The following is a 60,948-nucleotide window of genomic DNA, read 5'->3' on the forward strand; positions in this document are numbered from 1 at the left end:
CGGAATCGACCAGAAATATTTACTTTCACATGTGACACATTGGCGCTCTCTAACCTACCCAGGTACGGAATAGCGGCTTCTGCATGCATCGACCTCAGTGTCTATTCAAGGTCATGCCAATCTTACCATTCTACAAGCTGCACAGTCTTATGAACATGCGTGTTTCAGACCCAAAGTTACCGCTCAGTGTGTGAATATGCAACATACATAACAAATAGTGTTCAGTGATCGCAGACAGTGAACTACTACTCGCACAATGCACCTCAGTGTACCATATGGTCGCCAGATTAGTTTTCTACAGTTTTCATAGCCATGGCTGTACCACCCGCGTCAGTCAACCACACTCCTGCATCTTCCATGTCATGTCTACTCGCTGTAGACATATGGAGGCCTTGAGCAGTACAGCATACCATTCTCTCATCTAATGATTGCACATCACTACTGCACCCAATGACCACGGTCATCTCTGTCACGTTGGTTAACCACACCCTCATGCCTGCTTTGTCGCACAGTGATTTTGGGCTACACAGCTCTGCAACAACAACCTCCATATGCGGTATTCAATCTAGATTTTGCTGACCACAGCTCAGCCTATGTCTGCAAAACAGGTTCTGACTGGCAGATTCCCAAAACTCCCTCCACTGAAAGACAATACCAAGACTTGGTTTGCTTTAATTGACAACTTCCTCAACATCCATGCCATCATGGATGATGATTCATGTTTCATTTGCCTTGTTAGTCACTTGCATGAACACACTGATTTCATCAGTGATGTGTTCTTCTGTCTGCCTACTGATCATAAGTACTGTGGTGCTAAAGCTACTATCATCAAACGTCATTCACACCCACTAGCTGAGGTTATTCATCACTTCATTCATGAAGAGATCCTTGATTATCAACTCCCTCTCAACTCTGGCACCATCTATGAGCTATGGTAGATTTGGTCAAACTACCATATGAATTGCAGCTACACCTCCTATCACACATTTCTGAGCCCTTGGAGACATCTAGCCTATAGCCACACATACCTTCTCACCTACCTCAGTGTCCTCTCAAAGAATAAAGTTGTCAACTGTGACCACCATCCCTGGCCCCCTCCAGCTCACACAGGCAGCAGGGGTCGCACGAGAGCACATGCAGTACACCAGGTGGACATACAACCACCTGGCGGCAGCCTCTGCACACTACCTGCACTGGATCCATTGTCGCCACCAGCCACTGCTTGCAGGAAACCCCCAGTCGTACTACACCTCCAGAAATGTCTCAGCTTAGCCAGTGAGTCCATAGATAGTGGCATAAGGGGCATACAGTATAACTGGCCATGCTTTCTCACCCAAGTTTTGTGATAATTAAGCCACTCTATCCTTGAACTGACTTTGTAAGCTGCCGCATAGGAATTCTTACAACCTGTTATTTAGAGATGCTCTCGTAATTTTATGTCCCCTTTGCGAGCCGTTGCAGCGCCATCGGATTCTGAATGTGCAATACTACTGCCTATGTTTTACATAATCAAGTGGGAAGAAGTTTTTTTTGTGAAAATGATTTTTACACTGGATGTCATTACATCTGTTTAATGAAACACTGTAAAATGAACTTGTTCCCAGTGATTAGTAGCTAACTATTTACAGTATGAGAGCATGGTCCACTGCATGACTAGATCAAAAGGCATCCTATCGACGACTGCTGACTATGGCGCACAGTCTGTATGTTGAGAATACAGTCAGTATAGTTCATATAAGATTGCACATCTTTGGTTACGCCAAAGTTATTCATTTATTTATTAATATCAACGTTTCCTAACATTGTAGAATTGCTGAAAGATATTGTTTATGACTTGTACATTCCTTGTAATGTCTGATTGGCAGAAGGCAATTTTGTTAGCAAATATTTATTAATAACAATTACTTGATTCACGTCAGAATGAATGTACTTTCTCTACGTATCTCTTCCCTGACGTCACGAGCGATTTCCACATCGACACCTCATCCCAGTGGCTCTGAACGTGCCAGGTATAGAATGGGATAGTCACACAATCAGAACTGGAGCCAGGGACAGAGACTCTTGTGACATTATCCTGACTGCCTTGTCCGAGAATTACTTCGAGCAAATAGTTAGAGAACCAACTCGTGAAGCTAACGTTTTAGACCTCATAGCAACAAATAGACCGGAACTTTTCGACTCCGTGAATGTAGAAGAGGGTATCAGTGATCATAAGTCAGTGGTTGCATCAATGACTACAAGTGTAATAAGAAATGCCAAGAAAGGAAGGAAAATATATTTGCTTAACAAGAGTGATAGGGCACAAATCGCAGAATATCTGAGTGACCACCATCAAACGTTCATTTCTGAGGAAGAGGATGTGGAACAAAAATGGAAAAAATTCAGAAACATCGTCCAGTACGCCTTAGATAAGTTCGTACCGACTAAGGTCCAAAGCGAGGGGAAAGATCCACCGTGGTATAACAATCATGTACGAAAGGTACTACGGAAACAAAGAAAGCTTCATCATAGGTTTAAGAGTAGTCGAATCATAGCTGATAAGGAAAAGCTGAACGAAGCGAAAAAGAGCGTAAAGAGAGCAATGAGAGAAGCATTCAACGAATTCGAACATAAAACATTGGCAAACAATCTAAACAAGAACCCTAAAAAGTTTTGGTCATATGTAAAATCGGTAAGCGGATCTAAATCCCCTATTCAGTCACTCGTTGACTACGATGGCACCGAAACAGAGGACGACCGAAGAAAGGCAGAAATACTGAATTCAGTGTTCCGAAACTGTTTCACTGCGGAAAATCGTAACACGGTCCCTGACTTCAGCCGTCGCACGGACGCCAAAATGGAAAATATTGAAATAAACGATATCGGAATTGAAAAACAACTGCTATCACTTAGTAGCGGAAAAGCATCCGGACCAGACGAGATACCCTTAAGATTCTACAGTGATTATGCTAAAGAACTTGCCCCCTTTCTATCAGCAATTTATCGTAGATCGCTGGAAGAACGTAAAGTACCTAGCGACTGGAAGAAAGCGCAGGTCGTTCCCATTTTCAAGAAGGGTCATAAATCAGATGCGAATAATTATAGGCCTATTTCGCTTACGTCAATCTGTTGTAGAATAATGGAACATGTTTTGTGTTCTCGTATTATGACGTTCTTAGATAATACAAATCTCCTTCATCATAACCAACATGGATTCCGCAAACAGAGATCATGTGAAACTCAGCTCGCCCTATTTGCCCAAGAAATTCACAGTGCCGTAGACACTGGCGAGCAGATTGATGCCGTATTCCTGGACTTCAGGAAGGCATTTGATACGGTTCCGCACTTACGTTTAGTGAAAAAAATACGAGCTTACGGAATATCGGACCAGGTTTGTGATTGGATTCAGGATTTCCTAGAAGAAAGAACACAACATGTCATTCTTAACGGTTCAAAATCTGCAGATGTAGAGGTAATTTCGGGAGTACCGCAAGGAAGCGTGATAGGACCTTTATTGTTTACAATATACATAAATGACTTAGTTGACAACATCGGTAGCTCCGTGAGGCTATTTGCAGATGACACGGTTGTCTACAAGAAAGTAGCAACATCAGAAGACTCGTACGTACTCCAGGAAGACCTGCAGAGGATTAATGCATGGTGCGACAGCTGGCAGCTTTCCCTAAACGTAGATAAATGTAATATAATGCGCATACATAGGGGCAGAAATCCATTCCAGTACGATTATGCCATAGGTGGTAAATCATTGGAAGCGATAACGACCGTAAAATACTTAGGAGTTACTATCCGGAGCGATCTGAAGTGGAATGATCACATAAAACAAATAGTGGGAAAAGCAGGCGCCAGGTTGAGATTCATAGGAAGAATTCTAAGAAAATGTGACTCATCGACGAAAGAAGTAGCTTACAAAACGCTTGTTCGTCCGATTCTTGAGTATTGCTCATCAGTATGGGACCCTTACCAGGTTGGATTAATAGAAGAGATAGACATGATCCAGCGAAAAGCAGCGCGATTCGTCATGGGGACATTTAGTCAGCGCGAGAGCGTTACGGAGATGCTGAACAAGCTCCAGTGGCGGACACTTCAAGAAAGGCGTTACGCAATACGGAGAGGTTTATTATCGAAATTACGAGAGAGCACATTCCGGGAAGAGATGGGCAACATATTACTACCGCCCACATATATCTCGCGTAATGATCACAACGAAAAGATCCGAGAAATTAGAGCAAATACGGAGACTTACAAGCAGTCGTTCTTCCCACGCACAATTCGTGAATGGAACAGGGAAGGGGGGATCAGATAGTGGTACAATAAGTACCCTCCGCCACACACCGTAAGGTGGCTCGCGGAGTATAGATGTAGATGTAGATGTAGATGACTAACTGCTCACTCCTTACATGCTGCATGCACACCCAAACACTTCACTGACTCCACACGGATCTCAGCAGATGGCGTGCACACAGTACGGAGCACTCCCCATCCCAAGTACCCTCCCTGTTATTTAGACAATATGTTTGTGGATGCAGCATGGGACTGCTGCACTCCCTTAGCGGACCTAAATTCTGCCTGCAGACTGGCTTAGGCATCCCAGTCCGTGACGATCACGCACCGTGCTTTATTATGCAAGTCAGAAAACGCCGACTCCACCTCAGGTGGATGCCTCTGCGTATTGGATCACACAATGAATTTAAGATTTCTGATCGATATGGGTGCAGAGGCCAGCATCACCATAATCGTATTATCACCTGCTCACACATCCCCAACCAAGCACACATTATGTGCAGCTAACAAGTCTAACATCAATTTACTCTTCACAGTAGACATTCAAGGCACGTTGCTCTTTGTCTGGTTTTTATCTAGACATGCCACATCAGCAGTGTTGAAGAACTTGTGCTTGGTATGGAATTTCGGTAACATTTTGGTTTGTCACCAAACATTCATTTTACCTCTTTATTCCACCAGACAACCAGCTCTCGCATTCTGCGCTGGTTTGGCCCCACAACCAATCTATTACACACACACATAACTCTCTCCTTCGCTCTCTCTCCAAGTGCTCTACACTGACAGCTCATCTCACCACATCAATAGAAGAGATTATGATCAAGTGCTACATATCCAACCCTGTACGAGCACACAGTGGCAAATTTTGTCAATTGATTGATGCAGCAGCCAAGCAACTGTTGCGATTTCAACACAGGCTGCACCATTTTACCAAAACATAGCCACTGTGTACAGTCACACGCCTGCAGTCATGGTTCAAATGGTTCAAATGGCTCTGAGCACTATGCGACTTAACTGCTGAGGTCATCAGTCGCCTAGAACTTAGAACTAATTAAACCTAACTAACCTAAGGACATCACACACATCCATGCCCGAGGCAGGATTCGAATCTGCGACCGGAGCGGTCGCTCGGCTCCAGACTGTAGCGCCCAGAACCGCACGGCCACTCCGGCCGGCTTGCAGTCATGCCCTCACCCCTTCTGGTGCCACCACTTCTACAGGACTCTAGGGCCAGCGGCACTTCACTTCTCAGTGTTGCTACCCAGTGCATTCCCCTCTCATATCTTGACCGTACCGCGACTTCCGCGAGTATGCGTGATGTGCACATGGCAGGTTTTACTAACAGTACTTGTCACAAAATCAGTTCTATGGAGGGCCACCTTTACGCCATAAGGATTGCTGCCTAAAAAACTGCATCACATGAAAAACGCTGTCAAAGAGCTGCTAGACATAGGTATTACCCACTGCTCTGACAGCAACTGATCTTCCCTCATCACCTCGTCCTCAAAAGAGATGGTTCGTTTCGTTTGTGTAGGGACTACACAGCCCTGAACACTTGCACTATTATGGACAACTACCTGATCCTGCAGATACAGGATTTCGCCCAACTACTCAATGGTGCATGAGTGTTCAGTGTACTTGACTGCTGCAAAGCTTATCATCAAATTCCCATGTTCAAAGACGACAGACCTAAGACAACACTCATCACCCCTCTCGGACTTTTTGAGTACTGTCTCATGCCTTACTGACTCATGAATGTGGCCCTGAGTTGAAAATGATTTATTGACTGTTTATTGTTCATCCTGCTATTTTCATCTGCCTACATCTATGACGTTTTACCCCTCGGTCTAGGAACACAAACAGCATCTGGCCCAAGTCCAAGCCACATTCCATGACAATGACGTCGAAATAAATCATGAAAAGTCACAACTAACTTGTAACAGAGCTACTTTACTAGACAATACTGATTTTTCTGAAGGCATTAGACCACATCGAGTTCATTTGTAGTCGCTAATTGCCCACATCCGGGACTTACTTACCGACGCTCTGCCCGCCAAAAAACAGCTCCAGTACAAGAACGGAACCCTGTATAGATGAAGTGATCCATTCTTTCGAGGCTCTGAAGATGGCTCTAGTCCACACTGTTACGCTGACACATCCGGTACCCAACGCACTCATTTCAGCCACCGCAGACGCGATTGATACATCAATAGGCGCGGTCCTGCTGCAGCACATCAGCGATTCCACCGAGCCCCTCAGATTTTGCTCTAAAAATCTATCGTCTTCTCACTGCAAGTGGTCAGTTTTCGATTGTGAGCTCCTAACAGTCGTCAGGTACTTCTGTGATGATATAGAAGGGCGTGAGTTTACCATCTTTATTGACCACTAACTGCTTGCAGATGCCATTCACAACCCAGGCAAAGCCATTCCCCCAAGTGACTCAAGCACATGGACTTAATCAGTCAATATTCCACAAACATCTGTATGGTCTTCGGTTTGCTGTAGAATCCTTGAACATATTCTCAGTACGAATATAATAAACTTTCTTGACACTGAGAAGCTTATGTCCACGAATCAGCTTGGTTTTGGAAAGCATTGCTCACGCGAAGCTCGGCTTGCCCTTTTCTCACATGATATACTGAGTACTATGGATGAAGGGCACAGGCAGATTCCATATTTCCAGATTTCTGAAAAGCATTGACATGGTGCCCCATTGAAGACTGTTAACGAAGGTACGAGCATATGGAATAAGTTCACATATATGTGAGTTGATCAAAGACTTCTTAAAAAATAGAACCCTGTATATTGTCCTCGATGACGAGTGTTCACCAGAGCCAAGGATATCGTCAGGAGTTCCCCAGGGAAATGTGATAGGACCGCTGTGGTTCTACAAATACGTAAACGGTTTGGAGGACAGGGTGGGCAGCAGTCTGCGGCTGTTTCCTGATGATGCCGTGGTATATAGTAGGGTGCCGAAGTTGGGTGACCGTAGGAAGATACAAGACGACTTAGACAACATTTCCAGTTGGTGTGATGAATGGCAGCTAGCTCTAAATATGGAAAAATGTAAGTTAATGCAGATGAGTAGGAAAATCAAACCTGTAATGTTTGGATACAGTATTACTGATGTCCAGTTTGAAACAAGTCAAGTCATTTAAATATCTGGGAGTAACGCTGCAAAGCGATATGAGGCGGAACGAGTATATGAGAACTGTGGTAGGGAAAGCGAACGGTGGATTTCAGTTGATTGGGAGAATTTTAGGAAAGACTGGTTCACCTGTAAAGGTGACCTATTCTTGAGTGCTGCTCGAGTGTTTGGGATCCGTACCAGGTTGGATTGAAGCGAATCATCGAAGCAATTCAAAGGTGGACTACCAGGTTTGTAACCAGTAGGTTGGAACAACACATGAGTGTTACAGAGTTGCTTCGAGAACTCACATGGGAATCCTTGAAGGGAAAACGACGTTCTTTTTGAGAAACACTATTGAGAAAATTTAGCGAACCGGCATTAGAAGTTGACTGCCGAACGATTCTACTGCCACCAAGATATATTGTGTGTAAGAACCACAAAGATAAGATATGAGAAATTAGGGCTCATATGGAGGCATATAGGGTATCTTTTTTTCCCTCACTCTATTTGCGAGTGGAACAGGAAAGGAAATGGCAATTAGTGGTACAGGGTACCCTCCGCACCGTACGGTGGCTTGTGGAGCATCTATGTAGATGTTGAGGTACATATGTAGAGCTGATAATGTCATCACTGATTATTTGTCAGGAATGAACATCATCACCTCTCCCATCGACATGAACAAACTGACACTCTTACATAAAGACAAAATTGAACTTGCAAACATGCCAAAGAATTCCAATGCTGCCAAGCTCCTCTATGCCAATTGTGTGTGATACTTCTACAGGTACACCCCAGCTAGCCTTAGATTCCTTCACGTTGATGAGCACTGTTCGCATCCCTGCATGGCCTCACTCACACATGCACCAAAGCCACTACATGACTTGTTACTTAACACTTCATATAGCCTGGAGTTAAGACTGATTGCTGCAACTGGACACGTGCGTGTATCCCTTTGTCAGAAAAGCATAGTTGGATGACATGTACACCCCCCTTTGGACCTATTTAACGTCCCCAAAGGGCCGCCTGTACACACTGACATCATTGGCCCTCTCCCTCCTTAGAAAGGTTTTCAATACATACTCTGCATCATCGACCAAGTCACGAGGTTGGTGGAGGCAGTCGAGTTATCTGATTTTACAGCTGACTCAATTGCTGGTATTTTCGTCAACTGCTGGATCTCTCATTCTAGATGCTCTTCCTCCATTATCACTGACCAGGACCACCAACTTGAGTCTTTCTTGCTTTTTGGCTCTCATCTGCCACAGTGATTCCTAGTCAGGGACACTACTGTGGATGCTTCTTGGCATCTGTGCTGCACACAAAGAGGATCTACATGTGTCACTCACTGAAATTCTATATGGGGAACTCTCATTCTGCCAGCTGAGTTTGTAGAGTATTCTCACCTCCTGACTCAAGACGAGTTGCCACTCTAGATGAACAAGTACGCTCACGTATTTCTCACATTCATACCGCCCTGGTGCAGCCACACATCCTGCTATGAGCCATCATTCATAGAAAAATTTCTAATGGTAAATACGTCATGCTTCATGATGACTCACTTCACGCATCTCTCCAGCCTCCATACTTCGGCCCTTACAAAGTCCTTAGCCAAGGACAGTACACTATGGACATACTGCTAAATAGCAAATGTCAAACTGTCTCAGTGAAAAGGGTGAAATTGGCTACCCCTACCTGAACCTTGCGACACTTCTGCTATGAACGACGACGTTTCTCTCTCTGACAGTATATACGATGGTTATTTACAGGATACTATGCACGAAGACTGTAATGACATCGTGTCCATGTGTGATGCTTCTCTCTCTATCCCTTCACCCCCCACGTCATCTACAGTGTATACAGTCAACGTCATGGGCCTTAATTCAGATGAACTCTCCATTGAGATATGGCGCAGCACAGCCTTTGTCTTCCTTGCCTCTCTGACAATGCAACCTGGTGCACCCACAATCCACAGCCAGCTACTGGACTTCTTCTAGCTGATGGCAGATGCAGCTCAGGACCACATCATAGACAAAATCTCAGGCAATCGTGTGCTATCCATTATTATTATACACCAGAATAGTGCAGAGTGGCATGCTGCCCAGCACTCTGAGCCCAGAGGCTTCTTTGGCCCAGCCTGCCCCATTCGATGCAGCTGCCTACCAGCCTGTGGCTCTCGGTCACATCAATCCGCCACAGTCCACCACACTGAGCATGCTTTGTCACAGCATGGGCAAGCAAGCCCTATCAAGGATGCACAGGTGTTGGGTTGGGTTGTTCTGGGGGAAGAAACAAAACAGCAAAGTCATCTGTCTCATTGGATTAGGGAAGGATGGGGAAGGAACTTGGCCATGCCCTTTCCAAAAGAACCATCCTGGCATTTGCCTGAAGCGATTTCGGGAAATCATGAATGTTACTATGTGGTATGTGTGTCTCACCATCACCTGCCCCCACTGAAAGAATTTTTTATTCACAGATGTCTTACTTTTGTTTTATATATATATATATATATCACCACAGTGAGTGTTTTATGATAACTTCACATGTCACTTTCATGACAAGATACTGGATAATTAGTTTTGGTTATGATTCATTACAGGTGAAACCAGTTAGCACTACAGTGATCTTTAATAAAACCGACAAACTACAGGGACGGATTTATGACTGGAAACGGAGGTAAAAAGGCCCTATGAACATGTGTCTGGAAATGAATCGTTGCCACGGTAGATGTCACTGATAAACGAAAGTTCCTCTGACCATGTGCTGTGTGTTTGTTGTGTGTTGCAGGCTGTGTGACTGATGCAGCATACTGTAAACAGCAGAATAGGCCAGTATTCATGTCGGGAACAAGCCAAAATGGTGTCTGAGTACGGTCAAGCAGATAAAAAGGGTCTAGAAGCACCACAGCTATACCATTGGCTGAGGTAGCTCGTCAAACTGAGTAAATGTTATTAGCATGCAGAAGCATGTAATAAGACTCATTTGTGACATAAATTCAAAAACATAATGTAGAAACCTGTTCAAGGAACTTCGTATTCTAACCACTGCTCCTCAGCATGTTTATATCTTAGTGAAATTTGTTGCAAGTAATATATCGATATTTCCTACCAATAGCTCAATACATAGTACCAATACTAGGAATAAGAGGAATCTACATAAAGAACTAAAATCACTCATCTTGGTCCAAAAAGGGGTCCAATATTCAGGAACACACGTTTTCAATGAATTTCCAGCAATCATTAAAAAATTGGTTTCAGACAAAGCAAAGTTTAAACAGATTTTGAAAGACTTTTTGGTAGGCAAGACCTTCTATGGTATAGATGTATACGTTACAAGGGACTGTTAGACAAGCTTAAGTAAAAAAGTCTTTTAGATTTCAATTTTGACAGTACTTTCACAACAGTCAAGATTAGGTATTCTGTGTATGATAAATTTACTAAAAGTGCATAACTATGTTTCATTCTGACAGTGTATTAATTTCTGTAAATATTAGCAGTTCCAGTTTACTGCAATTGTATTCACTTATTTTGACAATTTGCTAACATATGATCAGTGTAGTGAGTATTACAATCACATATTATATGTTTTTATGTTATACTTCCTGACTTGTTCCTCAACCACGAGAATCATCTCATTTTTGGGTGTATGGAACGAAAACTGAATCTAACCCAATCTATCCAAAACAAGTACCCTCACAGACACCAACAACATCACACAACGTTTCAAGTCCTTTTTGGACGTTTGTGTGATCATGGATCGTTTCAGAACAAGATTTGGAGGACTCGGTGCTACAGGGTATTTAGACGAACCCTAATGCAAGCTCCAAGCAAGTGGCCTGCCAACATGGTGTAAGCCAAAGTACGATTATGTGTATCTTGCATGACAACTGCTACTACTCCTATCATCTGCACTGAGTGCAAGGATTATCAGCAGTGGATTTCTCTGTACGAGAAGGATTTTGTTGGTGGTTTTTGCACCAAAACGTGTGAAAGACTTCAGCAATCCATAATGTGACGTGTCAACATCTGCATTGCATCCCATGGAGGCCACTTTGAACATCTGTTGTGACATGGATGCGATGCAGCTCTGTACTGTGTTGCAGGACGATTTGTTGTCCCTTCACGCATAGTATACATTTCCAGGCACGTGTTCACAGGACCTTTTTTCCTCCATATCCAGTCCAGAATCATTCCCTGCAGTGTGTCAGTTTTACTAACGTTCACCCTGTACATAAAACAATTGGGATCAAGACACCTGTGAATAAAATATTTTTCTGAATATAAAGTTTGAAACATGATAAGTTGAGGCTGATATAAAGCTGTCATTATTGGCCCTGCTGCCTAGTAATATTTGGGAAATAAGCTGAGTTTTGTTTCATATCAAAAAACAAAACTAATTTGAAAAGCAGCGTACATAAATCAAACATAAAATGTGCAATACACGTATACTTTTTCATCACTACAAACAACAGAAAACAAAACTTAATGTCTGGATAAGAGTTTCAGCATGTTTTTCACTCATTTGTCTCTTCTAGAATTACAATGAACAAAAAGAAGAGCATCAGCATTGTTCGGTTGTAAAAGCGACCATCTGGCATTGAGAATGAAACCAGCATAACTAAAATTTCTCTTAGAAGCAAAGCTACGTGCTCATACAAAACATTTTTCTGGAAATCTTCTTAAGAGTCAGACACTTTTGCCCATTCATTTTTCAGTAAGAAGCCACATTTTCTTCCATTTTGTAGTACTGATTCAAATAGCTCTCCAGCTTATCCGTTGGAGTAAGATTATCTTCGACATGTGCCCACAAAGCAAATTTATTTACTTTCGCTGGCTGTGAAGTTTTTGTGGAATTTAATGAAAGAATTTCCTTTTTGTGGCTGGTATACGTCTTTTTCACAAAAATGTTTTTTTACCTGATTGGAAAAGTGTAAAAGTTTCTTAATATATCGTTGTGCATATCAGCGCCAATGTGAGCCCTACACTGAATGTGAAAGTTTATTGAAAATAAAACCAGATGTTATATTATTGAAGTTATCTAAACTACTTCATTGAACTTCAGGGCTCTGCCAAGTTCGCTCACAAATTCGATCGAGTGATCTGATAAAGTATTCTAATATATTCGCCTGTTTCTCAGGCGAGAGAATGTCTAATCTGAGCCCATAAGGCCTGTATCCGATTCTGTGACCGACTTTGGTTTCTATTGAGAGTTGGCAGTGAGCTTTCAAACTGGCCACAGGGGAGCGACTAAAATAGCAGTAAATGGATTACACGTCTCATCTCTGTCATAATTTCAAGTCTATTGTCTTTAGATATCATTTGTAAAAAAATGGTGGTCATTGAACAGTTACTACCTCATGGCACCTTTGGTCAATTAATTTTTCCTCCGAGTATAAAATGATGTATTTACATTAAACTCTTATTTCAGCCGCTTCTCTGTCCTGAAATGTCTGACCCAAATATTGTAATAGTGGCAACAGAAGGTGCAGTATAGATGAATTATCCAGTTCTAATTCCTTCAACACCTCCTTGAAGGGTTGCAAAAGCCCTCATGTTTTAAGGGGCTTGCTATAAATTAAACGATAACTAAAATAACTAAAGTAATAAAATAGCATACATACTGTGATAAGAGGAATTAGTTCGTTCATCAGCATGATATATAACCGAGCGAGGTGGCGCAGTGGTTAGCACACTGGACTCGCATTCGGGAGGATGACGGTTCAATCCCGTCTCCGGCCATCCTGATTTAGGTTTCCCGTGATTTCCCTAAATCGCTTCAGGCAAATGCTGGGATGGTTCCTTTGAAAGGGCACGGCCGATTTCCTTCTCCATCCTTCCATCACCTGAGCTTGCGCTCCGTCTCTAATGACCTCGTTGTCGACGGGACGTTAAACACTAATATCCTCCTCCTCCTCCTCCTCCTCCTCAGCATGATATAAGTTTCTTTAATTTGAGCTATTTCTCCTTTCTCAGACTCTTTCCGTACACTACCAAATAATTACTTTCTACCTATTCTAGCACTGTCAGCCGCGTGTTCCACCGAGTTCACGAGACCTGGCTATTCACGCCACTCCGGGTTGTTCCGCCACCTCACATATAATGCATGTCTTTGGAGGGAGATCCCTCTGTCAGGTACTGAAACCTAGCGGACAGCCCCCAAAATGCGATCAGTTGGGTTCAAGCTTGTGTGGGAACTGGTTTAGTGTGAGGAACTATTTTCGTATGTCTTGAAGATTTCATCTAATTTTTAGCTTTCAAATCATTGAGAAATGTAAATTTTGCACTGAAAATAGAAATGTAATGTTAGTAAATATTTACACTGTATTTATTTAGGCACATTTCAATGTCATTAGTTTTGTTTATTCTGTTACCTTTTCGACATAGGCTACATTACTTACGTCCACCATGCTAGGAAATCAGGTAAAGACGCCACCATGTGATGGGGCTATGCCACCATCCCATAAAGGTGACGGCATTACCAGGTTAATACGTCGCTATGTTTATGCGATTTTCGTACAATTTCAGATTCCTCATGTACGAATAAGGACTACAGAGAAGGCACAATGGACTCAAGAAGAGCTCCAGGTTTCCATGCAACAGGTTGCTGAGGGAAAATCATTTAAAAGTGTTGCATTGGCATTTAAAATACCTAGGTCTATGCTTCGAGACAGAATGAAAAATATAAAATCCTTCAACATCAGTTTGTGAACATCTCCCATTTCTAACAAGGAACAGGAAGTAGAACTGACAAAACGAGTCACTGGTCTAGCAAACATTTTTTATGGAATTACTATCACAGATTTGAGACAGTTGGCACACTATTTCACAAAGGAACTTTAAATCAAGCATAACTTTAATCAAGATAGTAAAATCGCAGGGGAAGATTGGACATCAGGCTTTCGAAGGGGAAAGCCTCAAATTTCTTTGCACAGACCACCTGCAACAAGTATTAACGGAGTAACTTGGTTCAATAAAAAGGAGGTAGAACTTTTTTCAAAAACCTAAATTCAATTATGGATAAATTTAAATTTCAACCATCCAGAATATTCAACATGGATTAGACTGGTATGTGTAGTGCAAAAACTGGATTCTATTTTAGGGCCTAAGCGTCAAAAACAAGTTGGAGGTGTGACCAGCTAGGTAGAGGGCGCAATATTACAGTTGTGTGCTATATGAATGTTTCTGGACACTATGTCCCACTGACGTTCATTTCCCCTGAAAAATGATGACTCCCTTACTCAAGAGAGGAGGACCAGCAGGCGCATTTTACAAATGCTCACACAGTGCATGGTCTAATGAAGACATTTTCCTCGACTAGCTAAAACACTTCAATAAATTCACTAAAACCTTAAAAGAAAACCCAATTCTGCTCTTACTCAATGACAATGGAAGTCACATATTACTAGATTCGTATGAGTTTTGTCGCAAAACAACATTTATTTGTTATCAATTCCTCCCCATACATCCCACAAAATACGACTTGACATTATATGTTTTTCAGTCGGCTGAAAAATGCTTTCAATAAGGAATGTGACAAATTCATGAGATTAAATTTATACAGAAAGATAACACCACATGACACTGCTAACATATTCAATGTCGCATGTATAAAAATTGTAACAGTTAAGAAAGTGTTCCGGGATTTGAAAGTACCGGAATCTTCCCAGTAAATGCAGATAAATTTAAAGGACTTTGCACCATCTCAGGCTATATATCCTTTCGTGATACATGACCAAGAAGATTTTTAGATGGTTTGCTTGGAGTTCCTGGGTGCTCTGGAACGTCGTCAGGAAGTAAATTTGGGAAAATATTTTCTCAAATGTTGGATAAGCTATCACCAATTCCCAAAGTGGCAGTGATTAATGTTAATGGAAATGCAAAGCGAGAAAGTCCACTCCTACGAAGTTAGTTCTTGAAGATAGCAAATTGTAAAAGAAAAAAAAATATCAAGAAAGAATTAGCTGCCAAGAATGTACCAACAAAAATTTTGGAAATAAATACACAAAATGTGAAAAAGAGGTGTTATATTACAAAGAAGGATGTCTCATCCAAGAAAAACAAATCACTATCTTCCTGCCATTGAATCAAATTTGAGGAATCGTCAAGTGAAGACAACATGGATTCAGACGAAAAACCCTAATGCAGTGACAATGAAGACGATATTTTTGACATAAAGTCAGATAATATTGATCTGTGCCTTGTTTGGAACTCTCCAGCTTCAATGTGCTTTAGTTCAGATGTAAACAGTGTGGAAAATGGGCACACACTGGGTATAATTGTGCTGGCTCCCTGGACAATTACAGGGTGACAATTATTGAACTATATGAAATAAAATCGTCATAGCTTCTGAACGGTTTGCATTAGAATGTTCAAACTGCACAGTTTTCCGCCAGGCATGATGGAAATTAGTATGTGCATTATGGCCTGGTTCAGCGACGAAGCCCACTTTCATTTGGATTGGTTCGTCAATAAGCTAAACTGGCGCATTTGGGGGACTGAGAATCCGCATTTCGCGATCGAGAAGTCTCTTCACCCTTAACAGTTTACATTGTGGTGCGCAATGTCCAGTCAAGGACTAATCAGTGCGATATTCCTTAATGGCACAGTGACTACCATACGGTACTTGAAAGTTTTAGAAGATGACTTCATCCCCATTATCCAGAGTGACCGTGATTTCGACAAGAGGTGGTTCATGCAAGACGGAGCACGACCTCATCGAAGCAGGACAGTGTTTGATGTTCTGGAGGAGCACTTTGGGGACCGCCTTCTGCCTCAGGGGTGCCCAGAGACGACTGGCATAGGCCTCGATTGGCCACCATATTCTCCAGATCTGAACGCATGCGACTCCTTCTTGTGGAGCTATATTAAAGACAAGGTGTACAGCAATAACCCCAAAACCACTGCTGAGCTGAAAACAGCCATTCAGGAAGTCATCGACGGTATCGACGTTCCAACACTTCAGAAGGTCATGCAGAATTTCGCTATTAGTCTGCACCACATCATCACTAATGATGGTAGGCATATCGAGCATGTCATAATCTAAATCCAAATATATGTAGTGATGTTTACATGTTGAATAAAGTGTGTTCACGCCAGATTTGTAACTAATTTAAGTTTTTTTTCATATAGTTCAGTAATTGTCACCATGTATATTTGTGACTATTGTCAGAGGCTTTAAAACTTAACTTTAATTTTTTCATGTATATTAATGGCTGTAAAAATTAACTGCAAAAAAATATTATATCATTTAATAAATTTTTCATTAAATTATTTGATTTATTGCATTTTCCATAATCCTCCTAGTTTTATAGCAGGTGGCATGATTTCCCCCGGGTACCTGAGGAAATACCACCACCGAGCATACATTTAATTTAAAAAATTTTAATGCACTTAGAGTGAAAGTACAAGAAACAGAAAAAACTGTGGATAACCAAGGAACTGTAGATTCTATTATCCTTATGTAATTATAATTAACTTTTACATCAGTTAAAAATCATTTTACCTTAATGTGGCGCGATTCTTGTGGTGTCGTCTATCTATTCCAGTGATCTAGCAACAGCAATGAGAATGCCACTTTTATTCGCATAAGTGTCAAGTTCTTGAAGCTGAGTAAAAATACCATGATCTTGTGGATGAGTTGCCGATGCAGATCTCGCTCGTGACATCAGCACAGAGATAGTAGGGAAAGTACATTTATTCTGGCGCGAATCAACTAATTGTTATTAAGAAATACTTGCTAACAAAAGTTGCCTTTTGCCACTCAGAGATTGTGAGGAGTGCACGAGTCATAAACACTATCTTTCAGTAATTTTACAAAGCCAGATAACGTAGATATTAACAAATAAATGAAAACTTTTCATAACCAAAGATGTACAACCTTATATGAACTATACCGATTGTACGCTCGAATGGCAAAGACAGCAGGCATCGACAGGATGCCTTTCGATGTAGTCAAGCGGAAGCCCATGCTCTCGTACTGTTAATAGTTAGCTCATAATCACCGTGAACAGGTTCATTTTACGATGCACCATAATGGTATCCCATGCAAAAATCATTTACTCAGAAAAAAACTTCTTCTCACGTCATTATGTAAAATATATACAGTAGTATTGCACTTTCAGAATCCGACGGCTCTGCAAGGATACATAAAACCACGTAGGAAGAATTCCTACGCGGCAGCTCACTAAGTCAGTTTGTGGATAGACTGGCTTAATTATCACAAAACTCGGGTGGAAAAGCGTGCTCAATTATACTCTATGCCCCTTAATACCACCATCTACGGACTCACTGGCTAAACTGAGACATTTCTGGTGGTTTACATGAGTGGTGGTTTTTGCAACATAGATAGCAAAAAATATGCAAAATGCCACTTGACCCCTTCAGCCTGAGCGTAAATTTAACTGACCAGCGAACAACCAACAAAGTTAACGTTTTTCCCATCACAATCCACTATAGGCTTAAATACTGTCCAAATTGAAATTTTACTATTCATTTCAGATGTGAAGTTCTGTGTTCTTGACTGATTCTTTTTTTCTTTACTTCCCTCTTTCTCAACATGATCTCCTTCCTTACTAAATCTTGTATAGTTTCTGCACTCATTATCTGTCTTAAGAAAAAATGCAGAAGTTGCATCACTCCACTAAGCACTGCTGTGCTAGCCGTTCAGAGGCCATGGCTCGCAGTGTTGGTCAGTGCAACCACCAGCATGTAGCATGCCAGTGCTTGTGCACAACACTGTTCGGCCCATGCAGAGATGTCACAGGCTTGTTTAGTGTGGCCACAGTCCATGGGATGCCTCTGTATGTGTGACTCTGTTGAGCCCATACCAGCCGGTGCTGAAGTACTGCACTCCTTGACCCATGTGGTGACATCATGGGCTCGCTTCGTCCGAGACATTTGTGGTCCAGCTCGGTTCCAGCCTGCGAGCCAGGCCTCTGGGCATGACTCTGGTCTATGCTCACCATCCAAAGACCAAACCTCGCTTAGGTAACCTGCTCGCTCTAGTGCAGGACATCATGTTCGCCCTCGTATTTGGCTATAGGACTTTGTCTTGTCCAGCATCTCCTGTCCAATGTATTCCCCACACTCCGCATTTCGGGTGAAGGGAGAGGGGAAGGGGGGCTCTATAGCGCCTACTGACCACTCGAATGGCACATTTGTGTTTTGACTGAACAGACACATTGGTTTAACTTCCCTTTTGTTCTTATGCACTGGTTGGTTCACATGCTGTGTTCTTATCTAGTCGATATTTGTGAATAAAATTGTGTTCAATATGTTAATGTGTGTTGATGCTATTATTCCCTCATCTACCTCGAGGTGATTGGAGTTACAACAAGTGCATAGTAAAATCAGGTCAGTTTGTAGTTGATTGAGAAGTACAGACATTTGTAAGTAGTTATCCAAAGTTGAAAACAGGTGCAGTGCCATCGATTTTCCGTAATTTTCGACTGTACTTGACAAATGTCAATCCCTCATGCAGAAAGTGATGATTTTGGAAAAGGAGTGATATGAAACTAGGAAGACAGTATGAAGAGCAGAATGCTATTAAATATTTGGGAGACACACAAATATATTTCAAGTGCTATCCATATAAACAAGAATCAGTGGTACTGAGCAAACAATAGATAGTGCTGTGTTTAGTTGATACTGATGTTATAATAGCTAACATTATTAGATCAGTAACTGTTAAGATTGATCTGAGTGTCCTATTTGCCTTGAGAAAGTATAAAATTCTAAAGCATAAAGCGCCTAATGAATGTGTGTCAGTAAAATCCAAATGTGTTTGTTAATGTAATTAAATATATTGAGTCAATAGTGACTAAAGAAGACACCTCTAACAAAATTTTTGTGCTACAGACCATAATGAATATGGTAAACAAGGGTTTTTCATGTGACAGGTGTTCACAGCTACAACTAATAGTTGAAAAAATTCAGTTTGTTACTAAAAATGAAAAGTCAGGTACAGCAAATATCTGAATGTAATTTTCAGCTGATAAATATGCAAATGACATTTGTTTCAATCATTCACTCCTAGTTCTTATATATCAACCCATGGACCACAAGCAGCAACAGAACTACACTGGTAACTGAAATGTGTTATCATGTTTATTGCCACAGGCTTCGTGGAGAACGTTTCAGAACCAGCCACACACCATTAGGCATAAAGCTCTGCTGTGGCCGCTGGGGGCCACACTGTGTTGAAGCTGTGTGGTTCTGCTGTGGCTGCAGGTGTCCAAATGGCAGTCTGCATGTTAAGAAACACAGTCTGAGTGGGAAAAACCTCACACACAGACAGATCCATAGATTGGACTGAAAGATAACCAATAAAAGTAATCAGAAATTATTATTCAAGTGGCAGGCTGATTTGCAGAGAACTATGTAGGCAGATCTTAAATGCTATTGCCAATATCAAAACAGAGAAACATGCGACAGTCCCATTGTCAGAAAAATCAACATTTGGACCATCTAAATTGGCGTCTTGTGCAGTGTACTCAGCTGAAGGTTTCATTACAGAGAAACAAAATGTGGTTGTACCAGCAGCAGAAAAATTAGTGGCAACTGATTTGACAACACACTTAAATACAGTATCACATGCCAGTGACACACAGGCCACTCAACATACTAGACAGTCACAATTATTGGAATCTTCAGCAGTGACCACAAGAGTAATGAGGTTAAGAAGAAAGCGAAGTTCCACACTCCAGGAGAATTTTTGGTATTCTTCACTACAGAAGCAGAAGGTATATGAGAAGTTCAGCAGCCCAAACCAGTATTTGTGCTCAGTTAAATTATCCTGATACCTAATAATTCTGAAAAAGAGTGCAAATTTAAACAAGTTTAAATCTTCAACAATTTCCTTCAACAATAATTTGGACACAAAAATAAAATAGAACAGTTAGTAATGAATCTATGTAACACCATGTCACTAGTTATGCACTGGCATTCAGTTTAGAAACACATTATTCTAGATATACAACTGAGAAAAGTGGAGTAGTGATTTAGGCTAGAAATAATGTAGTATTTAGAGCTTTAGACTACAGCAATTTTTGTAGTGAACAACACTTTGAAGTGTGTGGCATAAAACTGACAGCAAATACCACATCAGCTGTCATATTATCAGTTTACAGGATACATTACGGAATCTTTTTCGGAGAGAAGCAGTCTAGTCAAAATTGCATAAAAACATTGCAATCATATGAGTTGGTGACTCTTGTCTGACAATTGTTTTACTAAAAATTTATCATCAGGAACATCAAATGGTCAGAACTCTACCTTTTGCATCATGTTTTTCAAGTAAGAGTTTCACTGTCGTTCCTCATACACACAGTGCTCCTAGCTCGTTTAGTAGTATTTTATGGTCAAAGGGCCAAAAGCTTGGGACAAGCCTAAGAATATGCCTATAACACATCTTTGTAAAGAGCTTCAAGTCATATTTTTGTGTATTCTATAACATCTGACATTGTACACCTCCTACATTGGAGACCAAATTGCTGTTTACTCTAAATGCTGTATTTATTTGTGTAACTCATTAGTCCAGCTTTCATGATTGGTAAAATTATTTTTTTGAGTGTGCTGACAGTAGTCTCCACAGTACTCTCCACATTACCTTTCTTTAGCATCTTTGTTTTTTATATATATATATATATATAAAAAAAAACAAAGATGAGGTGACTTACCGAACGAAAGCGCTGGCAGGTCGATAGAAACACAAACAAACACAAACATACACACAAAATTCAAGCTTTCGCAACAAACTGTTGCCTCATCAGGAAAGAGGGAAGGAGAGGGAAAGACGAAAGGAAGTGAGTTTTAAGGGTGAGGGTAAGGAGTCATTCCAATCCCGGGAGCGGAAAGACTTACCTTGGGGGGAAAAAAGGACAGGTATACACTCGCACACACACCCATATCCATCCACACATACAGACACAAGCAGACATATTTAAAGACAAAGAGTTTGGGCAGAGATGTCAGTCGAGGCGGAAGTGTAGAGGCAAATAAGTTGTTGAAAGGCAGGTGAGGTATGAGTGGCGGCAACTTGAAATTAGCGGAGATTGAGGCCTGGCGGATAACGAGAAGAGAGGATATACTGAAGGGCAAGTTCCCATCTCCGGAGTTCGGATAGGTTGGTGTTGGTGGGAAGTATCCAGATAACCCGGACGGTGTAACACTGTGCCAAGATGTGCTGGCTGTGCACCAAGGCATGTTTAGCCACAGGGTGATCCTCATTACCAACAAACACTGTCTGCCTGTGTCCATTCATGCGAATGGACAGTTTGTTGCTGGTCATTCCCACATACAATGCATCACAGTGTAGGCAGGTCAGTTGGTAAATCACGTGGGTGCTTTCACACGTGGCTCTGCCTTTGATCGTGTACACATTCCGGGTTACGGGACTGGAGTAGGTGGTGGTGGGAGGGTGCATGGGACAGGTTTTGCACCGGGGGCGGTTACAAGGATAGGAGCCAGAGGGTAGGGAAGGTGGTTTGGGGATTTCATAGGGATGAACTAACAGATTATGAAGGTTAGGTGGACGGCGGAAAGACACTCTTGGCGGAGTGGGGAGGATTTCATGAAGGATGGATCTCATTTCAGGGCAGGATTTGAGGAAGTCGTATCCCTGCTGGAGAGCCACATTCAGAGTCTGGTCCAGTCCCGGAAAGTATCCTGTCACAAGTGGGGCACTTTTGTGGTTCTTCTGTGGGGGATTCTGGGTTTGAGGGGATGAGGAAGTGGCTCTGGTTATTTGCTTCTGTACCAGGTCGGGAGGGTAGTTGCGGGATGCGAAAGCTGTTGTCAGGTTGTTGGTGTAATGATTCAGGGATTCCGGACTGGAGCAGATTCGTTTGCCACAAAGACCTAGGCTGTAGGGAAGGGACCGTTTGATGTGGAATGGGTGGCAGCTGTCATAATGGAGGTACTGTTGCTTGTTGGTGGGTTTGATGTGGACGAACGTGTGAAGTTGGCCATCGGACAGGTGGAGGTCAACGTCAAGGAAAGTGGCATGGGATTTGGAGTAGGACCAGGTGAATCTGATGGAACCAAAGGAGTTGAGGTTGGAGAGGAAATTCTGGAGTTCTTCTTCACTGTGAGTCCAGATCATGAAGATGTCATCAATAAATCTGTACCAAACTTTGGGTTGGCAGACCTGGGTAACCAAGAAGGCTTCCTCTAAGCGACCCATGAATAGGTTGGCATACGAGGGGGCCATCCTGGTACCCATGGCTGTTCCCTTTAATTGTTGGTATGTCTGGCCTTCAAAAGTGAAGAAGTTATGGGTCAGGATGAAGCTGGCTAAGGTAATGAGGAAAGAGGTTTTAGGTAGGGTGGCAGGTGATCGGCATGAAAGGAAATGCTCCATCGCAGCGAGGCCCTGGACGTGCGGAATATTTGTGTATAAGGAAGTGGCATCAATGGTTACAAGGATGGTTTCCGGGGGTAACAGATTGGGTAAGGATTCCAGGCGTTCAAGGAAGTGGTTGGTGTCTTTGATGAAGGATGGGAGACTGCATGTGATGGGTTGAAGGTGTTGATCTACGTAGGCAGACGTTCAAGGAAGGATAGACACACAAACAAACACAAACATACACACAGAATTCAAGCTTTCGCAACAAACTGTTGCCTCATCAGGAAAGAGGGAAGGAGAGGGAAAGACGAAAGGAAGTGGGTTTTAAGGGAGAGGGTAAGGAGTCATTCCAATCCCGGGAGCGGAAAGACTTACCTTAGGGGGAAAAAAGGACAGATATACACTCGCGCACACACACCCATATCCAACCGCACAGACACAAGCAGACATTTTTAAAGGCAAGGCAAAGGCAAGTTTGACTCTTTGCCTTTACAAATGTCTGCTTGTGTCTGTGTATGTGCGGTTGGATATGGGTGTGTGTGCGAGTGTATACCTGTCCTTTTTTCCCCCTAAGGTAAGTCTTTCCGCTCCCAGGATTGGAATGACTCCTTACCCTCTCCCTTAAAACCCACATCCTTTCGTCTATCCCTCTCCTTCCCTCTTTCCTGATGCAGCAACCGTTGGTTGCGAAAGCTTGAATTCTGTGTGTATGTTTGTGTGTCTATCGACGTGCCAGCGCTTTCATTTGGTAAGTCACATCATTTGGTAAGTCACATCATCTTTGTGTGTGTGTGTGTGTGTGTGTGTGTGTGTGTGTGTGTGTGTGTGTGTGTGTGTGTGTCTTAATCTATAAGGAAAAAGAAGCTACTCAAAGCTAAATGCAGAGAAAATATACATTGCTGCAACACTAGGATGAATAGATGTATTTACACTCCATTCAACAGACTCTCAGAATCACTGAACAGTTATGAACTAATGGGGCACAAATTATTTAATAAACTTCCACTCGCTATGCAATATTTACCAGAGCAACCATTGAAACAAGCACTGTGTAACTGGTTAGTTGCCCACCCACTCTATGACAAAAAGGATTTCATCAGTTGTAATATTATACTGTAATAACAAACCGATTACTCTTTGCAACAGGAATTATAGAGTATTATAAGTATGGCTTTGTGGGATTTCACCAATCGTAATACTACACTGTAATAACAAACCTATTGTTCTTTTGCAACTTGAATTATATTGTATTATATTTATGACTTTGTCAGTTGTAATATTATACCATAATAATAAATCTATTGCTCTATTGCAACAGGAATTATATTGTGTTATAAGTATGACTTTGTAGGATTTCATCAATTGTAATATTACACTGTAATAACAAACCTATTGTTCTATTGCCACATGCATTACGTTGTATTATATGTATGACTTTGTCTATTGCCTTAATGGCCTAACGACAATAAAATTATTCTATTCTATTCTGTGCACCCCTTCAGATCAGAGGCTGGAACCTGATCTGTGCCTACAGACTTCCTTTTCTTCTTCTTTTTAAATATCTGCACTGTCTTCCTGGCATCAAGCTCTTTTGTGGGAAACAACAATTATGTTTTCTGTGTAAGTCATTGCGGCTGATAAATGTGTTTTTGGAAGATTTTGCTGCAACTTCTCTGAAATACCAGAGAAATTAATGACTTATGAACTTACCCTATTTCTCAGTATTTTCTATTATTCCAGTCCCACTTTCAATTTGTGTGTTGTTATACTTACATCTGCCATTTTCATTTCGTATGACATCCTAAACTACTTTACTTTTATTTCCTGCATTGTACATTATTTTGTCATTGAATTATTTCTGCAGCAAGCAATACCCTCATGTATATATCATTTTATACCTGTGTTAGGTATGTAAGACCTGTGGTGTAGTGCAATGCTGCAAAGACTGAGGAATTTAAGTGTCTAGGAGGACTTTTCATACCTGCCATTATCCCTGTATTTTCCTTACCTGCTCCTGTTCAAATGGTCACTCATCAAGAATTAAATTAAACACTGCATAGAATTTAGAAAACTTAGCGTCTACACTGTTTTCCATTTACACTTCATTTCAAGTCTGATTTGCCAATGCCCCAGAAAAAGTACATACTTTTTGTTCCAAGAAGCTGCTTTCATAGAACTGCAGTTTTGTGGGTTTTACCTAGCCTGTATTTAGCTGTATTATCTGGCCATAATTATCAGAAAGGCCAAGCTCTCTTGTAAATACTTTACAATTTTCCCTGTAAACGATCCAAGACAGATGCTGAACTCTTTGATACTCTAGTGGCAACATTTATCATTATCAACATGCCAAATGGCTCAAACTGTCTGGGAAGTTAATACTAATTACACCCTCAACCAGTGTGTTAATATTCATGTCTCAACATTTTAGATTTTTTTGGAGGGGGTGAGGGAGGGGAGGGGAGGATGACCTTTTTCAGAACATCACTTAATTTGTCGAAGTAAGTGCCCATATTACCCCTAAGTGAGCAGTACCACCACACACTAGTTAACTTCTTACAGATGTCTTGCCTTGTTAGTTTAATTATACTAGTTGTTATCTATACTAGTTGTTTATCTATGCTAGTTGTTTATTTACACAAGTTGTTAAAATGCCTTCTCTGGCTTTAAAATATGTGCCACCTTTATTAAACATAGATGATCTCCCAACCTTTACCGCTGTTCTACAGTAGCAACTTGCACACCCACTATATGCTATATTTCATTCCCTCTGCACCAATGCTCGGCAATGCATACCACCATGTTGTTCAAAGACTGTAGTTTAGCTTCAAGCTGCTGTACTTTACTTTTAATAGACTAGTCCCATACAATACACTCTATGTATTGTTTATATGTTGATGATATCTAACTTCTTCAGGTACTTTTAAGGAAGGGAAGCCTATTGTCATGATTTGTCTTTGAAAAGGACTAGTGCTCCAACCCACAACAACAGGTACTTGTCCATATATGGCCCCACACTCATAGGCTAACAACGCTCATATGATATCAACCTTAGATGTTGCCTATTTTGTAGTTTACTTGTGGGTATATTTACACAATAGGTAGCGAAATACTTGTCAGAGGCTTCTCCATTATGTGATGTAATGTCTCGATTTATTTTGCAGTCTATTTGAATAAGTATTGTGTTAAATATATCTCAAAGGTAGACATCAGGCTACCCTTCTGATGAAACTGTAATGACAATCTTTATTTCAATTCACATTTGTTGGCTTCAGTAAATCACAACACTCCAACCTAACTTACTGCTTGTAGTGTGGGGTCTAATACTTTAATTTTTAAACTATTTTCACACCACACTGCATTAATTCAAACAGAAGGTATGATGTCTTTTTTTCATTCATCATAATCAATGTTTTCGGTAAGTCTCCAACTTTCTAATTCACAATTTAAACAATGAAACACAGCACAACTTCCATATTTTTTCATACTTAGCAAGATGTGTTTTGAGTATTCCAATCCACTAGCAAAGAGTGTGAGTGAAGGGTTGCACACGTGTGGGTTTCTGTATAATGCCTTAAAACGACAGGACAACAGAGACAGAAAAAACACATGGACACGCCAACATATGAATGTAAATATTTTCACTTAATGCAGCCGTATGGTACGTAACACGCCCTTGCCAGCTGACTTATCTGGAATGCTGAGAATTTGCTTGATCAGTACACGTACATCTGGCCACACTTCGACATATTTCGTGTAATTATCATCCGGGGCAACGACACAAACAACCCCCTTATAGCAGATAAATTCTTGAAACATGGTGTGCTAAGTATGAAAAAACAAGTAATTGGTGCATTTTTCATTGTTTCAATAAGGTACAATTTTGTTTAGATGCTACGGGTAGCATTTGAATATATTTTGCTTTGAAGTCTTTCAGTAACTACACTCGTTTCTGCCAACTTCACATTTAAAAAGCAATTTAACCACACAACACCACCAGTACAAACATGGCAATGTGTTAATATATTTTTAAAGCACAAGCATTTTACAAGGACCAACGACTTTGCATGGCGTAGACCAAATACGCCTTAATGTCAAATACTTTTTTTTTTCTTTGTTGTTATTTCACCCCCCATGTCTCATATGGGCGAGGGGTACGTTGTCAGCAGTAGAATACTCCGCTCTTCCCCCAAGAGTTCTTATAAAAAGAGAACAAAAGCGATATAAAAATAAATATGCAAGAGCTGATTACAATGTATGTTAAAAAGATTAATGACAAACAGCTGAAAGGACAAAGAAAATATACAATTTAAAATTACAGCTGCAATGAGGTGAAATTCTTTGGTGAAAAAATGCTGGAGCACTGCACTTTCGCTGATATCTGAAGGACTTGCACAAGGTGAAAAAGTATTCCATGTGGAGAGAAAATGTTGCATAGAGATTCTGGGGTGGGTGGGTAAGGAGATAGGGGTCTGTGAGGTGCAGAAACTATGGAGACAGTATGTAGGAAGCGAAACAGATAGTGGGAATGCAGACACTGGGAAGGACAGTATGGTGCCTGGGGAGGGATGTGGCACGAAAAGAAAGGGATACAGGTGAGTGTAGATGGAAAAGGAGAGACGAGCCCTGATGTGGAGTGGAACAGATTGGGGAAGGGTTAAAGTTGGTAGGATCGGTAAGTATCAGGGCACATCTGATTGTCTGGGAGAGGGAGTTGGTTGAAGTTGCATTGGGATAGGATATGTATGGAGTGTGTGATATGGAGTGTGTGGAGGTGTAGAGATGGAGGGATGTGTTGGTGAAGGTGTGGCATACCTGGGCAAGGGAGACAATGGGTTTATTCGAGACTGGTTTGCTGACAGTATAGGAGATGCGTAGGTGTTTGATGTGGGTGAGGAGTGGTGGAAATTTGACAAGGTGGTAGAGGATCCAGTTGAGGGGAGTGCATGGCGTTCGAAGATTTGAAAGGATTTATAGAACTTTGGTGGGGCAGAGATCCACACAACATTTGCAGGGTTTTGTAGGTGGAGACGATTGTGGAGGAGTATAATTCCCAAGTTCAGCCTGTTAGTTATTTTAGTAGTTTGAGAGTATTGTGGTCTTTCTGTTGGATAGTTAATAGGTGGGGGTTCCACGTTAGCTGTTGGTCGAGGGTTACTCCAAGATATTTAAGTGTGTTAGTTAGCTGGAGAGGATGGTTATAAATGGTAAGTTAGATGTCATGGAAGCAGAAGGTGTGGGTGGTTCATCCTATAATTATTGCCTGGGTTTTGGAGGTATTGATCTTGAGGAGCCATTGGTTACATCAGGAGGCCATTGGTTACACCAGGAGGCCAACTGATTGAGGTGAACTTGGAGGGATCATTAGGAACTCTGGAGTGTTGGGCAGAGGGCAAGTAAAGCTGTGTCCTAAGCATACTGGTGGGGATGGTTTGGGCATATCAGCAGTGTAGAGATAAAGGAGAGGAGAGAGGACAGAACCTTGGGGGACTCCTGCAGTGGGGTGGAAGGTACAGGAATCAGTACTGTTAATAGTGACAAAACCTGGGCAATTAGATGGGAAGGATGCAATAAGGTCGCCACAGTTAAATGGAAGTGCGTATATCTGGAGTTTGAAAAGGAGCCCAGAACGCCATACACAGTCGTAGGCTTTTTCTAGGTCAAGGGAGATAAAAATTGCGGATTTATGAGAGTTGAGTTGGTGGGATAGGAGATGGGTGAGATGCTGTGGGTTTGTCCATGAAGCACCCTGTACATTTAGAATGTCATTACATCACTAGTATACGCAGAAGGAAATCAAGAATTTAAAACTTTGAAGTGCTGCTTTGCGAGAAGTGTCACAGCCCAGATGCACCCATTTATTGGTATCTGCGTCCGCCACCGAAATTTTTCGGTATTACACGGCACATGAGGGTATTATGGAATCTGACATAGTAAATTTCTGGTTTTACAGTATTGCAAAACGACTTGACAGCAAGTTGGTACGTCTGAAAGTATCCGAAAACCACATAGTTTGCCGTATATTAACTATTATACCGACTACTTAATCAATTTTTTTCCTTTTTCTTGTTGGCTAGTGCACAGTTTTGTTTACTGGTAACACTTTCTCATATACATTTAGCGCATTTGCTCCCACTTCTTTACAGACTACGTAATAATGTGAATTTTAAAAAATCTGATCACTGGTTTAATGCATTACAAAGCAAGGCGCGTCCCACATATAAAAAAATATATAAGACACGTTACTCTCTCTCGCTGCCTCCCCCACTCCCTTAACACACAGGATATTGTATGAATTTATAATGCCGTTGCTCCTGTAACATTTATTTTAGCTCTTCAGAGTCGGATCATTTAACAGCATCAAGTGAAGCTCACGACACACATGGTTGTCATCTTAGGTAACAATATTTTATGCTTGCTAATCAAATAATGAAGACAATAAATAAAATAAAATTCAACAAAGCAGCTGGTTTTGTACTTTGGTAATACTGTGTTTTTTGTCTTATTTTTGTTCCTCATTACAATGATTCACATTCAGTCTGTTGGTTTCTTATTGGCTTACTTCAAAAGTAGAGTATACAACCTAGATGTGAGGATGCCAACGTTCTGGCAAAAATAAACAAAGCAATTGTTCTGTACTTGCGTTAGCTTTTAATTTTCTATACTCTAAAATGTTGGGTTCTCCCTCCTCCCCGCCCCCCCTCCACCCCCCCCCCCCCCCACACACACACACAGTTTTTCTTCTCTATTTTTCAAAGCATTCTGTCTGACCAAGAGTGGAACATTTCATGAACGTTTTGCTTTTGAATAAAACACAAAACTGTTTCTTCACATTACATAGGTTCACCGCATTCAAAAGAAATGTCCACTTTTCGAGCTGCAGGTTCAAATGCCCTTTTATGTGTATCACTAACAAGAAATTAGACACATTTTGCACACACAATAACAGATTTCGACCGTTTATTCAAAATGCAACCAGATCAGCACAGAACTTCGAAGCATTCATATAAAACAAACTGTTTCTCCTTCCATGTATTTCTCTTTACACCTGTGGCAGAAACGGTAATTCACATTGCTGTTATGAACAAACAAATCGCGAAAACGCAACAAATATTGCAATGTTGAAAGTTTCGAACTATGCAGAAAGCACAAACAAGCAATAGTATCCTGAGATCACATGACGCCCCGAAGTTAATGTTGACAACATGTGCAGAATGCAACGCTCACTCCAGAGATGTTTCTACTCTATGTTGTGACATCATGAACTTAGCGAATCGACATGGCATGTTTATGCGCAGACCCCACCACAGCGAGACGCGACTGAGGATAGTTTCCCAGTTTAAATTTCTGTTTGTGTGCATCTAAGTTCCTTGGTATGCATGTAGCAGTTTTTGCTGGTTGAATTCAATACTTCCATCGTATTAGTTCAATGGAAAAATTATAGCGTTAGTGTCGATTGTGTTTACAATTTTTATATGCCATAAATAATTTGCCCACACCACATCAAAGAAATCGTCTCATGTCTTTTGAGGATGAACAATCTATCTTCGAAAAGTAAGCTGCTCTCCAATTACTTGTGTGTCTGTTTGTACTTTGGTGACTAATAATGCTATTTTGTTCGGGAATCATATTCTCAAAGAAGCCGAAACACAGACACAGGGGGCTGATGACCTCAGCTGTTAAGTCCTATAGTGCTCAGAGCCATTTGAACATACACAGGCAGATGACCATAAATTTCAAATGCCATTAAAAATAGTGGGTGATTCTGGTACTAGCTCATGGTGGTAGCAAGGGTATACCAAAGAACAATATGGCATGAGTGGGAACCCTTGAATTACTCGGAGGATCACTGAAATCCGCAAATGAATTTGGTCGTAAACCTCATACTGAAACCTTTCATGGTATTTTCAGTCGTACATAATTTGTGCCATGAAAAACAAGTCACACCATTTTATCTAGGTTTTGACTCAGTGTGGGCTTCAACCCATGATAAAGAAATAGCAGAAGTGGGGAGCCCATTGCAGTAGTGGCCATCTGGATGGGAAGCAGATACAGCTTCGTCAATGATTGATGTGGAAGACTGTCTTTCTAATCATGGAGATAAGAGTAATTGACCTGGTCAGTATAGTATGGTATAGTTTAGTGACTGATTATATCAGTATTTATTTTAATGGTGATATTGGATTTATCAGGTTAATACAATGCACAGAACTTGTTATACAAACGTAGATATACAGGGAGTTTCAAATATACTGTTACAAACTTTGGGACCAGGTGATACCAATGTCACAGTGCCTGTGTTATTCCAAATTACAATGCTATGTTCATTCGGACATACATCTATGTCTGAAGGAATAGGCACTGTGGCGCCTACAGCCATTATGAAAAACATGAAATGTATTCCCAGTTGCAAACATGGACAACCATCATCTGTATAATGGAATGACGACAATGAAAATTTTTGCCAGTCTGAGACTCAAACACACACAATTATTCATAACTCTGGAATGTTAAAGTACATGTCATTGCCAAATGTAATGTAGACCTAGTGCTTCATCAGTGTAGACTATATTAGCATATTACAGCAGGCTCCAAATTCATTCTAGTCCAAAATTACTAGAAACAAACAGAAATTACCTTTATTTTTTAGACATACTGACACTGCAATGAGAGAATGGGGGAGAGAGATAAGAAGAGGATGGTGATATTGCTGCAAAGTGGGCTGCAAGATTTAGCAAGAACTAACGCATCTATGCAAATACTACACTGAAGGAAGAGACCTGGAACAGTTCCTAATCTTTGGTGACTCGGACTAAAGAGCTTGGCCTGCACCTGAGATGAAGAGGCATAGAGTTCCCAGCACTCCTCCTTACTGCATTTAATTAGTGAGCCTTAGTGCATAGCCATTTAAAGGTGAGGAGGGAATCTGTGAGGGGTGTTACATGAGATGTTGCAGGGTCCTTCAATGGCCCTCAACAACTGTTGAATGGCCCTTCAACAATCCTGAACAGCTCCTGCAATGCCGTTGGTCTACCACGACACTGGACAGTGGCCGAGGAAGCTTCTAGAAGGATGAATAGCAGTTTCAGCGATGTTTGAGATGTCTTCCATTGTGGGTATAGTCAACAGAAATAGAGTGCGCAGCCAATGTACCCATAGTCTGTGGCTCCTTCAACCACTAGCAGTTGTTGAGCTCCTGATCTGTGGATTTCTGCAGAGAGGAGTGTGTGGGGGATGTTTGAAGGTTCCCAAGAGCGAGCCTTGACACCAGTAGATACTGGAGGAGAAAACTGCTTATCTGGCCAGATGTGGGACGTGGTTCCTGAAGATGGTGCCACATGAACCACGAGAGCAGAGAGCAATATCACACCCTTGGTCAAGTTTATATTTGTGACTACCAGATATTGATGTCAAGGGAGTAAATACACTAGGTACTATTGATAATTTGGCCCCAGTAGTGGCATAGGTAGATACTGAGAACAGATACAAATAATCCTGTTCTGCTGAGCTTCAAAATATGAGAGACTGCCTGTGACCGTCAGTTCTTGGATTTTGCATTTTTTCTGTAGGTTAGCACACTCTGGGTATGCAGACAGGTGGCAGCACACATTGAATTTTTGTGATGTTGGTGACTATAGTCCCCCCAAATCAGGTTGTACGTGCACTGGTAAGACATGCCCGAAGTGCAAGCATCTAAAGGAGTGGGAAATAACTTCACATCACAGAAATAACATATAATTTTGACCTTTTGTAGAAGTGAATGCCCCTCAAAACATGAAGTAATGCACCTGTGTCTACCTTATCTGGTGGGCCTTGACATGTACAACATATTAAGTGGATCCGTTGCCTCTCCAAGTGTTCACGTACTTTGTCAGTATGAAACATTAGGCCCTGGTGAAAAATTAATCACTGTACTACACTAAACTACTTATGTGATGTGATGGTAACATATACATCACAAAGTTGTTTACAAGAGAGCAACACCTGAAATGGGGTAGGATTTGCCATCTTGATTAAGATGGAATCACTTCGCAATTTGTTAAAGGAAGAGAGTTCACCTATTAAGTTAAACTAAGAGGAATAACTGTCCATAAGTCGACTGGTTGTTTTCCTACAATGGTGTAGGCAGTGACATAAAACTGGAAGGGTCATAATGAAGACACCAAGTTTTGGTCTCTCTGAAGAGACTGCTAGGGTCTCATGGCCACCTGCTGATAACTTTGGTTGTTTCACGACACCAAATATCTGCCGTGATGCCACCTACTCCAAACAGGTGTGGATTGATGGCCAGTTAGCTCCTCTATTAGCAGATACTGTAAGGGGGGGGCACAGTCACACAAGGGATGATCTCTGTGGTTAATGGGACCAGACAGACAGGTTGTTTAGGTTAAAGCCAAAGTCCAGACAGAAAACAATCAAGAAAAATAGAATAAAAGAAGCTTCATGTACAGTAAATAGGAATAAAGCTAAGGATAATATCAACTTACTGCATCACAATATCAGGGGAATAAAAAATAAAGTAGATGAACTGTTAGTGTGTTTAGATGATCTCAAAAATAAGAATGAGATTGATATACTTTGTCTGAACACCATATAACTGTGGGGATGGAAAGTGTCAGTATAAATGAGTATAATTTAGCATCTTACACTTCCAGATGTAGCATGGATAAATGAGGAGTTGCCATTTACACAAAACAAGGCTATAAAAAAAACTGTAGATGTAAGCAAATTTTGTGTCGATCAGCACTTTGAAGTTTGTGCATGTGAACTATGTAGTGTTAATACTGAGGAGATTGGGAGCTATTCATGAAAAAGTTTGACTCCCTATTATGCTATCTCTCAGACAAAAAGAAGAAGTTACTAATCTGTGGTGATTTCAATGTAATCTTTCTAAGCAATTTTGATAGTAAAAGTGAACTAGAAGTGTTATTAATGGCATATAACTTAGAATCAGTGATCAATTTCCCTACATGTATAACTCAAGACAGTAGCACTCTAATGGATAATGTATTTGTACAGCGAGAGGATATAAAACTAATGCACACTTCCCCTGTGATAAATGGATTATTAGATCACGATGCACAATTGATTAACTTACAAAACCTAGCATGGTGTACACTTCAGAAACCGGTAACTAATGTGTAAGGTTGCTCAACCCGGTATCTACATAGCACTTCAGAGAAAGTTTAAGAAATGTTAATTGGGGAGATGTATATAATGAGCCAAGTGTTAATGATAAGTGCAACATATTTCTTGATAAATCTATATCCCTTTTTGAACACTGCTGCCCAAAAATATTACTAAATATAACACCAAACAGTTTACAAAGAAACCTTGGATTACTACAGGTATTAAAGTGTCTTCAAAAAGAAAAGGAAAACTGTATGAGACAGCAAGAATTAGTAAAGACCCAGAAGTAATTTTACACTATAAAAATTATTGTAACATACTGAGAAAAGTTGTCAGAAAATCAAGACATATGTATGTTAGAGATGAAATTAACAACTCGGGCAATAAAATAAAATCAATATGGCATGTTGGTAGAAGAGACATGAAAAGTAACCATTGGGGTAGGTAGTATTACTGTTAAAGAGAGCAATACCATCTTAACCAACAGTACACAAGAAACTAATGTAACAACCATTTCTTACGTGTAGATGAAAAAACAGACTCTTGTGAAGTACAGAAAATCATTAAATCTTTGAAAAATAAATGTTCTGTTGGATTAGATGACATCTCTAACAGATATTAAAACAATGTGGAGCAGTTACAGTTGATGTTCTGAGTCACTTATGCAATGCATCACTAACTCACGGTATTTTCCAAGACAGGCTAAGACATGCAGTTGTCAAGCCTCTCTACAATAAAGGGGATACCACAGCTGTCATTAATTACTGGCCGGTACTCTTGCATACAGCATTGTCAAAAATAATCGAGAAAGTAATGTATTCAAGAGTGGTTAGCCATCACAACAGTAATGGGATACTTAGTAAGTCCCAGTTCAGATTTCAAAAATGCTGTTCCACTGAGACAGTGACATACAATTTCATTGCCCACATTATAGAGTCTTTAAATAGTAAAATGTCACCAACAGGAATTTTCTGTGACTTATCCAAAGCATTTGACTGTGTGAACCATGACATTGTTCCAGAAATTACAATTCTATGGTATAAATGGAACAGCACACGGTTGGTTTAAGTCATATCTATAGAACAGGAAGCAAAAAGTGTCTGTATATGGTTTAAGTGATTTAAGAAAGTTTGCTACTTCATCTAGCTGACGTGAAATTACATTAGGTGTTCCACAAGCTTCGATCATTCTGTTCTGTTCTTGATATAGGTGAATGACCTCCCTTATTATCTGAAACAAGAAGTTAACCTGACATTGTTTGCTGATGATACAAGCATAATTATTAACCAGTAAAAGAAACTGAAATAGAAAATGATACAAATAATGTTTGTGGAAAAATTATTAATTGGTTTTCTCCTAAAGCGACTAGGTTCGACAACTTTTGCAATCAGAATAATTGCCAATTCTGAGGATACAGAAATTAGTAAGCTACCATACTTTGCATACTTTCACTCTCTTATGTCGCATGGAATAATATGTTGTGGTAGCTCAATGCTTAGGCAAAAAGTATTCACTGCTCAAAAGAAAGTGGTTAGAATAATGTTTGGGGCTCATAGTTGCACATCTTGTAGGCATCTGTTTAAAAGGTTAGGAATTCTCAGTACATTTACTCAGTAATGAAATTTGTTCTGTACAACATATACCAGTTTAAGAACAACAGTGACATTCATGATTATAATACCAGAAGACAGGCAGATTTACCCTATCCTCTACTTAACCTATCTTTCGCACAGAAAGGGGTAAAATATGCTGCTGTAAAACTTTTCGATAAATTACCAGATATAATAAAATGTCTGACAGACAGCAGTAATAGTTTCAAAAATAAATTGAAATCATATCTCCTTGACAACTCCTTCTATACCATAGATAGAACCTGTAACTAATTAACTTACAGCTCAGGCATCAACAAAACACTTCCTGTGTTGTCAGGTTCCATAAGGGTACCTGATGACCACTCACATGTACAGGCTACCATGCTGGGTAGTGGGCAATCTTCCCCCATGGCCTACATAATCACGCAAAAATTTTGAAAAATTTAAAGGTCAGACCCAGATGTGGAGACTGAACATAAATAAATCTATGTACGTATATAGTGTAAAATACAGGGCATAAAGTGAGAAAACCCATAATCAACACTCTATAAGCAAGCCAGATTGTCCTAGAGACTAAGTCTGAGAAAAGATACAGTCAAAGAGTTAAACTACAGCACAGGAAAGGAAGAAGTGCAGCAATGGCTAGGGACTCATTCTCATCATACATGTACTCTCAAGAATTGTGAATCCACTGAGTGGTAGGTGAAGAGGAGATGGAAGGTGTGATACTGAGAACAACTTGACAGATTGCTGAAAGATGTAAGTCGAAACATGGCACATGGAGTAATGGTGAAATTCTCAGAAGCAGTGATATCTTTGGAGAACACACCATGACCATAGTACACAGGATGTATGAGATTTGTGAAAATATGTTGTAGAGAGAGAGAGAGAGAGAGAGAGAGAGAGAGAGAGAGAGAGAGAGAGAGAGAGAGTGTGTGTGTGTGTGTGTGTGTGTGTGTGTGTGTGTACAGAAATTACATTGCAATTATAAGAGTCGAAGGGCACAGGAGAAGACTTGGAAAATTAGCTGAAGGGAATGGAGAATGTCTTTAACAGTTGATGAAGGTTGAAGTAGAGATGATGTAAATTGCAGACTGGCAATTTCAAGAACAGCATTTCTTAAAAAGAGAAAGTTGTTGGTATCAAATATAAATTAAAGTGCAAGGAAGTATTTTTTGAAGGTATTTGTCTGGAGTGTAACCCTGTAGGGGACATGGACAATAAATATTTAAGACAAGATGAAAATAGATTTTTAAATGTGCTGCTAGAGAAAAAATGCTGAAGATTAAATGGGTGGATCAGATAATTAATGAAGAGGCAATGAAAAGAAATGTGAAGTAAAATTGATGGCATAGTAGGTTGACTAACTAAAGGGATTGGTTGACTGGGGAAATGTGGTGGCGGTGGCAGGAGTGGGAGTAAAAATTGTAGAGGCAGATAAAGGCTGGATAAACTGAAGTGTTGGATACACTGTCATAACCAAACTGTAAGCATTCAACCCAACCTAGATCTCAGGCTACGCTACACATCATTATATGACCACAACCTACATTTCTGAAACTAATTCTGAAAGGTACCCGAAAAGAAGGGGTTGGGGGGGGGGGGGGGGGAGGCATTACAAATGTTGCAACTACTTTTTTCTATTTTTTTTTTTAATTTGTTTTGTATGTAGATGGTCGGAAGGGCAGAATTCAAATTATCTGAACCTAAAAACCGCTGTGCCTCTTGAGGGAATTGAAAATGTTCAAAATTTTGACTCTTTTTTTTTTTCCAGATCTTTTGCCTATAACATTTTTGACCTTTGCATTCCACGACAAAAAGGACTTGGATCTTTCTTGTACTGCATTAAATTTTCAACAATTTCAACTGTTAAACATTTTCACGCCATATACTTCCCAAGATACAGAGCTTCAAAGCAATAGAAATTTTTCAAATTAACAAAAACACTCCAAAAAATGCCAATTTTAGCACTGTACCATTTTTAAAACCGTAATGGTGTGTGCATGTAATGGTCAATGTTTATCAATCCCAAGAAGCCCTCATCCTATATCAGTGCGTTGTTCAATTGTCTGGTATGGAGAACTGGATGGCCAGGTGTCCTTGGGAGGCCTGAGGCTGTCAATACCAATTACCCTCCCCTCACAACCTTCTGTCTCTGCCTGGACTGCAGTTGAAAACATGTCATCTTTCCGTAGCATTATAGGTGTACTACTATGCGATGGATTCAGGACTTCTACATGTGCACCTTAATGAAAGATTTCAGTATATGATCAAGCTAAAAAACAAAATAGATGTCTGAATGAAAATAAGCAAAGTGGACTAATTTTTGCATTAAATGGTCACTTACTTCAGATACTGTTTGAATAGTAAAAAAGGCAGCATTAAGTATTTGAACAAGCTCCTAAATGTGGGCTTCCTACGATAGTTTACTATCTATCTGAACACTTAGAAATTTGAACTGTTTAGTTTTAATAATCATATGCCCATTCTGTGAAATCAAAACATCAGGTTTTGTTGAATTCTGTGTTAGAAACTGTAAAAACTGAGTCTTGCTGTGATTTAGTGTTAGTTTATTTTCTACAAGCCATGAACTTCTGTCAGGAACTGCAATATTTGGAACTGAGCCAATGTTGCACACAACATCCTTTACTACCAAGCTGGTGTCATGAGTAAACAGAAATATTTTAGTCACCTGTAATACTGGAGGGCATATCATATATATAAATAAGGAACAGGAGAGGCCCCAACACTGATCCCTGGGGCAACCACCAATTGCTCGTACTCCACTCAGACCGCACATCACAGTCATTCTCAACACTGTGAATAATGACCTTTTGCTGTCTGTTGCTAAAGCAAGAAGTGAACCAATTGTGAGCTGCTCCCCGTATTCCGTAATGGTGCAGCTTCTGGAGCAATATTTCGTGATCAACACCCACACACACCTTAGCTAAATCAAAAAATATGCCTAGCATTCGAAACCTTTTGTTGAGACCCTCCAGTACCTCACAGAGAAAAGAGAATATAGTATTTTCAGTTGTTAAACCATTTCTAAAGCCAAACTGTACATTTGACAGCAAATTATGTGATATAAAATGATCAGTTATCCTTACATACACAGCCTTTTCAATAACTTTAGCAAACACTGATGGTATGGAAACAGGTCTAAAATTGTCTACATCATCCCTTTCTCCCTTTTTATAAAGTGGCTTTACTACTGAGTACTTTAACCGTTCAGGAAACTGGCCATTCTTAAAGGAAAAATACAAATATGTCTAAGTACTAGGCTAAAATGGGCAACACAGTACTTTAATATTCTGCTAGGCCCTCCATCATATCCATGAGAGTCCTAAGTAGTCAGTGATTTGATTATTGACTCAGTCTCCCCCTTGTCCTTATCACAGAGGAGTATTTCAGACATCAATCTTGGAAAAGCATTTTCCAAGAAAGTTATATGATTCCCTGTACAAACTAAGATTTTATTTAATTCACCAGAAATGCTCAGAAAGTTATTGTTAAATACTGTACATACAGGGTGAAACATATTTAAACCGACAAACTCTGGGAGGTTGTAGGGGACATCAAAACAAATATTTTTTCCTATGAGGAGTATTTAAACTGGTGGAGGCCATATTATGCTCTTCAGTTGTTAGATGCCGTATTACGATCTTCAGTTGTTAGAGGGCATATTACGCTCTTCAGTTGTAGGCAACTGCTTTCCACCAGTGTAGTAGTGCATTGTCTCTGTTTACTAATGGAGCGATACACCTGGAGTGAGTACACTGATATGGTTGGTGCATACTACATAGCGCACCACAACGGACGAGCTGCACAGCGGGTTTATCAACAACAATATCCTAATCACCGTATCCCGCATCATACGACCTTTGCTGCTGTGTACCAACGTCTGCGTGAGACCGGGTCATTTAGCAGATTACCTAGACAGGGACACTGTCACACGGTAAGAGCGCTGCAATTTGAGAATGCTGTCTTGCAGCATGTGGAGCGGAATCCTTCAGTCAGCACTCGTGCAATTGCACGTAACATGGGGACGAATCAGACGAATGTAAGAACAGTCCTTCAAGAGTAGTTGTTACGTCCATTTCATTTACAGCGTGTCCACAACCTGGAACCAATTGATTATCCACCCAGAGCACAGTTTTCGCAGTGGTACCTGGAACAGTGTGAAATGCATCCTACATTTCCATCCTCTGTGTTGTTTACCGATTAAGCAACGTTCAGGCATGATGGAGTCTTCAACATGCACAATTCACAAGTTTGGAGTGAGGATAACCGACATGCCACAGTTACTAGCACTCATCAAGTGCCGTTCTTCTTTAATGTGTGGGTCGGTGTTGTTGGGGACTGTTTAATTGGGCCGTATCTGCTACCTAGGCCATTAAATGGCAGGCACTATTACAATTTTCTCGCCAGAGCATTGCCAGAATTGCTGGAAGACTTCCAGCTCCCTACAAGACAACACATGTGGTTCTAACATGAAGGGGCGCCGGCACATTTCAGTTGTCGTGTAAGTCGATTCCTGGACCGACGGTTCCCAGAAACGTGGATTGGCAGAGGTGGTCCTGTACCATGGCCTGCTTGATCCACAGATATGTCCCCTCTGGACTTTTTTGTGTGGGGAGAGATGCGCAACCTTGTTTATGCAACTCCTGTTGCCCGGATAGTAGCAGCCCCAGTAACAATTCAGGATACTCCTGGGGTTTTTGCCCGTGTCAGACAGAACATTATCCGACAGTGTAACCTTCGTTTACATGTCAATGATTTTTTTTGAAAATTTACTTTAATTGAAATTGGGTTGTGTTAATGTGTTGTCTCTTGGTCATAAAAAATGGAAAAGTGTTCATTGGTTTCATTAATTTGCCACCAGAGAAATCTTCCTCTACCGGTTTAAATACTCCTCACAGGAAAAAATGACATTAGAGAAAAATATTTGTTTTGATGTCCCCTACAATCTCCCAGAGTTTGTCGGTTTAAATACTTTTCACCCTGTATATCTGATTTATCAGTAACAGAAATATTTTTACTGCGAACTTGTCCTTGTGCTGCTGACCAGACACTTCCTTCACAACTGACCACATGGTTTCAATTTTATCCTATGAATTAGCTGTTCTATTTGCATATTACATACTCTTCGCCTTCTTAATAACATTTTAAGCACCTAAACAATACTGTTTGTAATGGGCTACTGTAGCTCGATTGTGACTACTTCTAACATTGTGATATAATTCTTGCTTTGTTCTACACGAGATCCTTATCCTACTAGTCAGCCACCCAGGCTGCCTTTTACTGCTAGTACCCTGTTTAGAATGTTCTTATGGAAAGCAACTCTCAAAGAGCATGAGAAATGTGTCAAGGAAAGCATTATATTTGCCTTCTATGTTATCGGCACTATAAACATCCTGCCACTCTTGTTCCTTGGCAAAGTTTAAAAAACTCTCTATTGCCATAGGATTAGCTTTCCTACACATTTTGTTTGAGTACAAAATCATTTTAGTGTTAAAATTTGTGCATCATGGTCTGAAAGGCGATTAACCCTTTGACTAATAGAATGCCCATCTAGTAATGAAGAATGAATAAAAATATTGTCTATGGCTGTGCTACTGTTCCCCTGCACCCTAGTAGGAAAAACACTGTCTACATCAGATCATATGAGTTCAGGAGATCTACTGACATAATTTTTCCTGCACAATCGTATACAAAATTATTATTGAAGTCACAATTTGGTTCTTCCTATGAAGTGAACCAAGATCTCTCTCTAGGTTGAGCAGAAATGCTCTGAAGTCAGAGTTAGGGGACCTATAAACAACAACAATCAGAAGTTTAGTTTCAATAAATTCAACTGCCCCTGCACAACGTTCAAATATCCGTTCAGTGGAGTGCCGTAACATATCTATGGAGTCAAATGGGAGACTGTGTTTTACGTACGTGGCCACTTCGCAAGGAACTCCTTTGAAAACAGCCAGCTAATCTGTATCCTGTTAAAGGAAGCCCCTGAATTGTCAAATTATTTAAGTGGTGCAATGAACTCAGATTCACAAGGATACAGGTTCATCCTCATTCCAGCCATCCTGATTTAGATTTTCCTAAACCATTCCAGATGAGTAGCAGGACGGTTTCTTCAACGAGGCTGTTACTGATCACCTGTCCCATCCTAGTTTAACATATATGTATAGAGGGTACTTAAAATACTTTTATAAACTTTGGGGACAGCTTTCATACACCAAAACAAGGAAAAAAGTTCATGTAAACATTTGTCTGAAAAATCCTTCATTTTTGAGTAATTACTGAAAGGCAACATTCAACAGCATTCCACACACTGCACAACTCAATAACTTATCTATGCAACTGTTTGGCCCATGATTTTTTTTTTTTTTTTTTTTTTTTTTTTTTTTTTTTTTTTTTACATGTCTAGTTCCGTAGGACCAAACTGAGGAGCAAATCTTCAAGGTCATGGAACGTGTCAGTACATGAAATTACAACATAAAAGTAATAACAGATAAAATAAAATGTTTATGAACCCAAAAAAGACAAGCCATAAGTTTATGTAAATGCAATCAACAATATAACACAGAAATCAGCTTAATTTTTCAAGGAACTCCTCGACAGAATAGAAGGAGCAATCCACGAGGAAACTCTTTAGTTTCTGCACATGTGCTATTAGTAGTGAGTTTACTGTAAGTGCTCCTTCAAACGGTTCAAGATATTCATTTCATGAACAGGCATACAGGACTTTTATGTATGGCTGCATGAATGGTAATGGACACAAAGCTGCACAGCTGTATCAGGCTTCACTTCCACACTGAAGACAACTGGGTAATCTAACCTTTGTTTCCGTGTTGTTGTATTACTGTGGCAGGATATGTAGCACCACAGACTACTGACAGAGGGAAACAATTTGTGGCTCATGTGCGAGACCAGGAAGAGCTGTGAAAGAAGAGGTAGGTATCAGTACAAGACTAGGGCCCCTGGCATGTGGTACATCTCCAAATTCTGCACAGGGGATATTTCACAACCAACTTATGTATGCATATTATCTGCAACGTGTGCTATCACTAGCCACAGAGGAACCATTGCTGATGGTTTGTTGCTCAAACTATCAATCTATTGTCTGTCTCTTCAATTTTGCATACAGACGAGGCAACATGTGGAAATGATGGAATAAAAAATTTCCACAACCAATACGTATGGGCCAAACACAATCCTCCTGACACTGCAGTACATCCTAGACATCAGCATCAGTTAAAGATTAATGTGTGGGCCAGAATTGTAGGTGACTGACACAGTCTTCCAGCATGTCTTACAAGTGCTGCCTACAGAGACATCATTCAGAACACACTCCAAGACTTACTACAAGATTTGTCCCTGCAAATAAGAAGAAACTTTGCTGTATGTGTGCTGGGGCTCTAGCACATTTCAGTCTCTGTTTGAGATGCACTGGCTGATAACTACCATGACAGAGGAGCAGTCCAGTGGTCTCCACATTCCTCCAACCTCAGTCCTTTGGATTATTATCTCTGAGGGCATTTTAACAACTGGTCTATGCAGCAGACAATTTGGATACAGAAACTCTATGACATGTCATGGAATCCTGTGAAAACATCAGGGAATATTTGAAAGGGTGCAACAGTTCATGATTCAATGAGTGCATGCATGTTATAAGGTAGAGGAAGTCTTTTCAAGCATTTATGAGTTTGTGTTGAATAGTCCCAATCACCTAATTTGTGAACATGTCCGAAAAAAACAGACACCATTTTGCTCCTGTAGCCTTTATGAACCACAACACAAAGGAGATAAAGACATCAGCTGCCAATGGACATTGATTTAAATCAATGGGGAAAATTGAAAATTTGTGCCGGACTGGGATTCAGACCCGGGTCTCCTGCTTACTCAGTAGATGCACTGACCACTGCACCTCCAGCCACAGTGGTCATTGCAACTCCACTGACTACCCGAGCATGCCTCCTATCAGACCCAAATCCCCAACCTATCCACACACTACGAATATAGTGTCCCTTGCCCATTATCCTCAATACTCTTGGTACCTCGCCGATTGCTCTACGAGTTTGAGCTTGGTGTGCATATGTCCAAAAGAAAAGGCCCTTCAGTGCAGACGCACACCAAGCCCAAATTCTTACAGGAATCAGTGAGATGCTGTGGGTAATGAGGAATAATTTGGAAGGAGCACTACATTAGTTGTTTGTGGATAAGTTGACAATTTGGGTCTCAAGGGAGGCATGCTGGGGTAGTCCATGCAGTTGCGTGACCACTCTATCTGGATGGCGCAGTGGTCAGTGCACCTGTCTAGTAAGCAGATGACCCAGGTTTGAATCCCGGTCCGGCATAAATTTTCAACTTTCTCCATTGATTTAAATCAGTGTCCACTGGCAGCTAATGTCTTTAATTCTTTGTGTCCACAAAGTTTAATTAGAGTGCAGTTATAATAGAAAGCTTAGTTTAGGACTATGACATGACAATGGATTTAAATGGTATCATCCAACTTCTCCACCATGGCTACAATTTTCCAATTATGTGTCTCATAACAACACCATCAAACAAACTAATCTCCGAACATCATTGTGATAAGATATTTTTTGGTATCCAAAACAGGCTTGTCATATCACATCTGTTCTTGACACCTTACTATACATTTCACATTACTCATCAACTTTGCAGCAATACATGTCCTATGCAGTCATGGGCCACTGTTTACTCTGCTGAATTTAATTGTCTTATCTATTAAACTCTTTACATCTCTCGGAATGTGGTGAAAGGCATTTATGGCCGGATGTTGCACTCCTTTCTGTGTCACACTAATGCAGAGTGATGGATAGTGTAAACTTCATAGTGGAGGAAATGTACTATGAGGCTGCTGTCAGCATGCCGAAGTTTAAAGAGCTGTACACAACATGTCGTAGAATGGACATCACATATAATCCTTATTATATGCTTCTGTGCAACACACACTGCTATTCTCAATGAAGAATTACACCAGATTTTGCCAAAATCTTGTATTGTCCAAAACACAAAAGTTGTGTTGTGTAGACGTTTAAGATTGTCTGCAACATTTGACTTCCAGTTCAAATACTTATCAATTTATACACCTAAGAATTTGGAGTATTCTATTTGATTTTCTGATTTACCTCCAAACACTACTTATAATGATGTGGTCAGGCCTTGTGCAGTACTGAATTGTGTGTATTGTAGAAATAATATCATGTAACACCTTAAGCTGCTGTTCACGTTATTCAAACAATGGAAAATCCAGGATGGAATGACGACAATATTATGTACAGGATAGAGTGCTACTCATCTAATAGTGGACATGTTGAGCAGCAGACTGGCACAACAAAAGGCTTATAAACAAGTGAGCTTATGGTCAAAAGGCCTTCTGTCATCGCTTATCACAATTTTCATGTTTGAGAGGTTCCAAATAAAGACTTTAGTAGGTCATATTATATTTATGGTATGGCCATGGCTGTCTGTACCTGCAGTAAACATAGATTGGAGAGTGTTGAATGTGTAAATCTGTGGTTTAACGGCCATGGATGTCATGAAAATTTTACTGTAACTGGTGATTGTACTGTTTATGAGCATCATCATCATTAAAGGTGGCCTTGAACCTCTATCCCTCCCGTGATTAGTCAAAACACATTGATCTTGCCAAACCTGAGAAGTGTGTGTTGTCTTATTTCAGATTGTCTTTTGGCTGAAAACTCACTTGTTTAACAGGCTTTTTGTTGTTCAATTTATTCTTTATTGTGTGACTGGTTTCAATCAAAGACTATTATCCAGCACACAAAAGGTGGGTAATTGCTATCAACTGGATGAATTCTCACCAATTCACAACTCTTCAGCATTCTAGCGTCTTATTTGATGTCATTTCTACAGTTTATAAGAGCTGTGAAACACAACCAACAAATAAATTTTTTCACATATTGTGTTCTATATGAATTTCGTGACAGTTCATTTGCAAAGCAGCACTTATTAATTTTCAGCTGTGGAACACAATCAACAAATAAATATTTTGCATGTATTGTGTTTTATAAGGATTTTGTGACAGTTCATTTGCAAAGCAGCACTTCTTAATTTTCAAGAACATATCGTTTGTTTTCAGGTATTGAAGTTACTCAAGTAGGCTTGATTCTAATAATAAATTCCACTACAGTTGTAAAAATTATTTGTTACTAAAAAAGGAAAGCACTACCCAGTTTCAGGACATGTGTCCCATCTCCAGGTGCACATTAAAATGCGAGTCCCCAAAGGATGCATAACTAAGGGTAAAATAGGTTAAAGATTACATCACTTTTCCATTATGAATAATTTTTACAACTGTAGTGAATTTTATCATTGACACTGAATAACAGTTGTGGATGTCCCATCAAGAGAAACGTGTGTTGATTATAATACTTGCATCATCAGCAAAGAGAATTGTTTTTGCTTCTTGGATATACAATAGAAGATCACTTATACGTAACAAGATTGAGTCAGTATCTGTCCCATTGGTAAACATGTATTGATTATTTCCCCCTTTTGTAGTTGTTGTTTCATTGTGAACACTTCCAGAGTTTCTTAATGGACACATTGTGTCTTTTCATTAGATACAATGAAAACCTGTTAGCAGCAAGATCTCTGATAACATAATATTTTAGCTTCTCTGTATAATGCTGTGAATTATACAGTGAAATGATTTTAAAAGTCACGATTAATACCAGCTGAATAATCATTAGTGAATTAAAAATATCCTATAGTAAAATTCCTTAGAAGTCAAAATTGGGGCCGATTAAGTACCTTGTTTCAAGAGAGATGTGTTATGGTTTCCTGAATACATATTTTTTCCAATATTTTCAAGGAGGGGATAAGTATACTTTCTTTCTTTTAGAGGGATTTGACTGTAGCACATTTCTGTCCATGTGGAAATATAATCTGTGGTAGTGTAGTGTTGCATGCGTGACTGAATACACTGCATATATGTTTAGAATTGTGTTTTACTTGAGATATTGTTAACTCCATGTGAGATTTTTGATTTTCTAAATCACTCTCCTTTAACACAGCATAGACTTTTTCTTCTAGCATGTAATCACTCCTATTTCTCTGTTTTTACTGTTTCAAACAATTTCCTTTTTGTTGCACATAACATTTTGATTCTTTCTTTTAATCCAGAGGGTGTCTTACCTGCACTTAAAAGATATCCTTATACAAATACATTAAATTTTGAATTGACATTGCCACATTACACGCATCCCTCTAGTCAGCTTCCAGTAAGGCTGCCCTGAAACTTTGTTGTCCATTAATATTAGTATTCCATCTCCACAATGAATTTTCACTCTGCAGTAGAGTGTATGCCGATTTGAAACTTCCTGTGAGCCACACTGGATTTGAAACCAGTTCTTCATTATAATGTAAAAAATGTTAACAAACACACTGGAAGAAGTAATACTGAAAGGACAGTCTTCATTTGTGTTTGGATAGCTCAGTTGGAAGAGTCCAAAAAAGGTGAAGGTCCTACATTTGAGTGCCAATCTGGCACATCATTTTAATCTGCCAGGAAGTTTTGGTAATCTGTTTTCCATGACACAACAACATTATCATCAGATAAGTTGCTTGGTATGGCTAGTCATAGAGGTCATTCAGTTTTGGATTGATATTTATGTCACTAAGTGTTTATCTTCAAATTTTTTGTGTATTAATGTAGTACTTTCCTGTGTAACTGCGGCGGGAAAGTTGACAAGACACCACAGCTTTTAAGTATTAAGTAACATTTTCAATTCATTCCTTTTATCTTAAGTTTCCAGAAAATTAAGATTAAAAACTCTGCAGTCAATCATCTGCGTATTTTTGTTTGTTATGAGGTATAATGTGTGAAATTTTTGTAGGAATATTTATTTGCAAGTTTCTCAGTTGGGGTCTATATGTTGTACGGCCATAAATGAACTACAGGTAGAAAATGTATTTGAGAATGAAGTCTTTTGTGATGGCACTGTTGCAGAAAATGTTCTCAGACTTCTTGCCATGTCAATTCAGGGTAGAACCTCATGCTTTTAATTATCACATTTATCATCTTCATAAGGATCAACTGACTATCTGATTAGCTAAACTTCTGCTGTAATGGCCATATACAGGGTGTTACAAAAAGGTACAGCCAAACTTTCAGGAAACATTCCTCACACACAAATAAAGAAAAGATGTTATGTGGACATGTGTCCGGAAATGCTTAATTTCCATGTTAGAGCTCTTTTTAGTTTTGTCAGTATGTACTGTACTTCCTCGATTCACTGCCAGTTGGCCCAATTGAAGGAGGGTAATGTTGACTTCAGTGCTTGTGTTGACATGCGACTCATTGCTCTACAGTACTAGCATCAAGCACATCAGTACGTAGCATCAACAGGTTAGTGTTCATCACGAACGTGGTTTTGCAGTCAGTGCAATGTTTACAAATGCGGAGTTGGCAGATGCCCATTTGATGTATGGATTAGCACGGGGCAATAACCGTGGCGCAGTACGTTTGTATCGAGACAGATTTCCAGAACGAAGGTGTCCTGACAGGAAAACGTTCGAAGCAATTGATCGACGTCTTAGGGAGCACGGAACATTCCAGCCTATGACTTGCGACTGGGGAAGACCTACAATGACGAGGACACCTGCAATGGACGAGGCAATTCTTCGTGCAGTTGATGATAACCCTAATGTCGGCGTCAGAGAAGTTGCTGCTGTACAAGGTAATGTTGACCATGTCACTGTATGCAGAGTGCTACGGGAGAACCAGTTGTTTCCGTACCATGTACGGTGTGTGCAGGCACTATCAGCAGCTGATTGGCCTCCACGGGTACACTTCTGCGAATGGTTCATCCAAAAATGTGTCAATCCTCATTTCAGTGCAAATGTTCTCTTCATGGATGAGGCTTCATTCCAACGTGATCAAATTGTAAATTTTCACAATCAACATGTGTGGGCTGATGAGAATCTGCACACAATTGTGCAATCACGTCATCAACACAGATTTTCTGTGAACGTTTGGGCAGGCATTGTTGGTGATGTCTTGATTGGGCCCCATGTTCTTCCACCTACGCTCAATAGAGCACGTTATCATGATTTCATATGGGATACTCTACCTGTGCTGCTAGAACATGTGCCTTTAAAAGTACGACACAACATGTGGTTCATGCCCGATGGAGCTCCTGCACATTTCAGTCGAAGTGTTCGTACACTTCTCAACAACAGATTCGGCGACCGATGGATTGGTAGAGGCGGACCAATGCCATGGCCTTCACGCTCTCCTGACCTCAACCCTCTTGACTTTCATTTATGGGGGCATTTGAAAGCTCTTGTCTATGCAACCCCGGTACCAAATGTAGAGACTCTTTGTGCTCGTATTGTGGACGGCTGTGACACAATACGCCATTCTCCAGGGCTGCATCAGCGCATCAGGGATTCCATGCGATGGAGGGTGGATGCATGTATCCTCAATAACGGAGGACATTTTGAACATTTCCTTAGGACATGTTCTGAGGCATCAAGGGATCACCAATTTAGTATTGGAGGGCAGCGTGGAGGGTAAAAATCGTAGGGGGAGACCAAGAGATGAATACACTAAGCAGATTCAGAAGATGTAGGTTGCAGTAGGTACTGGGAGATGAAGAAGCTTGCACAGGATAGAGTAGCATGGAGAGCTGCATCAAACCAGTCTCAGGACTGAAGACCACAACAACAACAACTGTAACAAAGTGTTTGAAGTCACGCTGGTACGTTCTGTTGCTGTGTGTTTCCATTCCATGATTAATGTGATTTGAAGAGAAGTAATAAAATGAGCTCTAACATGGAAAGTAAGCGTTTCCGGACACATGCCCACATAACATATTTTCTTTCTTTGTGTGTGAGGAATGTTTCCTGAAAGTTTGTCCGTACCTTTTTGTAACACCCTGTATAGCCTGTAGGCAGCTTGTGACTGATCACTAATTACGTAATGCTGTCGCAGATCTTGTTAACATCTGCATTGGTGGTACCACCGCTCCCGTAGTAGTGTTAAAATTGTGATGAATATCTCTGCCTCTTCTCTACATGTGTGAGTTCACTACCATGCACCACTAAGATTATATCCACTGTAACAGTTTAAGCTCTTCTCATGTGTTCTTATTTCTACAGCCCCATCAATTACAGAATCCAAGTGTGTAGGAGCCTGGGACAAAACTTTTTTTTTTCCTTCCTGTGAAACCACATTTTGTGTTTGTTTCTAAGGCTGTACTCAGGAATGACAGATTTCTCCAGTTCTTGATTTTTAATATGCCTTTTTTGTTCTGCACAGTAGTTGGAAATGGGATGGACTGACCAACATAATTGCTACCACACCCCAGGAATCCTGAGGCTTAGCATCTTTATCTTCTTAGGAAGTCAGAAAATAAGTCTTATACCTCACCTTGTCAGGACTCGGCCTATTTTGCTGGATATAACTCCACAGAAAGGAAGGAATACCATTGGTGGTTCAATATGTGAATGTACAACATTTTCAAGTTTTCTTTCCTAGGAGAACGCTGACCTCATATCACAGGAGCCATAGCGGTTCTTTTGGAATGTGTACTTCAGATGATTAATTTTGGAATCAAAGTGGTCCTCATCAGAAACAGTTTTGCTCTGTGTACCAATGTATTTAAAACTGGACTCTTCTGGACTGTATGAGAAAACGTTTGGTGCTGCGATCTAAATCAGTGTGCATCGACCTGTGGTACATGGAGTGACCAAGATGTCCATATGACCTTTGTTGTACCGAAACTTCTAAAAAGGCAACCTTTCTTTTTTCCTGTCTTGACAGTGAACTGGATGCCTTGCTGCATGCTGTTCACATGCTCAAGACCTTCTATACCGTGTGGCCAGAACATAAATGTGTCATCACCATAACCATAGAATGAAGATGGGTGAAGGGAAATCAAATGTAATTCACACTGTTCAAAATGCTCCATATTAAAGTTGGATACTACTGGAGACACTGGAGAACCTTCTGTCATTTCATAAAACTTACTGCCATACAAGAAGTTGGTGGTCATCATAACATGACAGAACAACTTTATCATTTCAGGTGGAAAATGCTCTGCCTACAGTTTCAGTGCATCCTCCACAGGAACTTTTGTAAATAGTGAGACCACATCCGGTCTGACTGAAATATCATTTGCACCAATACTACTCTGTTTTATTTTTTCAATTAACATGTGAGATTTTCTGATGTGACGTTCACAGAAGCCAATTATTGGAGTCATTAAATTAGTTTCGTATTTGGCAAGCCTGTATGTAGGAGAGCCAATAGTGTAAACAATTGTCTTCCTTGTGAACTTTAGGTAATCCATACAGTCTGGGAAATATAGGGGCACAGGCTCTAAGATTTTTCATGACATCCTCTGATAGCCCAGAATTCTTCAGGAGATTCACCATTTTTCTGCTTTAGGACAGAGTTGGGTTCCATTTCATGGATTTGATCCAAATATTTACGAAAGTGCCTTAGGAGGACACAATGAAACTGTAGAGCTGAGAATTTTCCTCCTGAAATGATAAAGTTGTTCCATCACATTATGATGATACATATTTCTTTACGGCGGAAGGTTTTATGAAATGACAGATGGAACAGCTATTGGTTCTCCACTGTCTCCAACTTTTTATAGAACATTTTGAGGCATGTGGATTAAATTTGGCTCCCCTTCATCCATCTTAATTTTATCGCTATGTTGACATGTTTATGGTCTGGCCACAAAACGGTGTAGAAGTTCTTGAGCACTTCCTTGAATGTATGAACAGCACGCACCCAAACATCCAGTTCAATGTAAAGACAGAAAGAATGAAAAAGGCTGCCATTTTTAGATGTTTTGTTACAATGAAAGGTGGATGGCATTCTCAGCTACTCAGTATACTGCAAGCCGATGCACACTGAGTTGGATCTCAGTGCCCAGAGTTTTCATCATCCAGTCCAGAAGAGAGCAGTTTGAAATACATTGGTATACAGAACAAAAACCGTTACTAATGAGGACCAGTTGGATTCCAAAATTAATTATCCGAAGCATATGTTCTGAAAGAATGGCTATGGTTCACGTGATATAAAGTCAGCAGTCTCCAAGGTAAAATTTAAAGAAAAAGAAAGTGAGAATGTTCAACATTCATGTGATGAGCCACTGATGGTATTCCTTTCTTTTTACAGTGCTATCCAACAAAATATGCAGAGTCCTGGTAAGATGAGGTATTTTCTGATTTCCTAAGAAGGTAAAGGAGATGATACATTCTGTTATGGTCAGTCTTAGTCTCAGGAGCCCTGGAATTCATAATATCCCTTGTGGTGCAAAGGCAGTTACATCTGGTCAGCCCATCTGTATTGTTCCTGACAACTGTGCAGAACATCAATGGCATATTAAAAAGCGAGACTTGGAGAATTCTGCAGTTTCTGAACAAAGCCTTAGAAAAAAACACAAAATATTATTTGAGATAACAAAAGTTTTGTTCCAGGCTACTGCATAATGGGATTCTGTAATTAGAGAGGCAGTAGAAATAAGAATGTATGAGCAGAACTTAAACTGTGACAGCAGATGTAATCTTATAGGTGCATGGAAGCAAGCTCTTGATAGTGAGAAGAGGCAGATATTCGTCACATTGTTTACACTATTACAGGAGATGTGGTGCCAACAGTGCAGAGAGTGACACCATCGGTGACAGCATTATATAATTACCGACCAATCATAAGCTGTCTACAGGCTATATAAGGCCACCACAGCAGCAGTTTAGACAGTCAGTTGCTCCTGACAAAGATAATGGAAGCAATCATCAAAAACTTGAGGTTTTACCATGAATCTATGTGGCAAGAAGTCAAAGAATGTTTTATTCAGCAAATATATTTCATAATCATTTCTTGAATATAGCAGAAAAGTATTGGGACAAATGGTTCCAGAGAAAAATCACAGCAGTATGTTAAAAAAGTAGCTCTCACAAATTTCAGTCATATGAATGTATTACCAACTTCTTCTTCTGAAATTAAGAAAGTTAGATATTCTCTCAAAAATAAAAACTCATCTGGTTTTACTGAGTACAAAAGATTTGTTCCCAAATAATAAGTTCTGTCTTATCTGAACTATGTAATGCATCACTAACTCAAGGCATTTTTCCTTGGAGACTGTGTTGTCAAACCCCTATTTAAGAAAGGTTTCCAAAATTTTTGAGGAAGTGATGTATTCTAGAATATTATCTCGCCTGAGCAACAATAATATCCTCAGTAAATCACAATTTGGATTTCTAAAAGAGTAGCTGCACAGAGAATGCCATTTATATGTTCACTCACCAAAGTTTACAAGCAATAAATAATAAAATAGTGCCAATTAAAATTGACAAACTGAAGTTTTATGAGATTGATGCTATAGCCAACCAACGAATGTCATACCTAACTAAAAGAATGCAGGAAGTTTGGATATGACATTCAGATTGAGCCTTAGAAAACTAAATTGATTTATTTGTCAATGGACAACTGTGATGTTGTATAAGGCATCATCAATACATATCTGGTTATATAAAGATTAACCTATATAAATTATATTACATAGATATTGCATATCACATGTTTTGTTACACAGATTATGTAGGCTACATATAAGGTTGTATTCACTGGCACATTAATAAAAGTTCACCTTGTTTTTCATTTGTGTTATAAACTGCTTTTTCTTTCAGCCATATCTCAAGCAACATTTAAAATTTATTTTCATGTAATTCCCTTATGCTATAAGGTACACTTTCGAAAAATGTTTTGTCAGCATGTAAAAAATTATTTTTGGCTTTACTTAATCGAGTCTAAGGAATGTCCAGTAAGTTCACATTCCTGGTACCAAATAAGTGCACTTCTGAACTTCCTTACTCATGGACATTCAGTTTAGCATGCATAAGTACCCGAGTATGTACCTGTGTTCAACAAAGTATTGTTTACAAGAAGTTAATTTGCTTAAGCCAAATCTGATGACCTTTTTCTACCAGATAAATACCTCTTTTGCTCCAGCAGTTTCCCCGAAGAAGTATCCCATAATGTAAGTCCATATGGAAAAAGACATATAAGCATGAGCTCTTTATTCACACAATCCTTCAGTTTCCTTAAGAGATACCAAACTCTTGGCACTTTACTTCAGAGCTTTTCTGTGTGGGTAATCCAGCATAATTTACTACCAAGGTAGATGCCTAACAACTTTACTAGATGGATTTCTCCATTATTAATATTTCCAAGAGAAAAGAGGATACATTTAGTTTCACTATTATTTGATGTCAGCCTATTTTCCTGGAACCACTGAACTACCTTTTGCGTCTTCAAGTTGTTCAATTTGTTTCCCAGCATTCACATCATTATGTGATGTGATAAAAGTTGTGTCATCAGCATACATAAAAGATTTATACAGTAGTAAGTTCGGCAGGTCATTCACATTGACAATAAATGTGAGAGGTCCCTGCATGGCTCCTTGTGGGACTCCATATTTTACTTTCAGAAGGTCAGATTTATTATTTGAATTTACAACAACCACCTGGTTTCTATTTGCCAAACATGATTTCAGTAATGCTAGTTCTGTTTTAATTATTCCGTGTGTTTCAAGTTTCTTAATTGAAATGCTATGCAAGACAGTGTCAAATGTCTTACTGAGATCTACTAATGTGGGGTAGGTGTGCTGTCTATTTTCAAATCCATGTGATGATGCAACTTCTTAATTGTTGATAGCTCACTTCGAAACCCATATTGGGCTTCATTGAGTAGGTTGTTACAATAATAAAATCATTTAATTGGTCTTTCATTAATGTTTCAATAATTTTCGAAATTATTGGTACTACTGCTATTGGTCTGTAATTTTGGCATGAATTTCTGTCTCTTGTTTTGTATACGGGCAAGACAATTGTCAGTCTCAGGCAGTCTGGAACTTTAAACATCCTATTTATGAGTTGAGACAGTGTAATATATAAAGCATCTATTATTCTTTCTATGGTAAAATTAGAGAAACCATGTATGTCATCACTTCTGGAGCTGCTCAGTGATCTGATAACATCAAGTATGTCTTTAGGATAAGTAGTCCGCCACCCAGATTTTGGCAACTCTACCTTAAGCTCTGCTTCTTGTGAACTGCAGCCATGTTGTCATCTAAATTACTTTTATTTGCCAATGCTAATTTTCCACAACTTATAAAACTATTATTTAGCTCATCTGCATTTAATGGAACTGGTAGATTTTCTGCAGTGAGCCCTCCTTCTGTCTTAATTACTTTCCAAGCAGCTTTACATTCGTTACCGGATTGAGGAATGTGGATGCCATTGGCCTTTTTATTTTCAGAAATTATATCTTTACTGTATACCTTTTTTGAGTTGTCATATGAATGTCTAGACCCATTAATAGTACGGGATTTATCATAGTAACTTTTAAACAGAATCCTTAAATTATTCACATAAGGTGTGTACTGTTTCGCCATAACCACACCCTGCCATCGGATTGCCAAATTGTGTACCGTGATTCGTCACTCCACACAACCTTTTTCCACTGTTCAATCATCCAATGTTTACGCTCATTACACCAAGTGTGGTGTCGTTTGGCATTTACCGGTGTGATGTGTGGCTTATGAGCAGTTGCTCCACCATAAAATCCAAGTTTTCTCACCTCCCGCCTAACTGTCATAGTATTTTCAGTGGATCCTGATGCAGTTTGAAATTCCTGTGTGATGGTCTGTGTAGAGGTCTGCCTATTACACATTACGACCCTCTTCAACTGTCAGCAGTCTGTCAGTCAACAGACGAGGTCGGCCTGTACGCTTTCTTGTTGTGCATGTCCCTTCACGTTTCCACTTCATTATCACATTGGAAACAGTGGACCTTGGGATGTTTAGGTGTGTGGAAATCTCATGTACACATGTATATGACATGATTTAAAAACAAAGATGATGTGACTTACCATACGAAAGCGCTGGCAGGTCGATAGAAACACAAACAGACACATTCATACACACAAAATTCAAGCTTTCGCAACAAACTGTTGCCTCATCAGGAAAGAGGGAAGGAGAGGGAAAGACGAAAGGAAGTGGGTTTTAAGGGAGAGGGTAAGGAGTCATTCCAATCCCGGGAGCAGAAAGACTTACCTTAGGGGGAAAAAAGGACGGGTCTCTCTCTCTCTCTCTCTCCCACACACACACAAAAAATATATGTGTGGATGGATATGTGTGTGTGTGTGTGCGAGTGTATACCCGTCCTTTTTTCCCCCTAAGGTAAGTCTTTCCGCTCCCGGGATTGGAATGACTCCTTACCCTCTCCCTTAAAACCCACTTCCTTTCGTCTTTCCCTCTTTCCTGATGAGGCAACAGTTTGTTGCGAAAGCTTGAAATTTGTGTGTATGTATGTGTCTGTTTGTGTTTCTATCGACCTGCCAGCGCTTTCGTATGGTAAGTCACATCATCTTTGTTTTTAAATATATTTTTCCCGCGTGGAATGTTTCCCTCTATTATATTGTATATGACATGAGTGACACACAATCACCTGACCACGTTTGAAGTCTGTGAGTTCTGCAGAGCGCCCCATTCTGCTCTCTCACGATGTCTAATGACTACTGAGGTAGCTGATGTGGAGTACCTGGCAGTAGGTGGCAGCACAATGCACCTAATATGAAAAACATTTTTTTTGGGGTGCCCGGATACTTTTGATCATATAGTGTATACCAGTGGATTACCTAGATGTTAAACAAAAACATTAGTGGTAGTTTTGGCAGCACAGTAAGCAGATACTACCACGACCTTGCTGTCAGGGAAGTGGACAGCAGCAATTTCAATTTCTCCCTCATATATTAAATGCTTGTGATCTATTATCTTAATTGTATAGGTCACTTTTCATCAGTATCGATACCCCACCTTTTTCTGTATTTGATCTAAAACAGCCAGTTAAAATTTTATAGTGAGCTGCAATATACATAGTATGTTCATGTTCCTTCAGCCAGTGCTCATTTAGGCACAGGACATCACACTGAAATTCTTCTAAAAATAGTTAAAGTGCTGGAGGTTTATTTCCCATTGACTTTATATTTAAATGGAAGAAAGACAGAGATCCACAGTCTTTAGCTGTTAATTGTTGCACAGATTAATAATTATGTGACTGTGTAGTTAATGATGATGACAGTAATTTCACTGATCAAAACTTGGCTGTACATGGCTTGATCATCACTGTAAGTTTTCCTGGGACAGACATTCATGTTCCATACTATGGATGGTGTACATAGATTTTAATTTGTCACTAAAAACTTTTTCAATTACATTGCATAAAGCAAGTTTCCCCATTGCAGTTAAGGTGCTGGCCAAGTTTTGTGTATTGGTCCCTTGTAGAAGGGCTTGTACTGTTTAGCGTCACATTATTGAAATGGTCACAGATTTCTTTTTCCATCAAGTCATGTTAATTCCACTGTTATGGCATTTGTATATGTGAGGCTCTCTAGTGTTCTCTTGAGGGCAGAAGTCACATCAGATGCACGATTTTTAAAGAGATCATTTGATCCTCCTCCTATTACAATAAAATTTTTAGATGACAATTTACATAAGCCCCTCTTTTACCCACAACATTACTCATACAAACTGCAACTTTTGTAAACTCTTCTACTTCAAACTTCAGGGGAGAAACTCCATACGCGATTTCTGCCCAATATTAGGTCCACTATTGTTCTTCGTATATGTAAACGCTCTTCCACATAAACAACCAGAATAAGTTGTTTTTGCAGATGATGCAAGTATTGTAAATCCAAACATACATACAGAAACAGTAGAAATGGTGCACAGTGTTGTTAAAAGTATCATTGATGTTTTTCTGCAAATGGTCTCACCCTCAATTTCAGTTCTGCATATCTAGGGGCAATACAACAATGATAAGTGTAACACATGGTGAGGAAATAATAAATAGGGTGGAAACTTCAAAATTCTGGTGTGTCCATAACGATGAGAATTTAAAATGGAAAAAAACACTTTTTTTCAACTCCTAAAACAACTTAGCTCAGCCACATTTGTGTTTGGAATAATTGCAAATCTTGGAGAGAGACAAACCAGTCAGTTCACATATTTTTATTCAATAATGCCATATCGAATAATGTTCTGGGGTAACTCATCTTAAGAAAGTCTTCATTGCTCAAAAACATGCTGTAAGAATAATATATGGTGCTCACCCACAATCATCTTGTAGACATATGTTCAAGGAGTTGGGCATTCTGACTATTGCTTCATGATACATTTATTCCCTCATGAAGTTTGCTGTAAACAATCCCCTCCAGTTCAAAAGGAACAATGATGTACACAATTAAAATACCAGAAGGGAAAATGACATTTATTTCTCCACATAAAAGTTGTCTTTAACACGAAAAGGGGTGCATAATGCTGCAATTAAAATTTTTTTATAACTTAGGCAGTGATGTAAAATTCCTGACAGACAGCAAGTAAAAGTTTAAAACAAACTGAAAAATTTCTCCTTAACAACTCCCATTATGTAGAAGAATGTCTACTGTTGTAATGTATAAAAGGCGGCAGGTAGAAATTACAAACTCTGAATTTTTTTTTTCAATAAATAAAACAAAACTTTATAAATGCTCAGCATGTAGCCATATTTACAAGTTAATTTGCAACGTGAATGTAAAATGACTCATCCCACATCATTAAAATTTACTGTGCAAAAGATCCATGGAACATGAAACTAATAAACAACTATAAATGACTTTTCTGGTAGTAGCAAATAAGAAGCATGGGCTTCCAATTTTTGATCTAACCAAAAACCACTGCTACCATTATATTTGAGCCTGATTTTATGTACATTATGATTTCTCTTTTGTCCATATTTTACCAACAAAAATAGCTTGCTAATTGTTTGTCTTCAATGTTTACAATACAGATTCCTGTATTTACATGGTGTCCAGACACATGTAATATAATCTAATATATCACCTTCCTTTTGACGTTCTAAATCATTTTAACAGATAGAAAGTTTAACTTTTTTGTCCATTTTACATTATGATGTAAAACAGTGCAGTTACTTTTGAGTATGACAATTTATCTGGACCTCTTTTGCAGCAGTCTGTCTAACTGAGTATTTAAACCTCTCACACCTATAATCAGAGGGATTCTATCACTGGTGACAGTGCCCCAACCTCCTATATTTTTAGCTATCAGTCCAGCCCATTTATCTTTCTCCTTCCTATTTAGTTTACGTCATGACACGTATACACCTATCTCCAAATACCAGCAACTGGCACAGCACCAATCTGAGCTTCATCCAGCCAGCAGCAACTTGGTCAGTTCCTGGTTAACAGCCATATAACACATTTTATTATGAGTCAAGTGACAGAGTAAATACCAATTTGTCATAGTAACAGTAACCCTGAAATTTATAATGAAAATTTGATTTGTTCCCAGAACCCATTTAATAACATGGGCTCTATATAAAATGAAGTGTGGTGAGCATAAAATTAATTGGTATTTCTATCTAATTACCAATGCTGTGATCCAACAAAAATAGTATGTAGTAATGCCCTGACAAACTCATATTAATTTGGAAAATTAAGAGAGCTGCTCACTTCCTTTCACAAGACACTATATTATGCTGGGCACAAAATAATATACATGGTTGCAAGGGGAACTGGCAAACACGATAGTATTCATTTACTGAGTCCCTTAAGATTTAAAATTCAAGCACTCTCTTGTCATGATAAAACTGGATCATCAAATGCATTGCATTGCACATTACATTAACCACAATGTCTCATTACATAAAAACGATCACAACAACAAGTTATTGAAAAATATCTACAATGACTGACTAAACTAATAATGATATTTGCCATTTAAAACGGGGTGTAAAACAGTTCAGTGTTTAAATTTGTTGCCTTAACAAATCATCAGTACTCAACTCCAAATGTCATACGTCTCGGTTGGGATCGCACTTTATACGAATGCACAGAGCGCTTCCTTTCAAAATTTAGTACAGCTAGCTTCGTAACAAATCAACACTAACGACTATGATTGGCACCTGTACACCTTATTACATGCCAATAGAAAAACGTTCCGATTTACAAATATCTTCACTTGCCACGTAGACCCTTGTCTGAATAACATTCTTCCTCTTTATTTACACTGAAGTTCACTTTTAGTTCTGGAAACGTGTGCAAATTACAGTAAATTATTATTCATTTATTACGTCTGCAAGATCCGATTGCTGGAAGTATTTGGCAACTAAACAGATGAAAAGATTTAGTGGTGTTACTGCAGGCTCTTCGGTATGACTTACTTCATAAGCACGAATTCTTGCACATTCTCGCGCTATCGCGCGAAGGCTGCTGCAACTTTCTCGAGTGAGTGGCAACTCTATGCATGCCATTAAAGCATACACCCACCTTCCTTGATTCTTGCACAGTTGTTCCGAATTCGATAACCATTCCGCGTTGCACTGCAACAGCCACTCTATCAGAAGTTGCGGCAATGGCAAAACGACACTCAGTAAAGGAGGTATTTTGTATTCCACACAGATAGCGTACCAAGCTTTCTCGTCGCCTATTTCTGGTACACTTTCTTGCGTATTGCTGGTTTGTGGTGGATCTTTGTTCCTGTATTTTGATACTCTCTTTCTCACTGCTGAAAAGTGCGCAACTTGTAGCTGTTGCCATTCCATATCTGGCAAGAATTGTGAAGGGACCTTCTCACACTCAGGCAATACATTGACAACACCTCTGATCTTCCGTTTCTCCTCATCAATAACTGCAGTCACCACGGGGGCACATTGCGAAGCTTCCCAACGAACCTGCTGCAAATAATGCACCCCATCTACTGGGTCTGCAGAAGGATCAAAGTCTTCTGGAATATCGTCAACAACGAAAGCCCTTCTAAGGAAGTTCCAATTATCGCCCATTTCTTAACAAAAATAAAACTAGTTTGGCATCTCTCACAGAACTACACAACACCCAGGAAACGTATCTTCTAAAGTTTTGACACGCACACTATGCAAATCTCTAGGTAGCTGAACTTCGTCGGGAAACGCTAGATTGGCGCCGACGCCGGTATGCCACTTCTCATAATAAACACTCCTGTTCTACACTTCTCCGTGACGTCACTATGGCGTATACATACGCATCTTCAATCGGTGAAGTCTATCGATTTTCATGGTCGTACCGAGTGCTGAGATCAGTGTCTATAAGTTCAATTCTTTTATCTCGGCCGCTCGCGCATGCCCGCCCAGACGCGGGAGATTGCTGCGTTGCCAGTTGCACACGACGCACGCGCCAATAGAAGCAGCGCCATAGTATAGCATAGTTCGCAAGCTTACGTGTAGCGGGGAGCGCGCAGTTCATGAAGTGAAGCCACCACGACAGCATTAACGCTTTCGCTGCTACAAAGACGTGCTCCCTGCATTCCGCGCTGTGGGCGATTTTGTCACTGCACTGCTCGCCTGTGCAGACACATTGTGTTCCGACTGCTT

The 60,948-nt window shown here is 39.9% G+C and overlaps 1 protein-coding gene across 1 annotated transcript; it reads right to left on the reverse strand.

Annotated features, from left to right (window-relative positions):
• Nucleotides 1–20,096: 20,096 nt before the first annotated feature.
• Nucleotides 20,097–60,731, reverse strand: LOC124721460 (gem-associated protein 2-like). Its single transcript, XM_047246445.1, has 2 exons — nucleotides 59,764–60,731; nucleotides 20,097–20,216 (listed from the first exon to the last, which is right to left on the reverse strand). The coding sequence occupies exons 1-2, from the start codon at nucleotides 60,379–60,381 to the stop codon at nucleotides 20,208–20,210; spliced, it is 627 nt and encodes a 208-aa protein (XP_047102401.1). The 5' UTR covers nucleotides 60,382–60,731; the 3' UTR covers nucleotides 20,097–20,207.
• Nucleotides 60,732–60,948: the final 217 nt, after the last annotated feature.

Source organism: Schistocerca piceifrons, chromosome X (assembly GCF_021461385.2).
Source record: "Schistocerca piceifrons isolate TAMUIC-IGC-003096 chromosome X, iqSchPice1.1, whole genome shotgun sequence".
Lineage (NCBI taxonomy): Eukaryota > Metazoa > Arthropoda > Insecta > Orthoptera > Acrididae > Schistocerca > Schistocerca piceifrons.

Coding starts and splice junctions, on each gene's coding strand:
- LOC124721460 (XM_047246445.1), bottom strand. CDS start 60,381: ATGGGCGATAATTGGAACTTCCTTAGAAGGGCTTTCGTTGTTGACGAT.